Raw genomic sequence first — 63,105 nt, forward strand, 5'->3', positions numbered from 1 at the left:
TTCTTTATAAATTCAATTCTTCTATATCAATCGGGGGGGGGGGGGGGGTGTGCCTGAAAGAAACTCTGATCGGTATCGTGATTCTAAGACGACCATTAGAGTCTAGTAGTTTAGTCTCTTCCGATTCCATATACATTTTTGTACACACGACACTTGTCCGAATGTTATATTCATTGTAAAAATAGTAATAGAAATATTGTTTTGAAATAGGTGAATTCCGCAAATCGTTCCAAATATAGCATAAGCATGAAGTTGGGTTTTTTTTAATTTCAATTTACATTTTTACCACACAAAATGGCGTTTAAGCGAACTGGACCTTATATGTGAGGTCGTGTGGGGGTTAGAAAGATAGGTAACAGAGTCGGCGCTACCTATAAGGCGAACTAGGCGACCGCATAGGGCGCTGGCCGTAGGGGTTGGGGGTGGGGGCAAAATGGGTTGGAAAAGCAAATTGAAAGTTTGAGGGGGATGCAAATCGAAAGTTTTAGGGGGGAGGGTGCAGATCGAAAGTTTGTCCCCGGGGGCACGAAAAAAATTGCGGGGGGGGGGGGGGGTGCTTTTAATAAGTTTTGCCTAGGGCGCTAAATAACCTGGCGCCGGCACAGATAGTTAAGTAACCATTTAAAATTGGATATCTAGAGCTTGAGAGTAAAAGCAAAAATATTTTTTCAAAAACTTTTTCTCTTCTATTTACCTGAAACTCTTTTGGCGTTAATCCCACTATCCCTCCTCGTTTCTTGTGGCCTTTTTCTGGAACCCTGAACGTCGTTGACCTTTGCACCTTCCAAGAGACCCTGGTCGCTGACATTTACCTCGGAGCCCACAGCATCGCCGTTGTTCAGCAGCCGCTCCATATTCTCCGGCGTGTCTCGGTGTATGGCTTTGTGCTTGGAGCCGTTCTGGTATTTGGTGTGACCGCATGACGTCACGGCGGCGCCGGTGACCTTGGGTTTCCTCGTGCAGAGCGACCTGATGACGCTGGAGGTCGACGAGGGCCTGTTGGGAGGATGAGGGTCAGTGGCGTAAGCAGGATTTTGTCAGGGGTGGGTGCGGTCAAGAAATACATCGTCCTAAACTAGTTGTAGTTCATGGAATTGGGGTAGTAAAGTTCCCCCTTTCCAAACCTGACGGTCTATGGGGTTAATAAAGTAGAGTTCACCTGTTTCTGTGACCTCGGCATATGTAGAGATAGTGTGGTCAGCACTATGCCATAAAAAAAAATTGAAATTGAAAACTGCAATGTTTCACTTGTACCAATAAAGGTAACAGGTCAAGTAAGGAGAACTGTAACTTTGATATTGTGGAAGGGGGTATCTGCCGGGATGGGGGATAATTGACAGTTGGGTTATTCCTGCTCCTGTATTAAAAAAGGCTTCTAGATGGACCAATGTTTTTACTTTGTAAGGTTAACTTGTATTTATTTTCTTTTTTTTTAGGGCATTTAATTTGGTTTGATTATACAGGGTTTTATAGTCTTAATTCAAGCGAGGCTTTTGGTGAACACTATGTTACCTACTAAATATCCATCATACGCTTTAGGATTAGGGTGGTTCTAAACTTGAGATGGTGAAAGGGTTTAAAATTTGAAAAACCTAGCCTTCTATGTAAGCAGTGCTTTATATTTATAAGGGTTTAAAAAATATTACATTAAATCATTTCAAGACCCTATAAACATAGGAGAATTAACTTTTTTTTTTTATTAAATTCACCACGCAATTAATTAATCGCCTTCTTTGCGTCAATGTCGTTTTTTCTTATTCTTTAAAATAAATAAATCATTTTTTTTTAATCTTCAGATTTAGATAAGACTGTTGAGTTTAATTTTCTTAATTAAAAATCGCGCAGCTTTTTTTTTTTCATAGGCGATCAAAATATGACCGGAAATAACAAAAACACCTTCCACACAGATCACACACACAACCACACACACACACATACACGTTTACGTACAGTAAACACACATCCACACACCACACAAACACCCTCCACACATCTACACTCTACAAAAAAAAAACCTGGATTACATCGATGTTGGCCTTCCGCTTCCCATCCTTCCACACGAATCACATTCTATATACACACCAGAGTTTCTTCCAGGCATTCGCCCCCCCCCCCCCCCCCCCGAAAAAATTTTACCGCCCCCCCCCCCCCCCCCGAACGAAATGAAATTTATATAATTTATATAGAAAATATATACTTTTAACAGTGTTCGCCCCCCGAAGAAAGTCTACCGCCCCCCCCCCCCCGAAAATTTTAAGTGCCCCCACCCCGGAGAAAAAAGTCTGGAAGAAACACTGATACACATACACACACGCACACACACGTACGATCCACACACATCCACACACCACACACAAACGGACTTCGCAATAGTATTTGCCTACTTCTTCACCACACATACAGACACATAACATACAAAAGCACACATACACAACCAGAAAAATAGAAAACAAACATATCCACACACCACACAATAATGTTCATCTCCTTCACCACATATACATACACATACCATACACAAGCAACCACACATATTTACACAGTACACATATATAAAAAATATCCACATATCCACACATCACACATCCACACTCCACACACCAACAATCTACTTGACAACGATGCGCCCAACTTCTCTACACACCCCTAGAAACACGTACTCCACACTCCATACACCTACAACATACTTGCCAAAAACTTCTCTACATACACCACACACCCACTCAAACATCCCCCACAACCCACACACTCCACACACCAACAACCTACTTGCCGACAACGCTCCCCTCCAACTTCTCTACACACACCTACACACACATCCCCCACACACCCACACACCACACACTTCACAAACCAACAACCTACTTGACAATAGTTTTCCACTCCAACACCTACACACACACACCACAACCCACACCACTCCACACACCAACAACCTACTTGACAACAACGTTCCCCTCCAACACCTACACACACACACATCCCCCACACACCCACACACACCACACACCACACACCGACAACCTACTTGACAACAACGTTCCCCTCCAACTTCCCCGCCTTCCACACCACCCACGTGATCTTGCCATACAGGACCCCCAACACACAGGTTGGCACGACAAAAACGGAAGTGGCCGTCCACGTGACGTAAGCCTGTAATGTCCACTCAGGATGAAACTCGGCCCAGCAATCATAGACCACAGGACTCGTCTGGTGAGAGAGAAAGAGAAAAACACGCTGGAATTAGTAGGGGAAGACAGGCTACAGTTGGTGAAGAAGAAAAAAAAGTAATCACGCTATGTTGTCGCATAATGGTAATGCTGTTTTGTTGTTTTTAAGTCTCTTTACCTTGACCTTCACACAGAGGCGTAGCGAGGGGGAGGGCGGGGGTGACACCATTTAGGGGGGTGACACCAAGGCAAAAAATAGCAAAATACATAGAGGAAAATGATAATTCCACTTAATTAAGTGATTAATTGGAGTGTTAATTAGTGTTTTAAGAGGTGCAAATCGAAAGTTTGAGGGGGCGCGGGGGTGCAAATCGACAGTTTGAGGGGGAGGTGCAAATCTAAAGTTTGAGGAGGGTGCAAATAAAAATTGAAAGTTTGTCCCCGGGAAGGGTCGCTACGCCTCTGGGGGGTACACCATTAAGGGCCGCACCCGACCTCGCTACGCCACTGCCTTTACCTTGGTTTTATCTTATACCATAACTACAGCCTTTATTTTCATTCTGATTCTGACACTAACTTGTAACTCTGGTCTTTTTCGGTAAATCTTATATGTGGGACGGCGTGGCCAAGCGGTAGAGCGCTAGACTGCTGCCACGAAAGCTTAAAGTTCGAATCAGGGTTCATGTCAGTAAAACGTCCCTGAGTCCACCCAGCTCTGATGAGTACTTAACTTAAACCCACGTTAAGGAAAACAAAGACGACTGGGCATAGTGCTTACCAAATTATTCCTTCATATACCGAGGTCACAGAAACAAGTGAACTCTTCTTCACTTGCCCCATTGGCAGTCAGGATCTAAAAGAAAACTACTTTTTTTAATATCTGCTTGGCTACGCTGCTGGCATTTTTTTTATAAACTGTTGTTTAATTAAATATCGATAAACCATTATGTATGTGTTGGCTTTTTTACTCACATTGGCTGAAACTTAAAAACCACCTTAAAAATATATTCTTTTTTTTTCTTATTTTAATTCTCAATCGATGAATAAAAGATATACAGAAAACCTAGTTAACCTAATCTAAAAATAAAATAAAACACTTTTTGAATATCAGAGTTAAAAGAAAACAACTAATTTTTAAACAAGGGGAGAGTACCTCATGGTCTAAGTGTTAATGGTATCTGACAGGCTGGCTATGAGTGGCCAGATCACTATTTTTGTCAAGAGATAATAATGTTTTTGTGCGGGGTTTTTTTTTTTCGAGTAGCCTTAAACTTTTTAGAAATGTATTAAAATCAAACTTTAAAAAAATATTTAATTTTATTTTGTAAGAAAATGCATTTGTAAAAAGGTTTGACGCATAGAATTTGAACTTTTTTTTAGAAAGAAGCTACATTTTGTTTATAGTTACAGATTAGACAAACTTCATGGCTACAATTATTACATCAAAGTAAAAAAAAATGATTCGATATGTAATCGGGACAGCTATTAACATGTATAACAGGCCCCTTCTCTTCCAATAAATACATCTTGTATTCGTCATATTAGAAAGTGTTTAATTTTATGTGCTGCTATGCATTTATTTTATAACTTGAACCAGGACTAATATTTAGTGTTCAATGACCGATAATTCTCATAAATGTTTTTGCGTTGTTTTTTTTTCAGGACGACAAGCAAAATTGAATGTTTAGCTAATTTTTCATAAGGTTGCTTGGTTATATATTTTTTTGTTTATTTCAAACACAAAAGCGATTTTTAAAAATAAAAAAACAAACAATAATTCCACTTTAATTTAAATATGTACTATCTTTAAGATGATGATGTTATTGGGGAAAGGTGTCAATGGTATCAATAACAAATTTTAAAATTTTAATTTGAAAAAATAAAAGTATTTAAAAACACTTTTTGCACTGTTCCGTATTATTTTCTCGAACATTCCCCTTGTTTATCCCATGCGTGAAAGCCTATGGCTTCCCTCTTTCATCGCTATTGTCAATCTGTCATCTAAAAATAGATAATCTTTTTAAAAAAAAAACATATTGTGTCATTAAAACTAAGTCGGATGATATGTAAAAGTCAAGGGGGGAATCTAATAGTAAAAAAAAAAACAACTTACAATGCTAATGTTCTGAAGTAGTTTTGATGAGACTCATATGAGATACAAATGAAGGAAATGATGACTGCTGGGAAGGAATATGGGCCCTTTGATGGGGTGCTTCGTTAAAGAAAAAAAATTGGCTTAATTAAAAGTTCTAAAAATAGCATTATGTTACCCCCCCATCCGGTTTGGGTGACATTGCGTGGAGAGAAGATTTATCAAGGGAGATCACCCCGTCTGAAGGTCATAAAGGGTGGTAACCTCATAGGGAAAAAAATAGTAAACAAAATGCTTCTTAATTTTCCCGAAGAGCCATATATATATATACATATATATATATATATATATATATATATATATATATATATATATATATATATATATATATATATATATATATATATATATATATATATATATATATATATATATATATATATATATATATATATATATATAGGGAATCAAAATATTTTATAAACAGTGAAAAAAATATTTATTTATGTTTCTTTCATTTTTGTTAAATACCTAAAAAAACACTCTAGATTGAGAAATCTTTTCACCGATTGTTTTACTTGTGTGGCGTTGTTGATGAGTAATCACACATTAACTAACACCTAGATCTCGAGCACGAATCAATGAGTCCACCTCAGCCTTAATAGGTATCTGGCAAGAATCGATGCGGGTACGAGTAGGTAGGCATAATGCTACTTTGCATATTCGTTTCTCGAAGGTTACGCCTAACTTTTGCTTTAAGTGTTGTATTTTTTTTCGAAATTTAGGTACTGCAATTTTTTTTTAATTTAAAAAGTATAATAATTCTTATTTTAAAAAAAACATTGGTTAAAAACTCTTTCTTCTCACCAAATTAACGTATGATTATCGATAACTCCAACAGAACTTAGTGTACTAATAGAATATGCTACAACACAACCATCCCAAACATAAAGACAACCACCCATCCCTACCACAAAAAGAACAACCACCCAACCCTTTCACACATGAGGACAACCACCCAACCATCCTACACTTAAAGACAACCACCCAACCCTTTCACACTTAAAGACAACCGCCCAACCATCCCACACAGAAGGACAACCACAGATTCCCCCCCCCCCCCCTACATAAAACATCGTCTTCATGCCCACGAAAAAAGTTAATCCATTATTTTTTTTATTATTATTTTGGCACCGACAGGAAATGACAATACTTTCATTTCCATCCTATTCAGCCCCTACTTTTATTTTTTAATTATTTTTTTTATATTCTTCCCCCTTTTCATTAAATCTATTACTCACCCCCTCTTTATAATTCACAAGACTCATAAAAATTTACATTAATTGCCCTTCATATTGATTGATAAACTAAGGCCTCAGAGTACGTTTGTTTTATAATGAAAATTTCCGGCGCCCGAAAATTGTTAACACTAAGTCTAGTGCCAAATTTCCTTTCGAAAATGAATATCGCTTTGCAGTTGGTATCGTTATGTGATAATGTAGTATCGAACTATAGTTGATATCGAAGGTGGTTACTTTATTTGGTAATATCACGTTTTGCGTAGTTGGTATCGTTGTATATGTTATATCGCAATCAATATGGTATTGTATACATTTATCTCTCTGTAAAAATGTGATATGGCTCTTTCGGTAGGCGGTATCTTTCTGTAGTTCGGTAGTATCGTAGGCTTTATCGTAATGTAGGCAGGCGAAATCGCCATGTAGGCAGGTAGTATCGGTCTGACATCAGCATCATCATCATTGCGTTTGATTCCTTGTGGTCTAAGTTCCTTATGGAATTCAGGGTCACTGTTACTTTAGACGGCCTCTGTTGCTTGTGGGATTTAGGGACTGTTCCTTGTGGGATATAGGTCCTCTACTTATGGAATATAGGACCATTGTTCCTTGTGGGATATAGGGCCTCTACTTATGGAATATAGGACCATTGTTCCTTGTGGGATATAGGGCCTTTGTTCTTTGTGGGATATAGGGCTTCTACTTATGGAATATAGGACCATTGTTCCTTGTGGGATATAGGGCCTTTGTTCTTTGTGGGATATAGGGCCTCTACTTATGGAATATAGGACCATTGTTCTTTGTAGGATATAGAGCCTTTGTTCTTTGTGGGATATAGGGCCTCTACTTATGGAATATAGGACCATTGTTCTTTGTAGGATATAGAGCCTTTGTTCCTTGTGGGATATAGGGCTTCTACTTATGAAATATATAGGACCATTATTCCTTGTGGGATATAGGGCCTTTGTTCCTTATGGAATATAGGGTCTGTTCGTTACGGAAAATAAGTCCTCTGTTCCTTCTGGAATATAGGGCCTCTGATCCTCATGGAATATAGGGTCTATGCTCCTTATAGAAGACTAAGAATATAGGGCCTCTGTTCCTTAGGGATTATACAAACTATGTTGTTATGGACTATAGGGCCTCTGTTCCTTATCGAACATAGGTTCTCTGTACCTTATAGAATATAGGGCCTCTGTAACTCATGTCATATAGGGCCTCTGTTCCTGATCGAATATATGGCCTCTATCCCTTATGGAACATAGGGCCTCTGTACAAGCTATTTTTCCCCACGTCTCCTGCCAATCATTCCTGTTTCACCTCCTGTGTTCATCTTCCTGCGTCGCCGTGTTTACTTGGGTCGTCCTGTGGGGTCGTTTTCCCCGGGGGTCACCACGCTAAGGCTCGTCTGACTCTATTGTTGGCACCCTGAAAGTGGTACTAGACCAAAGCCAGTTGTTGTTTTTTTTCTAGGATTTAAATTATTATTAATATCTGTCCACACATCTTTCACAGTTTTGCATTTTCTATCTTACCCTGCCACTGAATTTTTAATATATTCCTTAGGCATCTGTTTATCAAGGTCTGTAGGCTTATTCTTTTGTTGTTGGCTCTGTTGTTCTCCGTGTATAATATCTGCAGAGCAGGACTGTTTCACTTTGCCGTTGAAGGGGATTTTTTTGTATATCAGTGTCCTAAGAATCTTCTTTAAAAAGGGCTGTTGTGTTAGGCTACAGGTAGTTAACAAAATACACACATAGCTTGCTAATGTCAATGCTAACTCTCTCCGTAACCTCAGTTCTAGTGCTATCCTACGTCTAACCCTAATTTCTAACATTAAAGTAGTCGAGATTACTATACTAACAACCTAAAACACCTATTTGAAGAGTTTTTCGGACCTGTGTATCTTCATTCATCAAAGACGTTAATTTTACTTTAGTAAGAGTACGACTATTCCTGGGCTGGTCTAACCTAGGCCTGTCAAGCTAACTTTATTGGAAATGATTGTCATCTTTTGTTTAGGCGTGTGGTATCCAGTGGTGGATTGGCCAACCGGTCTACCGGTGAAAATCCCAGTGGATCCCCGGGAAAAAAATAATGGATGAGCCCCAGGAACCGTGCTGTTATAATCCTATAAGCGTTTAGATTTTTAAATAATAATGTGTTGGTGTTTATCTATTTTACAGTTTCCATTATTTCTTACCAAGTATGAGAATTTCAGACTTTGATGGAGAAAAATTACCATGAAAATTTTAATCTGGGGTTGGGGTCCCCTTTTAAAATTCCCCGAGACTTTTGGACACAGCTAGTTCACCCGGCTACAGGACATTACCCCCCTGGATATTTCCCCCCCCCGGACATTCCCCCCCCCCCCCGTATTTACCCCCCGGAGCAATTACCCCCCTGTCAATTACCCCCTTGTCAATTACCCCCCCCCCCCCCGGGGAATTACCCCCCCCCCCCCCTCTCTAGTTAAAATCCTAACTCTAACTAGAACTTTATACCTATATACTACTTTAATCCAAACCTTCAGAAAAAGACCAAAACCTAAGCATCCACCTTAGCCTAAAACTTCACACAAAACCAAAACCAAAGCTAGACCCTAACCCTAACCTTAGCCCTAGCCCTAACCCTAACCCTAACCCTAACCCTAACCCTAACCCTAACCCTAACCCTAACCCTAACCCTAACCCTAACCCTAACCCTAACCTTAACCCTAACCTTAACCTTAACCCTAACCCAAACCCTAACCCTAACCCTAACCCTAACCCTAACCCTAACCCTAGCCCTAAACCTAAACTTAAACCTAAACCTAACCCTAACCCTAACCCTAACCCTAACCCTAACCCTAACCCTAACCCTAACCCTAGCCCTAAACCTAACCCTAAACCTACCCCTAACCCTAACCCTAACCCTAACCCTAACTCTAACCCTGTCCGGGGGGGGGGGGGGTAATGTCCTACTGGGCGGGGGGTAATTAACAGGGGGGTAATTGACAGGGGGGGTAATTACTCTGGGGGGTAATGTCGGGGGGGAAATATCCGGGGGGTAATTGACAGGGGGGAAATGCCCTGTTCCCAGTTCACCCATGGTGGTATCGCACTATAGGTTATCTCTGAATACATACAGCTTCGATTATAAATAAATACGATACCAGTCATTTCCTCGGGTCAGTTTCAACTTTTATCAACATATTCTTTAATAAACTACATTTAGGAACATTTATTGAGCCAAATGTTAGATCTAAAAGTGACGTTTTGAAAGCGGCATTTTATTTTGAATAACTTTGTTCAGAGAAAATTAATATCTAAGAAACAGGCTCTTAAACTGAATATATAGACATGCATTAATGTTATTCATTCAGCGATGCTCAGTTCTCCCGCGGTATATAATTTACTGACTAAATTAGCATAAGTTATGTAAAAATAAAAATTTATAACTTCGCTTAACCCAATTCCACAAGTCATTGGATGGAATAACCGATTCACAGAACCGCATTAATTAGAATGTTTACATTTATAATCCAGGCCAACTCTTTAATTTTTCGTTCATACATGTTCTTTTTTTTTTCATTAAAATCTAATAATAACAAGGACTTTCCAGTGACTGAATTTCGCAATGTCCAGAAAATAATTCTAAAAGTCTAATTACCGAGAGCTATCCAAGAGAGAAATAGTCACCGCAGTGTGCCTTCTAACGTTAATTTAAATATTTAGTACAGTTAGGAGAAACACAATACATGTCCTACATAGGTCTAGATAGGTCGAATGTCTGGTGTCTACTTAGAGGCTAGTTCGGCGACTGAAAATTGATAAGCCGACTAAAAGCTGGTTAGCCGATATGACGGCGGTTAGCCGATATGACGGTGGTTAGCCAAAAATCTGCTGTCTAGCGGCCTACCTAAATAGTTGTCAGCCCTATATTTTTATACATAAATTGTGGGTACATTTATATTCAAATAGTTCATTTCCATTTTATAACTAGGTCTGAAAATAACTTAATACGGAACGGAAATTCTTCTAAGAAAAACTCATCGAAAATTCTTACAGAAACATTTCTTGAGTACTTTCTCGTACGAAAATATCGCACGAATCAACCGCACATCACCTTTCAAGTTCTGACTATGTAATCGAAACTGGGGTTGGAGGTCAGAACCGAAATGTAAATTCCTTCATCAAGCACAAATTTCACTGCCAAAAGAAATATGTCTACCGGAATCGGAAGTTGGTACTCAACACGACACGAAAAGCGGTTCGGCCGGCGGCCAGCGGCCGGCAGCCGGAGATGGGATAACTCACCTCGGTTTGCCGGTATGAGAAGATAAACACTTGGGGCACGCTGAACAACAGCGAGGCCGTCCATGCTATGACGGCCAGTGTGTGCGCGTGTCTGGCCGTCCAGGATTGGCTGGCGAAAGGGTGGCAGATGGCGTAGTATCTGTTGATAGAGGAAATGTGGATTTTAGTAATAGACTATTACCTAGTTCTTTGAGATACAATTTTTAGAATAGGATGTAGCCTATCACGCAACATATATATGAGTATATATATATATATATATATATATATATATATATATATATATATATATATATATATATATATATATATATATATATATATATATGTATGTATTTATTTTTTTTATTTAAATTATTTACTTACTTATTTATTTATTATATATATATACTTATATATATATATATATATATATATATATATATATATATATATATATATATATATATATATATATATATATATATATGTGTGTGTGTGTGTGTGTGTGTGTGTGTATACATGTGCATAAATGTATATAAATGCATATATATATATATATATATATATATATATATATATATATATATATATATATATATATATATATATACACTTAATAGATCTACTTACATATACTCTATATATATGTACATATATATAAACTTATATATATATATATATATATATATATATATATATATGTATGTATGTATATAGATATATAGATATATATATTATAAGCATAGATTATATATATACATATATATATATACATGTATATATATAGATATATATATAGATATAGATATATATATATTATAAGCATAGATTATATTTATGTATGAAGTGTGTATGTGTGTTGTGTGTGAGCGGCGTATTTGCATGTGGTGTGGTGTGTGTGTGTGTGTGTGTTGTAAAAGGTAAAATATAATCCTCTTTAGATCTAGCGATCCATTGGGCAGATGAAGTAGAGTTCCTATGTTTCTTGACCTCGGTGTTATGAAGGGAAGGTTTGGTCAGCACTTTGCTTAGCCGTGTGTGTTGTGTGACTCAGTCCGTGTCGGCGTGTATGTGTGTGTGCGTGTATGTGTATGCGCGTGTGTGTGTATGCATGTATCTGTGCGTGTGTTCCTGCAACAAATACACTGAACTTGACACAGAGGTGAAAAAAATACCTACTAGCTAAATACAACAACAAAAATTACCCTTGGTAAAAACTCCCCAAAACTTAGATAACCGACAGCTATAGATATCCTAATCCCTTTAATTTCCAACTCTAAGCCTATAGCAGGAAATCCCACCATACCATAAATATCACAACATATTATCCCCAGTCTGTAGGCCTGTTATATTTAATCTCTTTACGCTATACAAGTTTATGTTTTTGTTTTGTTAAGAACGCAATGTTTCCATCCACATTTCTTATCCGTGTGAACTTTTAAAAAACTTTTCTCAATGTCTCCATCTTAACCCAGGTAGCAGCCATGTATATGAAAACACTTTTCAATAAGTCCTAGCATACAATAGAAACCAATACTGAATTTTACATTTCTACAACTTAATAATATATATTTCTATTTGAAAACGACTTAATACCAGTAAGAAATTTAGATTCTTATAATTATAAAATAAGAGGTGAGCTCTACTTCCTCTGCCATATCGACTGGTAGTTTGAGAAAAGAAATTTCCGTTTTAAAATGGTACGGCACAAAGGATCATTTTTATAACTCCTTCAATTTTGATTGCCTTATTTTTGCTACAAACCCAAAAGTCTCGAGTTCGAATCCGGGTTCAATTCAGTATAACATCTCAGAGTCCACCCAGCTCTGATGGGTACTTAACTCATGTTAAGGAAAGTAAAGGCAGCTGGGCAAAGTGATGACCACAGATGCCCTTCATATGTTGAGGTCAAGAAAAGAAACATGAACTCTACTTCATCTGCCCAAAGGGAAGAGTAATCTTTCCCATTTATACTAAACAATCTCTGTACTCTAAGCAATCTATATTTTAACTATATGTACACAACATTATGATTCAAGAGATTTTTTTTATCAATAATATTGGAAAACAAAATAAAGAAATTATTTTCCCCAAATCGTATACAATCGTATATATATATATATATATATATATATATATATATATATATATATATATGTATATATATATATTTATATGTGTGTGTGTGTATATATATATATATATATATATATATATATATATATATATATATATATATATATATATATATATATATATATATATATATATATATATATATATATATATATATATATATATATATATATATATATATATATATATATATATGGGATTATTACTCTTTTTTAAAATCCGAATCCAAGCAATCTATATTTTATAATATATACAAATATTCATTAGTGAAAATTATTGATTTCATGTGAACAAATCAAATTTTAAACAACAAGGGATTAAAGTTCTAAATTTAAACCTAACCCTGCAAGGCTGGCAAACATAAACCCTACAGCTACAGGGTTGGCAAACATAAACCCTAAAGCTACATGGTTGGCAAACATAAACCCTAAAGCTGCTGTGGCCGGCTCAGAAGACGTAAGGCTACAGTTGTGAAGTTAGGGGAAAATATATGTGGGACACTGGACGGAAACCCTCAAACTGCTGTCATTTTTTGCACGAAACTTGAGCCTCGTTTTCATACACAAACAACTAAAGCTGACTTCTCCTTGAGCATTATGTTAAGCAATATTTTATTCTAAAAATGTACAAAATTCTATTTATTTAGGTCTACATATAGGTTTATATAAACAAAATGTAATCTATAAATTATTTGTATTTTAATTTACAAATATAGTATGTAGGCCTACATGTATGATTACATATATACATACATATTCACAAATAAAATTATATACATATAATCTATAGCGGCAGGAGATTACACCAGTGCACAAATTATCATCCCATATAACTAATCCTGACTAAACCTCACTTTCACCCCCCCCCCCCGGCATAGTCTTCGCTTTCCCGAAGCTCAATTTTGTGTTTTGGATCGGAATGAAATCGGAATCGATTTTATGATCCCATCCGACTACTGGCAACAGGATACCCCGTCTATAAAGCGATTACTGTTCAAATGACCATGCAAGGATCGATACCCATCTGCGAAAGAAATATTCTTGGCACCCTGGTACCATCAGGAACCCTAACTCCTGGGCTCTCCCTATTTTATTATAGCATCAATAACGTTTAAAGCCCAAACATCAGATTCGTGTATGACATTGGATATTTATGAGGCCGCCATCCATCCTAAGTCTAACGCTGCAAATTGAATACATTTAGATAGATTTGTTCTTTTTAAAAAAATATTTTACAAATAGTTTGTATGAGGAGCTGTTTACGCTGATTATACCTTAACACACAAGTGTAGTGGATAATTGTAGTTTTTATTTTCACTGGGTGAAAATGTCAACGATATTTCTAATAGGTACTGGTACTAGATCGAAGATTTTGTTTTAGAGTTAAAGGGATTTATCTTCAGGTTGTGTCAGGGTCAAGGTCTTTATTTTTACGTTGTGCTAGGGTCAAACTCCTTTTAATCAAGCCGTGTTAGGGTCAAGGTCTTATCTTTAGGTTATGTTAGGTTTAAGGTCTTATCTTCAGGTTATGTGAGGGTCAAGGTCTTATCTTCAGGTTATGTGAGGGTCAAGGTCTTATCTTGAGGTTATGCTAGGGTCAAGGTCTTATCTTCAGGTTATGTTAGGGTCAAGGTCTTATCTTCAGGTTATGTGAGGGTCAAGGTCTTTATATTTACGTTGTGTTCGGGTTAAGGTCTTTATCTTCAGGTTATGTAAGGGTCAAGGTCTTTATCTTAACGTTGTGTTAGTGTCAAGGTCTTTATCTTAACGTTGCGTTAGGGTCAAGGTCTTTATCTTTAGGTTGTGTTATGATCATGGTCTTTGTTTTTAGTTGTGTTATGCTCAAGGTCTTTATCTTAACGTTGTGTTTGAGTAAAGTATTTTGTCATGATATTGTATTACGGTCTAGGAATTTTGTATTTTTGTGTAATATTAAACGATCATTTGATTAAACGCTTTTGATAGAAAAATTAGTATGGATTTGTTTTAGAGATGAATGATAAAAGAATTATTGGCTTAAATGTTAGATGTGCATTATGTTGTATAATAATGTTACATCAAACGTATATCTTCAATCAAACTATTATTAGATGATTAACGTTTTGTGTTTGGCTTTAGGCAGATTTATTCAGGTTTCATTAAATGCTACATATGGCAAAAGGAGTGTATGTTATATTGCTAGGTAATTTTTTTTTTAAATAGCGATGTTACTGTTGATGAACTCTATGATTTTTAGTTAGAATATGAATTAGCACATCAATAAAACTGACACTAAAGGACTTATGTCAACAAAACTACGAGTTCAATTTTAGGAGTAAATATACTCAGACCCATAATCATAATTTGTACAATTTAATTAATTAGGTGTAAGAGTTAAAATGAATTAGCCTGATAAATTATTCAACTCTATCAACATGGACTTTTTAAGTTAGTTTTTTATTATTATTTTTTATTTTATTTTTTAATATGAAGAAAAGCATTCGTGGCTTCTTTGACTATTAACTTTCTACTCAACATTTCATTCTAAAAAAAAATTAAAATTCCAGACAATGGATTTTTATGATATCTCAATACACTTCAAGTGTGTCGGTAATTTTTTGCTTTGTATGGTAGCTAGACCATCACCTTGTACACAATTGACCTCAAGTTTAGGGGAAATAAATAACAAGGAAGTCTCCCTTCAAGGGAGTTAACTCAAGTCACTTTAAAGAAGCTTGAGAAAAAAAAAATGTTGACATACTGAACTTTAACATCCGTTACTTTTTAAAAACAAAAACGGTTTGAATTTAAAAAAGACAGCTAAAAAGATTTTTTTCTTTTTCACTAAACCTACTTTATAATTGATTAATGGTTGTTTTTTCACATTCAGGATAATCCAGTTAGATGCATAAGTTATAAATTAAATGTTTCTTTATACACATATATATATATATACATATATATATATACATATATATATATATATATATATATATATATATATACATATACATATACATATATATATATACATATATATATATATATATATATATATATATATATATATATATATATATATATATATATATATATATATATATCTGTGTGTGTGTGTGGTGTATGTGGTGTATGTGCGTGCGTGCGTTTGGGTCTGTATGTATTGTTATTTGTGGCTGTGTGTGTGTCTGTGTATTTGTCTGTGTGTATGTATGTGCGTGCATGTGTGTCTACGTGTGCGTATACGTGTGAGTATAAAAAAATGTTGCACCCGATTTTTAAGCACAGGCTTAAATTCAAATCATGTCTCTTATTCGGGGGCACTGTGTCAGCTTTTTTTCCCCGTGGTTTTCAATTACAAGATAGCAGCATTAGCCCAGCATTAGTAGAACCTAAAGCTCCACATTGATCCGTTATCTGCAAGGTGGTGTTTTTGTTTTTCTCTTCACGCCAAATTTTTCAAAAACCCTAATTGACCCCAAATAAGGACAGGCTTTATTTTAAAGCAATGACGTCATTGCTTTGTGGGTACTTCCTTTGCTTGTACTTTACCCTACGCACATAAAAGTGACGGTGGTTTTTTTTATATTATTTTGGGGGGGGGGGGGGTAATTTATTTTTCATGTAATAGAAGTTCAAGACTCCACTATTAAAATAACGATTTTGTTTAGTTGTGTATTGTTTTGTTTTTATTTTTTATTTTTTTATTTTATTTTGTTGTTAGTGGCTCTAGATTTTGTTAATATATTAATTTTGATTTGTTTTTTAAAATAGTTTAAATTTATTTTTTAGAATATATTTTTCTCATGTTCTGGTAAGAAATGAAGAGTACAACCACCCCGTTATTAAAGCCCTTATCAAATCAGAAAGGGAGCTAACTCAATATAACATATTATATTTTTAAAATAACACATTATACTTTTAAAATAAAAGATAAATGGTAATCCACTCTCTGGAATCTAAATCGCATTCAGACAATTACATCCCAGCTTTAGGGTTTTTTCCTTGTACTAAGGTTGTTTTTTTTTTTGTGTGTGTTCCTGTTTAGCTGATGCACTATAAATAGTGCATTAAAATTTAACCTTAAAAACAAAAAATTTAATTTTAAAATTTTGGTATGTACATTTTACCTTGGAAATATAGATCTAATATCTCTAAATGTTTTTTTTTTATTTTTATTTTTATTAATTCAATTGTTTTAAACATTTAAATCAGTAATAATAATATATTTGATAGATTTTACATAGCATCAAAGACATGAACAATGAACATCAATTGCATATATAATAATCAAAGGGAAAAAATAAAATGGCTTAAGAACTAGATTAAAATAAGGTGTGCAAACTAGGTTTCTCTTCACTGCTTAGTTTAGTGTGCTGCGGAGTCAAAAGTTCACACTGTAGCCACCCATGGACAGAAATAGAAACGACTGTAGGAGAAGGGTCTCTGTAATCACGTACTGATCTATCATTCCAAAACTTTCCATGACATAAAATTGACCCTTGGCAATGAGGGCACGCTACCTTGAAATGTCCGCCAGTCCGGTTGAGTGGGGGGGGGGGGGAGTGTGTGTGTGTGTTGGGGGGGGGTTGAGGTGGGTATCTCTTTCTACCATTCAGGTTGTGCATTTTAAAACCCGGGAAACAGAAGACTGTTCTAATGTTAATTTACTTGATCGAGTGATGTTTGGCTTGAGACTGTCTAAATTAAAATTAATACTTTATTTATTTCTTTCCTGTATATTTCTTTTTTTTTTCTCAGTTAAGTGAGAGTTCCCAGTCTATGTCTTAGCTTTGCTTGAAATATTTCTTTTAACTCGATGTCCGTGTATTTTGTGAAAAAATATCTGACTTTATTCCTAATTTGCCATATAGTCGATCTATAAATAGCCATTGCTACTAGTCTGTTTTCGTCTTCTGTTCTTTGTCTAGTCGTGTTAATTAAATTAAGTGTGATTGCTTTATTTGTTGTGGCTGTTTGATTGGTGGTGTTTAATATTTTCGCAAGTGTTTGCTTTGTTTTCTGTACTAATATACAATCTAAATAAATGTGTTTCTCAGTTTCTTGTATATTTTGTTTACACGTTTGACATGTTATTTTAACATTTTGATTTGACTTTGTATTTCGTGAAACTGGAGTTGTGTTAAAAATCAGTCTGTATGCTATTTCCCTTTCTTTTGGTGTAATGCGTTTATTATGTAGGTTTCTAAATGTATCTTTAATGTCTATTATATTGTGTTCCCTGGCCCAACTAATTCTCGTGTATAAGGGTGTCGCTTGTTGTTTGATTAGGATGTCGTATATTTTTTTGCTGTCTTCCCCAATAATGCTTTTGTTTCCTTGGAATGTTGCCAGCGTTTCTTTATAAAAGCTGCCTATGTCATTTCCCCCATAGTGTGGTGTTATGATGTTTAATTTTAAAATGCTCTTTATGTTTAACCCAATGTAGTATTGTGCTAATGGATGATAATGAGGTTCTATCCTTATTCTATCCAGGTGAAAAAAATATAAAAAATCTACCCCCTCCTCTCTCCCCCTCTATCCACTTTACCCCCAGACATGATAACCCCACAATCCCTTTAACTGTTCCAACGACCCCACCACCCACCGCAACATCAATATCCAGAACTTATTTAAAGTTCTAAATCTTGTCTCTTTCCCCTCATCTTTCACACTGCAACCTTTTGAAAACTCAATGCGACCACTACAACACTCTTTCAACTAGTCAACTTAAGTTGTTTCCCTACATAGAAAATGCTTCACTGTCCCATTGACCCTCTCTGAAAAATTTCCTTTCCTCTCCCCACCCAGACTTCTGACACTTTCATTTGACCTTCACCCCTTTTACTGTCATCCTTTGCAATTGTTTATAATCAAATACATGACATCATGTAAATATTCATTATGTACATTTGCAAAACCTGTCGTTTTCATTTGGTGTTCAAAATTATGTTAAAAAATTTGATGTTGATGTACTTGTTTTAATTGCAAATAAAAGTATTAAAAAAAAAATATATCTCTAAATGTTGAAAGAAATGGCGTATCTGCTAACTTCAATTCCCCGCTGCTGACGCTAATCATCTCGTGTATTTAGTTTTAAATTGTGCATAGGGTGGGATTTCCCCCCCCCCTCCCCCCCCCCCTTCATACTAGCACTTTGGATAAAGTGCTTCATACTATCAGCAATACATTGCTGGGTTGTGTTCAGAATTTTTTTTTTTATTCAATCTCAGTATATTACAGCTATCGTACTATCGATGATGGTAATGATTTGTGGGTTTAAATGAATTCTCATGTCATGTGGGCTACAATGATGGGTTTTTAAAGACTTTTTTTTTTTTACCAATAATGATTTATTGGGTTAAACTAAATTGTCATGGCATATTCCATTAATGATGGTAGTAATACGTTATTATTATTTTTTTTACCACAACCATGGTAGTGGTTTATAAATTAAGATGTCAAGCACTATCAACACTGGTAGCTGGTATGTCTATTTTTTTTCCAAGTATGATATTACAAATGTGTTATGAGTATAAACTTCTAGAGTGTTAGTTATACTTGCTTTGAATACATTATTTGTACTGTGATTATTTACTGATGTCAATTCATTCATTCACTTGGATGGGTTTCTACATTACTTATATTATATTAAAATAGAAACTGCTCAAAAAAAAAAAAAAAAAAAAAAAAAAAATCTCTAAATAAAAATCCCATTTACCGAACCAATTTCTGTTAAGCGTTTCACAAAGACTCATTGATAATAAAATTGCACTTAATTTACGTTTTATAATTCAAACTATGTTTACTCTCTTCTAATGCAATGATTTTGGAAACAGACTATCTTACCGCCAACAGTTTTTTATCATCAAAACTCCAATTTGAAGTTTTTGTTACAATTTATAAAACGAAAGCTGTACATAACCGAACCCGCCCCATCCATTTTCATGTAGCCTCCAAGTTTTCGCTTGAATGGATATGCCATACATATTAGCCTGCCTAACCCCCCCCCCCCCTGCTTGAATGGATACCCCATACATCTGAGCATGCCCCCCCCTCGCTTGTATGGATACCCCATACATCTGAGCCTGCCCAACCCCCCTCCTTGTATGGATACCCCATACATCTAAGCCTGCCCCCCCCGCTTGTATGGATACCCCATACATCTGAGCCTGCCCCCCCCCCACTTGTATGGATACCCCATACATCTGAGCCTGCTCTTCCCCCCCCCCCCCCCCACTTGTATGAATACCCCATACATCTGAGTCTGCCTGCCCCCCCCCCCCGCATGTATGGATACCCCATACATCTGAGCCTGCCTGCCCCCCCCCCCCCGCATGTATGGATACCCCATACATCTGAGCCTGCCCCCCCCTCCTGCTTGTATGGATACCCCATACATCTGAGTCTGCCTGCCCGCCCCACTCCTGCTTGTATGGATACCCCATACATCTGAGCCTGCTCTTCCCCCCCCCCCCCCCACTTGTATGAATACCCCATACATCTGAGTCTGCCTGCCCCCCCCCCGCATATATGGATACCCCATACATCTGAGCCTGCCCCCCCCCCTCCTGCTTGTATGGATACCCCATACATCTGAGTCTGCCTGCCCCCCCCCCGCATGTATGGATACCCCATACATCTGAGCCTGCCCCCCCCCCGCATGTATGGATACCCCATACATCTGAGCCTGCCCCCCCCCCTGCTTGTATGGATACCCCACACATCTTAGCCTGCCCCCCCCCCCCTCGCTTGTATGGATACCCCATACATCTTAGCCTGCCCCCCCCCCCCTCGCTTGTATGGATACCCCATACATCTGAGCCTGCCCCCCCCCTCGCTTGTATGGATACCCCATACATCTGAGCCTGCCCCCCCCCCTGCTTGTATGGATACCCCATACATCTTAGCCTGCCCCCCCTCGCTTGTATGGATACCCCATACATCTTAGCCTGCCCCCCCCTCGCTTGTATGGATACCCCATACATCTGAGCCTGCCCCTCGATTGTATGGATACCCCATACATCTGAGCCTGCCCCGGGGGTCGGGGGTGGGGACTAGACCGTACAACTAACATCCCAGCTAGCCCATGATTTCACCATCAGTGAGATGCCTCACGCTCTGACTGTCTTTAGAAACCCATCTGTTTTGGTGTAACATGAGCTTGGGGAGGGGGGGTCGGAGTTTCTGGTGTATCTATATGTTATTTGCTAGACATGGGGGGGGGTCGGTGTTTCTGGTGTATCTATATGTTATTGGCTAGACATGGAAGGTCGGTGTTTCTGGTGTATCTATATGTTATTTGCTAGACATGGGGGGGGTCGGTGTTTCTGGTGTATCTATATGTTATTTGCTAGACATTGGGAGGGGGGGTCGGTGTTTCTGGTGTATCTATATGTTATTGGCTAGACATTGGGGGGGTCGGTGTTTCTGGTGTATCTATATGTTATTTGCTAGACATTGGGGGGGTCGGTGTTTCTGGTGTACATATACGGTATTGGCTAAAGATGGGGGGTCGGTGTTTCTGGTGTATCTATATGTTATTGGCTGGACATTGGGGGGGTCGGTGTTTCTGGTGTATCTATATGTTATTTGCTAGACATTGGGGGGGTCGGTGTTTCTGGTGTATCTATATGTTATTGGCTAGACATTGGGGGGGGGGGGTCGGTGTTTCTGGTGTATCTATATGTTATTTGCTAGACATTGGGGGGGGGGGTCGGTGTTTCTGGTGTACATATACGGTATTGGCTAAAGATGGGGGGTCGGTGTTTCTGGTGTATCTATATGTTATTGGCTAGACATTGGGGGGGGGTCGGTGTTTCTGGTGTATCTATATATTATGTGCTAGACATTGGGGGGGGGGGGGGGGTCGGTGTTTCTGTTGTACATATATGTTATTTGCTAGACATTGGGGGGGTCGGAGTTTCTGGTGTATCTATATGTTATTGGCTAGACATTGGGGGGTCGGTGTTTCTGATGTATCTATATGTTATTGGCGAGACATTGGGGGTCGGTGTTTCTGATGAGCATATATGTTATTGGCTAGACATTGAGGGGGGTTGGAGTTTCTGGTGTACATATACGGTATTTTCTAAAGATGGGGGGGGGGTGGAGTTTCTGGTGTAAATACATAATACAATGTCGACTTTAGATGGGGGTCAAGTTTCTGTTGCACAAAACAAATACGGTGTTGGCTAGAGATATTGGGTCATAATTTCTGATGGGGTAGAAGTTTCTGGTGTAAATACGTACACGATGTTGTAGAGACGGGTCAAGTTTCTGATGCACAAATACCGTGTTGGCTAGAGATATTAGATCATAATTTCTGATGGGGTAGAAGTTTCTGGTGTAAATACATAATACAATGTTGACTTTAGAGGGGGTCAAGTTTCTGTTGCACAAAACAAATACGGTGTTGGCTAAAGATGGGGGGTCGTAAATACATAATACAGTGTTGACTTTAGAGGGGGTCAAGTTTCTGTTGCACAAAACAAATACGGTGTTGGCAAGAGATATTGGGTCATAATTTCTGATGGGGTAAGGGTAGAAGTTTCTGGTGTAAACATGTATACGATGTTGTCGAGACGGGGTCAAGTTTCTGATGTTATTATACGGTATTGGCTAGAGTTGGGGGCGGGGACGAAATTTATGGTGCATACATCGTATTGCCTACAGTTGGAGGACCGAGTTTCTGATATACATGCATGATGATGGCGGTTCTTTGGCTAGAAAAGACGTTAAGCGAAATCAATACAAAACAGAATCAATGTGGTATTTCGGTTTAACATGTTTATTGTGTCATATTTGTTTTGTCAGTGGCCATAAGAAACAAATTAGGGCACGGTGTGGTCGAGTTATAGAGCCCACGTCAATCACCCGAAAGGTCGAGTTATAGAGCCCACGTCAATCACCCGAAAGGTCGAGTTATAGAGCCCACGTCAATCACCCGAAAGGTCGAGTTATAGAGCCCACGTCAATCAACCGAATGGTAGACGTCTTTGTTACAGCCATCAGAGCAATAACAATCTACAAAATCTAGCTAATCAGAGTCTATCATCTAACAAATCTAGCCAATCAGAGACAATCATCTAGCAAATCTAGCCAATCAGAGACTGCCAACATTTAAACAATTAGAATCTCTCATCTATTATAACAAATCCAAATATCTCTTTTAACTCATCCTGCCAATCAAAGCCTGCGTTATATTTTTACTTTAACAAACCAGACCTCTACACCCAAGATATCCAACAATCTTAGTATATTTGATTAAATTAAATCCTACAGACCCTCAAATCAGATTGTCCGTGTCTCAAAAATTCTGGGGATAACGCTATTTTTTTCTGAGAGTTGAAATAGGGCTAAAACTTTGTTTACTTAAACCAAAATCCTTTTGAGGAATCGTGTCTTCAGTTAACTACAAGATATTTGCTGCGACCAATCGAATTTTCCGGTATCCCGGTTTTATTCCCGTCAAGAGAATCGCCGAGAGGTTGATAAAATTTTCAGGACAAAAATTGTATCAATAAAATAATTTGCAGCGCTGGTGGTGGAAGTCAAACAAAGTGAAAATCAATTTAACATCGTTTTTTTTTTTTTTTTTTTTTTTTTTTGAGATAGAAAATTCGTTTTAAATGTAGAATTTGTGGAAGGGCGACAAATCTATCCCGGTGTTACTTTATTTGTACTTTACAGTATCCCGACCTAGAGTACCGCGATAATTGAATTTTTTTCCGCGAAGTAGGAACGCTATATTTTAGTAGTTATACGTTTGTTAAACCAGCCTGTGTGCGTAGTTGTGGGAGAAGGTCCAGCGCACTGCTGCTAACAACGACAGCCCCAAGTTTGGATCTACGGGCTCCGGTACGTAGGACGTGCCTGAGTCCACTCAGCTTTGATGGGTACCTGGCTCACTTTTGGGAAAGTAAAGGCGGGTGGCCATTGTGCTGACTAAATTATCCATTAATATACCGAGGTCACAGAATCAAGTGAACTCTACTTCATCTGCCCAACGTATGACCAGGGCACTTTACTTTTACTTTTTAAGTTATACGTCTTTATATTCTTTAAAATAACCGTATTGTGTTTTTATGTCAGAATTTGTATTTTCGATTTATTTTTATACATTTAGTGGAATTCGCAAATGCAAACTTCTTCAAATCTGCGCATTACTATTTACGCACATGCAAAAATACTCCTGACGGAATTCCACAAAAATGTATGAAACAGCCGCGATACAAATTTTTCATTATTTCTAGAAAAACTCCCAAACAGCTTTTCCACGACAAACGAACCACACAAAAGCTGTGGAGGGGTGGGGTGGGGGGGCAACTTTTACAGGAAAACAAATAAATAAAAAAGTAAATAAAAAGATAATATTTCGCGCTCATTTATATTTTAATATTGGCACAACTCAAGCTTTTGATATTGGTAGTTGATTAAGGGCACATTGAGAAAAATGACAACAAGAAATGTTAGCAGATTTGATTTTTTTCTTGTTTGACGCATGCGCGTGGAGACCGTTTCCTGCCCTTGAGTTTGTTCTACAGAAAGAAACCGCTTTGCCTGTCTCGCGAGACAGCTGGCTAAAACGCGAGACGTTTAACGTGTCAATGCGATGATGACGCGGGCAAACGTGCCGCACCAGCTTATCCTGTAGTTAAGGGACGTTTGTAATCTTGGTCAATAGGGGGTCGGGGTTATTACATGCAACGTGTTAGATGGCGATGTAAAGCTGAAGAATCAATAGGGTTGGTTTAGAGATTAGTTTAGAGTGCAAGAACGAGATCAATGTGAAGAGGAGGTGGAGATTTTGGAGTAGAGAAATTGATGTTTTAAAGATTGATTGTAAAATGCAAGAACTATATTAAAAAAGGGAAGGAGGACTTCGGTGCAAAGCAGTGGGTGGTTTGGATTTTAATTTTTAAACTGCAAGAACTAGAAAAATCGGAAAATGTAGGAGTATAGCGATTTTGGTTTAGATATTTAGATTTTAAACTGCTAGAACTATTATCGGAGAGTGGTGGGAACTTGTTGAGGTAGAACACGTGCCAAGAAAAATTGACAACTTAAATATGAAAAAAAAAAGATTTTTACCATGAGTTTAACATCATAGGATATTTGCTTCAATAGTTAAAGAAAAGAAATTGTTTAAAAATAACAAATAAATTAATTAATTTTAAAATTTTAAAAAATTTTAAAAATTAAAAAAAAAATTAAAAAAAAAAAAAAAATATATATATATATATATATATATATATATATATATATATATATATATATATATATATATATATATATATATATATATATATATATATATATATATATATATATATATATATATATATATGAAGTCACTGAACTGACCTGTCCACGGCAGTGGCCAGCAAGACGTAAGACGAGGCGTACATTGCGACCACTTGCATATACTTGACGAAAACACACAGGAAACTACCACCCTGGAATCTGTTGACAGAGTTATAATTAATATAACCTCATACATTACTAATCGTGATGTTAGTCTTGAAAGAAAACAGTGGCTTGAGTCGTAAATCAACAAAAAGTGTTTTTTCAGTTAATGCAAAGACTTTATGAAATAAAAGTCGGATGTTAACAAAATAACAAAAATGTTAAATAATATGTGTAAATATTATTTTTTAAAAATTAGTGTAAGACAGGCATACAGATATTGAGATCAAACTAAAAGTTTATAAAAACCAAAGGAGAAAATATACAAGTTATCTCCCTTATAGATAAACACATACATTTAAAGGGACACAATCTTAAATAAATTTACAAAAATATAATTAAAGTACTTCTATAAACCATCTTGGATGTTGTACATAAATGTCGATATTTGTTTTTAAAGAGTGCTTTCTTTAAACCACATCAAAGACACAATTTACATCGAGAAATCGGCCCGCATACTAATAGCCAGGAGAGATCGTCTCTTTGTAAAAAAAACTTTCAAAGAGATCTAAAAAATAAGAAGAGGCATTCAGAGCACGAAAATGTTCTTTCTAATGTGACAAGCAAAAGGCTGTTTTAATTAAAATTTTAAGCCTTTTGTTGTTGTTGTTGTTGTTGTTGTTCATGTTGTACGTTGTTCTATTATTTTTTTTTGCCCTCCTTAGATAGAATTGGGGTTTGTGAATTTTATAAACCAGAGTAGCAGTTTTCTATTGACAGTTTTATTTTGTATTTTAAAATCCTTGAGTTTGGATCGCGATTACAATTATGAAAATAGTAATATAAGAGTAACTTTTGATTTGATGTTACATATATATATATATATATATATATATATATATATATATATATATAGTGTGTGTATGTGAGTGTGTGTGTGTGAAGAGTGTGTGTGTGTGTGACGCTTTGCGTCTTATTATTATATATATATATATATATATATATATATATATATATATATATATATATATATATATATATATATATATATATATATATATATATATATATATATATATATATATATATATATATATATGAATATATATATATATATATATATATATATATATATATATATATATATATATATATATATATGTGTGTGTGTGTTTGTGTGTTTGTGTGTGTGTGTGGGGGGGGTGTATGTGAGTGAGTGTATATGTGTGAATGTGTAAGGGTGTGTGTGCGTCTGTGTTAAGGGTGTGTATTTGTAAGTGCGTTTGTATGCGTATGTTTCTGTAAATGTGTGTATTTGTAAGTGTGTGTGTGTTAAGGGTGGGTGTGTATTTATTAGTGTGTGTGTACGTCTGTGTGTGTCTAGCTGTGTATGTGTCGATGTGTAGGTGTGTCTGTGTGTGTGTTTGTGCGTGAGTGTAGATTTGTGAATTTGTAAGGGTGTGTTTGTGTTAAGGGTGGGTATGTATTTATTAGTGTGTGTATGTACGTCTGTGTGTGTCTAGCTGTGTCGGTGTGTCTGTGTGTACAACACACTTTACCTGTCTGTGATGTCCCAGGCTAACTGTGGCAAGACATTAAAAAAAGCCACAAACAAATCCGCCAACGAGAGGTGGAGAATCATCAGATGCATGCGCGACATCTGCTTCCGTTTGGTCACCAAGGACAACACCACGCATCCGTTTCCGACGATGGCTAAAAATAGAATCGTCGCGCTGACGAACACCTCTACGACTGCGACATCCTCGTCCCGCCCCTCCAGGGTCGTGTTGGTCAGGTTTAAAAACAACTGAGGGGAAGATAGATTGTAGAAGTCCGCGGGGGCAACCATCACGTCTATGTTGCTGTGCGTGATGAAGTTATCAGGCACTGACATGGTTTAGGGTTGCGTCCCTTGGTAGACTAGAGTTCTCGTTCTTGTTTTTTTGTTTGTTTTTTTTTTTTGTTTTTACTCTTTCATTCTTGAGCATAGGCTTGTGTGTTCTGGGGAGGATTAGATGGATTTTAATTAACAGAATCACTGGTACTGGCACGTACAAGGGGAACATGAGGACAAGGCGATAAAGTACATTGAAGTGTACAGACAGACATGTGTACAGACAGTTTGTGTGATGCTGAAACATGCACTATCATATGAGTATACACAAAAATGCAACACTCTTTTACATAAGTTATATACAAAGAAATATAGAAACTTAACAATTTACAGGAATGTACACAAAAATACACACACGTTTATACAAGTCATGAACACAGATGTACAAGAGCATAACCGCATTCAGGAATGTACACGAATCATACAGATACGCACTAATATAGGGAAGTGTACAAATCATACAGACACGTACACTTAGAGGAATGTACACAAATCACACCGACACGTACACACATTGGCATGTGTGTTGACACATTGACACCCACAAGAATGTACAAAGCGACATAAATACAAATATTTACAGAGGCGTAGACATATATTCATATACACAAACATAACGTATACAATATAAGAATTTTACACAAATAAACATAAATAAACATAGGCTCAATCAAAAACGATCAGACACACACACACACACACACATAGGTGTACACACAGGGATACATAGGCAACACAAACACACACACACAGTTATTTACACAGAAATGCTTACACACTCTAATTTAAACCTACATTTTAATCCTATAAATACACACGCATAATGGCAGGGGGGTAATGCCGAGGGGGTAGTTGACAAGTGTTAATATTCCAGAGGGCGTGGTCGGATGGTAGAGACAAGAGTATTCGCGCAAGCATAAACAATATAATTTTCTTAAAGTTCATTAGCAGTCCCGTTGTTCTAATCTTTCTGAAACTGCTAATTACAAATATTGATTACCAAACCTAGGACATAATTTATATTTAATTTATCTTCAACAAAATGCCACCAGTTACTTCTACTTAATTAGTATCTCAGAGATTCTCAAACAACTACCAACAATGCCATCCCAAAATTATCTTAACAGAATGAACTAATGTATATATTTTTTTTGTTAATTTATTATAGTAAAGATAACTCATATACATGGTATGGATTATATTTATAGTTCGGTAGATAAAGCTACCCTTTCGAATTTGGCGATCCATAGGGCCAAATGAAGTATAGTTCACATGTTTTAGTGACCTGAGCGTATGAAGTGACAGTGTGTTCAGCTATACTCAGCCGCTTTTACTTTCCCTCTTGATTAAGGTATACATCAGAGCCAGGTGGATACAAACACGTAATACGGACTCGCACTAGAGATCCGAACTCTAGACTTCAGGTATAACAGTCGTGCGCTCTACCATCCGACCACGCCCTCTGGAATATTAACACTTGTCAACTACCCCCTCGGCATTACCCCCCTGCCATTATCCCAAGATTCCAAGATTAATTTCCCCCCCCCCCCCTCTTATCTTTCTGTATCAAAACTATAGTAGTTCATTACCCCTTAACAACTAACTACAAAATAACATTAAACTTTATCTTAACGCTTACTCTACCCCCGGGAAATGACCTGGGGCGGGTGACGAGGGGGGGGGGAATGTCCTGCTCTCGGCATCTCCAAATTGCAAATACAAATCGTGAGAGAGAAAAAATTATTAATATAAGTTTCATATTCCTACAGCCGATGTATTTGCACAAAGTTCGGCAACATTTAATAACAAGCTATTTTTGTGTTTGTATGTTGGTTTTTTTTTTCAAATAATGTTTGCGCTGTTAAAAATGTTAAAGCAATCTTTCTGTTGTTGTTTAAAAATATCAGCATTTGTTCATTCTCGTACTGTACGATGTAAATCATTCTTCATTTTTGTACGAGCACGAGATAGGATAAGATACATAAATACTTTAAAAGATACATTTGAGTCAAAAAATAGATAAATACAAGTCAAAATTTTAATCTAGTCCGGTTAGTTGTCATGTCCTAATGGATCGATGTTTAAACACAGCTTGAATGGATGAGAGGGTACTTTAAATTTAGACACTGACGCGATGTAGCAGTACTACAACAACATGAATGAGTGATAGGACATGTAAACTTTAAACAGCGCGGTGATGTTGTATTACTTCAACAGCTGGAATGGATGATAGGGTTTATAAAGTTTAAACAGACCGGGGATGTTGTTGTATTACAACAACGTGAATGTACGATAGGGTATATATTCTTTCAGCAGAACGCTGATGCTGTAGTACTACAACAACATGAATGGATGATAGAGTATGTAAACTTCAAAAGACGCGGTGATGTTGTAGTACTACAACAACGTGAATGGATGAATGGATGATAGAGTATATGAAATTTAAACAGTGCGCTGATGTTGTAGTATTACAACAACGGGAATGAATGATAGGGTATATATATATATACATATATATATACATATACATGAAATTTAAACAGTGCGCTGATGTTGTGGTACTAAAACAACGTGAGTGCATGATAGGGTATATAAACTTTAAACAGCGTAGTGATGTTGCTAGTACTGCAACATAATATCAGTGCAGAAGTAGGGCCTACTTTGGAAAAAAGGGATGGTGCGATCTTTGTTATGTGGTTATTGAAATAAGCTAAAAGTGTATCCGTTTACGATTCTCAGCGTGTATGACACATGCGTTTGAGGGTACTTGTTTCAGTGACCTCTGCGTATAAAGGATATATATATATATATATATATATATATATATATATATATATATATATATATATATATATATATATATATATATATATATATGTATAATATAGTAAAAATGATGAATAAGCAAAAAGATTTTGCTAACTTTTGATATTCAGTCGGCAGGGGTGGGGGCGTGGTACATTTTATTTGTAGCGTTCATTGTTTATCATTTTGTGGAGTGGACTCTAGACTACATCACTGCCAGAATCTCTGGCTTTACACAAGAGAACATTAGCTCCATGTTTTGTCCGGCGATTGCATCCTGAATAACAGTAATCCGGGATAGTTATCAACACAACATTCAATTACATATCACACACGTTATCTATTCATACAAGGGTATTATCAAAGCCAAAAAAAAGTAAAGATAATTACAACAATAATCAAAATTTAGAATTTGTTGAATTTTTTTTTAATCATGAAAGATATAAAAATTAAAAATCCGGAGAAAATGAAATGCACTATTTGACCACTCTTCCATCATATAACATGTAAACACATTTTTTTATAGATTTTTTCTACGATCCAACGATCAACAATCAATCATAAGCTAGCGCTCGCCCTTGATAACAGTTTTCAGTTTATTAAAATTGGAACCTCAATATTTTATACCGACCGACTATTTGAAGAGTACTGAGGTTATATATTTGTGTTGCTATTTCGAACAAGTTGTTACAATTAACGTTAAATAGATAAGTGTTCATGTTATATAACACACACAAATATATAACATTTAAATATAACAAAAATAACATTTAGACAGTCGCTGAAGCTTTATAAAGTTATGTATCATCTCCGTAGACAACCACGCCTTATATAAAATAACATTGTTATTACGCTTCTCACTCTTTGATTCTCTCTCTCCCTCTCTCTCTCTCTCTCTCTCTCTCTCTCTCTCACACACACACACACACACACATACAAACACACAAGACACACAAGACACACACATACACATCGAGATGCAATGTGCCATTTTACTAAGGTTTTATTGTAGACGCCTTCTCACACCTAGCGGTAGAGAGCTAGACTGCTAACCCAAATGTCTCGAGTTCGAATCCGGGTTCAAGTCAGTAGACTATCCCTCATTCCAACCAACTCTGATGGGTACCTAACACGTTAGGGAAAGTAAAGGCGGCTGGGCATAGTGTTGACCACACTATCCCTTCATATGCCGAGGTCACAGAAACAGGTAAACTCTACTTCACTTGTGCCATGGACCGTCAGCTTTGAAAAAAGGAGCTTTACTTTTTTAACATTATAGAGAAAATCGCTGACTGCATCTTTATTATTTGAGTTCAAACATAATTTCAGACAGCTGTATCTACTTGTTCTTCCAAATATTCTAAAAACAAAAATTTGGAAAAAAATAAATAAGTTATATAAAAATATAACCCCGCACAACATTACATAACAAAATGATATATCACTCCTATCATTTTGTGTTGTCTTTTATTTATTCTCTACCTAAGAAAATAAAGTCTAGTGTGAAACATCGTGGCTATGAAGACAAACTTGGAAGGATTCCCAAAATCTTACAAAGAAGAAGCCCGTCCGACGCGGCACACTTATTATTTTTTTATTTATTTGGAAATTCAGAAATCTAGGTAGAGCGGGAATTGAGTCCTGGGTGCAGAAGTATGAAAGGTGAAGGACAGATGGCGATATTAGGAGGAGGAGGGTAGCGATGGGCCGGTGCAGAGCAAGAGTAGTAACTCATGAACAGAAATTTCTAGACGGGTTGGCGAGAGAGGGCCCCTTAGACAGTCTTGTAACCCACTCATCTCTAATGGGTGCCAGTCTCTACTTTTGTAGAGGATACACAAAAACATGAACGGGAATTCATGTGCACTCATAAATCATCGGTTCGTATAGGGTACAGGTTCACACGTTTTCGGGTTGGCGAGACATTTTTATAAAAGCCAAGTGACCCGCGACCCACTGATACTATTAAAATAAGCTTTTTAACACTATTAAAAAGGAAATTGTTTTATATCGTGAGTAGAGTTTTGTTCTAGTTTCCCGTACGGCCACCTCATTGGGGGGGAGGGTCGTAACTCATGAACTTTGAACCTGTGATGTAGGGCGTTTTATTTTCTTATTTTATGTTGCCCCGGTGTATATATACGGCAAGCAGAGTAAAAATCGTCCCTGAGTCCACCCAGCTCTTATAGGTACCTAAGTCATGTTTGGGAAGCAAAGGCTGCTGAGTGGTTAGTGCTGACCAAACTATCCAAGTGTATCCCGAGGTCATTGCCATAGATTAACTCTCGTTCGTGTTTTTGACAGAAAGGGGGAAAAATGATAATGATTATAGTAGCACTAGATGCTTTTAAATGTTCAGTTCATAAAAAGTAAAGGTTTTGTTTTTTAAATGTATTTATTTTAATTTTTTACATGATGTGCTTTATTTTATAATGTGAACATAGTAGTTACTATAGATTTTAAAAGTTTAGTTCATGAAAAGTGTTTATTTATTTATTTTTAATGTTTTATATGGTGTGCATTGTTTTATAATGTAACCATACTAACACTAGTTTCTTTTTTAATGTGTTATTTATTTATTTTTAATTTTTTATGTTTTATAATGTAACCATACTAACACTAGTTTCTTTTAAAAGTGTTATTTATTTATTTTTAATTTTTTTATGTTTTATAATGTAACCATACTAACACTAGTTTCTTTTTAAAGTGTTATTTATCTATTTTTAATTTTTTATGTTTTATAATGTAACCATACTAACACTAGTTTCTCTTTAATGTGTTATTTATTTATTTATTTTTAATTTGTTATGTTTTATAATGTAACCATGGTAACACTATTTTCTTTTTCATGTGTTTTTGTTACAGACCAAGTCAGCGTTACTTGTGCCCCAATTTTTGTTAATAAATAGAATAAAAAGTAAGGCAGCTCTGGCTAAAGACTTCATTAACACACTGACCTCCTGAGTTCATTCGTTATTTCGGGTTAAAAAAAATTTACAAGATACTATCCTATAAAGAAAATATGAACTCGATTTTTAAAATATGAGCTGTTTTTTTTTTTTTTTTTTTTTGTTTTTTTTTTTTTTTTTTTAGTTGGACTGGATTAAGATTTCAGTACGACAAATCCTCCGCCATAATAAGGTTTGGTTCTTCGCGGATTTCTTTTTAAACTAACTCAAGCAGACAGATAGTACACGGTAGTTTTTTTTAATTGTTGTTGTGGTATCAGAGTTTCTCAAATGTTGCATGAAAGCACCCTGAAAAAAAACCGATGAATCTCGGGATACTATTAATTGCCTAGACAAAGTATTAAAGTTAAGGTTTAATAAAGAACATCGCCTAAATTAAGCTTGGGGGGGGAGGAGGGCATCTTGACGGTCCCAAGCCCGGATAAAGAAAGAGGGTTGGGTGTAATGCTAGCAACCCTACCCCATAAAACAACAACCTGCTAAACACAAACTCATTAATCTGGGAGCTTAAGAAGGAGAATTTCTCTTTTGTAGAGCTTAAGTAGGAAGATTTCTCTTATAGAGCTTAAGAAGGAAGATTTCCATTTTGTAGAGCTTATGAATGAAGACGTCTCTTTTGTAGAGCTTAAGTAGGAAGATTTCTCTAATAGAACTTACGGAGGAACATTTATCTTTTGTAGAGCTTAAGAAGGAAGATTTCTTTTACAGGGCTTAAGAAGGAAGATTTCCATTTTGTAGAGCTTATGAATGAAGATTTCTCTTTTCTAGAGCGTAAGAAGGAAGATTCCTCTTTTGTAGAGCTTAAGAATGAAGATTTCCATTTTGTAGAGGTTATGAATGAAGATGTCTCTTTTGTAGAGCTTAAGAAGGAAGATTCCTCTCTTGTAGAGCTTAAGAAGGAAGATTCCTCTCTTATAGAGCTTAAGATGGCAGATTTCCATTTTGTAGAGCTTAAGAAGGAAGATTTCTCTCTTGTAGAGCTAATGACACGAGAAACGTCATGGGCGTAACCTGGAGGAATCTTCCAGAACCGAGAACGATGGGGAGGTGTTTAAGCGTACCGACAAGGAGTCCACAGGAATGATGAAGCTGATGTATTTAAAAAAAAGGCTAGTATACAAAACACTTCTCCAAAGACACAAAAAAGTGTTAACCTTGTAAGATCGGTATCATGAAGAAAAATAGTTCTGGACCACAGCCTCAAATCAATAGCGGGTCTACCAACAGTCCCTTAAGTCTGAGCACCGGGAGTTAAACTAAACACCGAAACTCCCCTAATTTCGCCAAACCACCAGAGTAACATTTTTTATTCTGTTTAGTGCCGTCTCGCTCTGTCTCGTCTCGTCCCACCGTCTGACGAGATTTCGACCCGATAACGCGTCACAGTGTATTGTATACCGCAGTAACGATAACTCCAGTACGGTTATAACAAGCAATTATCTACCCTTGTTTTGGGGCCCTTGGATTGAACCGAAGTGACGCGAACAGGAATAGTTCATTGATCTCCTTACCCCTCAATGGACTCGCCGTCTCCTCATTTTAATTTCGCAATTTTGTAATCCCTGGTCTAATTTTAGATTGCCTGCACTGTGATGACGATTGTGGGTGAGAGGGGGGGGGGGGGGTATTCTCAGATTTCGTTTTATTCCCAATGGCCTTGTTACCGGGGAGTTTTTAAAGCAATATATCTCTATGGTTGATCTAATCTAGGGAGTAATTATCCCTCCCCTCTCTCTCACCCTACTTTTTTTCTTATAATCCTCTTTCAATCATTCAATCTTGTAGAGAATCATTGATAACGTCGTGTCAACAATGAGATTTAAAAGCTAAATCTGTTCCAAAATAAATTCGTATTTGGACAAAAACAAGCACTAAATTTAACCTTGATACTGTTGGTACCTAAATGGAATCTAACTCAAAGCACGTCACTTGACCTTGACGTTAATACTAATCCCCTGGTGTCCTACAATTAGGTAACACTAATCCCTAGGTGTCCTGGAATAAAGTAACACTAACAGTAACAATAACCCTAACCTCCATAAACTTTCCGTATAAGCTTTATATAAGCTAATTATATCCGTTTTATTTTTCAAAAGAAACAAACGCTAGCATAGCCTTATAAAAGCTATGTATATAGCAGCTTTATATTTCTTTAAAAAAGACGCTAGCATAGCTTTTTATAAACTATACATAGCCGCTTTATATTTCAAAAGAAACAGACGCTAGCATAGTTATATAAGCTATCTATAGTTTCTTTATATTCAAAAAGAAACAGACGCTAGCATAGCTTTATATAATCTACCTATAGTCGCTTTATATTTCAAAAGAAACACACGGTAATACAGCCTTATACATTACACAATGTCTAATTGCGTATCAACATGTTTAGACGTAAGCGTTTTGCTAGATATGGCTGTATCAACTGTACTATACTAGAGCTAGATCGCATCACAGTGAACTCTCCAGCGCGCTCGACGGATACCTAAAAATTTGAAACAGCGCATCGGCTTCCACAAGGGGATGCTGGGGTCGAAAGGTAGAGTATACGGAAAGTCTCGCGTTGGTATCTGTAGGATTTTATGGTGTCTACCCAGCTCTGATGGGTACCTGACTCTAGTCCACCCAGCTCTGGTGGGTACCTGACTCTAGTCCACCCAGCTGTGGTGGGTACTTTGATGGGTACCTGACTCTACTCCACCCAGATCAGAATGTTACCTGACTTGACTCATCACTCCGCCCAGCTCAGAAGGGTACCCGCAACACAACACATCCTTCTGGGTTCTGTTCATCGGAACCCGCTACAGAAGAAGGGGAGATGCTTAAACCTCACCACAATCCTAACCACACTATTGGCCATTTAACCTATCGAACCTTTATGAAAGCACAATGTCTATCCCACACATTTTCTTTTAACTCCTCTAAATCTTAGCATCTTAGTTATATTTTTTCCAAAAAAAAAAAAAAAAAAAAAAAAAAAAAAAAAAGGACTACTTTTCTATAAGATGGTACGAACGGTGTTAATAAAACGCCCTAGTAATCTAACAAGTACTAGAGAAGCTTTGTTTTTTTTTCAGCTAGTTTCAACACCATTAAGCGCACGCCCATGTTGAGAAAACTTCCTGTTTTTTCCTGATAATGTACCCTGTGAGGAGGACGAAAAAAATAGATTTTCTTTTTTTTTTTAAAGATCAAGTTTCGATTAACGTGTTTCCGAGAGATTAATTACTGTGGTTAGGGGGTAATTATCGATCCTGAGCTAATAAATTTTCCAGACATCTTGGTCAGGTGTCCAGTTGCAGGATTCTAGATCTGGTAGTTGTCGTAATGGTGGAGAATATGGTGGATGTGACACAAAGCAGTTGCACTCTTCTATGTTTGCTGAAGGTCTATGTAGTGGGCAAAAAAACGTCTTAAAATTTTATGTAATGATAGAGAACAGTGGCGTAGCGAGGTCGGGTGTCACCCGGTGCGGCACTTAATGGTGTCACCCCCCAGAGGCGTTGCGACCCTTCCCGGGGACAAACTTTCAAGTTTTCGATTTGCACCCCCCCCCCTCAAGTTTTCGATTTGCACCCCCCCCCTCAAGTTTTTCTCTATATATTTTGCTATTTTTTGCCTTGGTGTCACCCCCTAAATGGTGTTACCCGGTGCGGTCCGCACCCCCCGCCCTCCCCCCTCGCTACGCCCCTGATAGAGAATATGTACTAATTATGTAGATGATAGGGAATATGTTGAATATAACAATAACCGGTTACCAGTACCTTTCTGAGTTTGCTGAAGGTCTATGAAGTTGGCAAAAAAAGTCTTAAAATGTGTTATACTGGGCGAGAATAAGTTGGATGGGACTCTAAGCAATTGTACTGTTGGACTCTAGTATTTTTGCAATGGTATAAAATATGTTGAATGAAGCACAAACCAGCTGCACTCGACTAAGCGTGCTGAAGGTCTATGAAGTTAACAAAAACGTCTTAAAATTTGATGTAATGGTAGATAATATGTTGGATGGAGAACGGCGTGGCCTAAACGGTAGAGCACTGGGCTGCTAACTCGAAAGTCTCGAGTTCAAATTCGGGTCCAATTCAGTAGAACGTCTCTGAGTCCACCCGAACGAAGAAGAGATGTCTGGAAGAAACTTTGGTTCCACTGTGTATGATTTAGGTCTATGCTGTCTAGTTAAAACGTCTTAAAACTTTGTGTCGATATAACATAGTATCGGTCAGCCATTGACATTTGTTTGAAAGGAGGGGGTGAGCGAAATAAAATGCGTATTCAAATTCTTATGTATGTTTTTCTTTAAGTTAACCATATATTATGTACTATACACTGTATTAAATCAAACACTAAAAACTAGTAAATTGTCATTAAGTAAAAATGAATCATTTATTTCTTCAAAATTAAAGTTTTATTATTTTCCAGCGTATTTTCTGATCTGCATTTTCTACTTCTTCAATAGGGAAGGGGTGGGGGGGGTTCTATAAAAATTGTTTATGAAAATTTTCAATGGCGATGGGTTTTTTCCGCATAATTTTCCGTTGCGCAAAACAGCATCATTGACAAATTCCTGGTAAAAAGCTAGTGTGCAGCTTGTATTTTGTGTGCGCGGTGTTCTAAAAGTCTCATACAAGGATGGATGTATTTGACAAAATTACAGCGCGGCTGGTTCAAAACTACTGCGCGACTGCGCAGCTTAGAGGAAACATGACTGACAATGAAACAGCGATACTAACTATGAAACCGCATCACTGACACTTACATCACTTACAGTGTAACAACAGCAACAACAGGGTGCAGGCAGGATGACATTATCAATTATTACATTAACAGTTGAACAGCTTTTGTGAAAAAAGCATCATTGAAACAATCTCTTACTTTGAAACCGCATCACTGAAAATGAACTAGCATTGCATCCATACCTAAACAGCTTTTGTGAAAAAGCATAATTGAAACAATCACTAACTATGAAACAGTGTTACTGACAAAGAACAAGTGACACTTTGAAACAGAACCATGACAATGAAACAGCTACACTATGAAACAGCGTCAATGACAACGAAACAGCATCCATTACAGTAAAACGGTAGCTTACATTCAGCAGTCATACAATCCCTAATCGCAAGTGAAAACAAAAGATTTTCTTTTTTTTCTTTTAAATGTATAGACACTGGGATTTTTAAAGATTTTTTAAATTTTTTTTCTTCTCCAAGAAGTCATAAACTATTGTTCTTTGTGTTTTATTACACTCTTTTGTTTTTGTGTATTGATTTTTGTATGTGTGATTTCAAGAATGTATAGCTAACTCCGGTAGCTGACAGATATAATTCTGACTCGGGTCGGTAATGTTCTGTTTATGCAAAAACTTCTACAAGCTTCAAGGGACATAATACAGTCAGTTCTCGTAAATAAAAACAAAATTAGCGTCCTTATTTTATTTTTGTTTTGCCTCCTACATATTTGTTTGTCTTCTGGGATTTTTTTTTTTAATTTTTCTTTTTTTTTTGCTTCGATTTATTTTAGCAAAAATAAATTATTTTAAGCCAAACAGTCTATAATGCTTTTGTTCTTTGAATTAATTGATTAAAAAATCATATGTGTACCTCTACATATGTCTAACTTTTCATTTTGCTTGCTTTTTTATATTTTCGTAGCTTTTACCTTGCTTAGCTTTTAAGTTGCGTAGCTTTTATTTTTTTGTAGCTATTAATTTGCGTAGCTTTTAATTTTTGTAGCTTTTAATTTTCGTAGCTTTTATTTGCATTGATTTTAATTCTCGTAGCTTTCCATATGCGCAGTTTTTCATATGCGTAGCTTTTATTTCGCGTAATTTTTAATTTTCGTAGCTTTTAATTTGCGAAGCTTTTAATTTGCGAAGCTTTTAATTTGCGTAGCTTTTCATATGCGTAGCTTTTAATTTGCGTAGCTTTTCATATGCGTAGCTTTTCATATGCGTAGCTTTTCATATGCGTAGCTTTTCATATGCGTAGCTTATAGCTGACATGGGGGAACGGGCCAGTATATGCAAAGACGACAGTCTATTAACCACATAGAACTAACCCCTCAGTCCTCTCAGATACAGATATGTGGTGCTCTAAATATGATCTTGTGATGACTTTAATGGGTGTATTGGTTATCTGAGGGGTGTGTGTCACAATCTGTAACATCACATCCGCGTGAGGGAGGGGGAGGGGACAGACCACTGTTGTGATACGAGTTTGGGACGGGGTCGACCTTGTAGAAAAACGCGGATCCATAGACAATGTTTCTTCCAGACAGGGGGGAGGGGCACTGGAAATTAATGGGGGGTGGCGGTCAGACTAAAATTCCCGGGGGTCGAACAGTGATAAAAGTATGTTTTTATATTTTATTTATAAACTATATTTCATTCGGGGTGACGGTAGACTTTTTTGCCCCCTGTGGAACTACGTTGTCCTACAAGGTCGACCCCGCCCCCAAACCTGCATCACAACAACCACATCACGTGACATCGGGCAAGACGATGACATAAATAAAAATGTGTAAATTGTACAGGGGAAACAAATCATTTTCTTCTGCTATTGGAGAAGTACATTAGTTCTTAACCTGGGCCCGATTGAACCCCAGGGGTTCGGGGATCGGTCTCAGGGATTCGGCGGAGGTCAAGACAAACTCCCGACTCATGTGATTCACGATCACATTTCGTCAGTGCAGACGATAGAACTATTAATAAGGGTTCGGTGAATGCGCATATAAAACTGTTGGGTTTCAGTCAGAGTTTCTTCCAGGCATCTCTTCGGGGGCCCCCCTCCTCCGAAAAAAATTCTAACGCCCCCCCCCCCCCCCCCGAACGAAATGAAATTTATATAATTTATATAGAAAATATATACTTTTAACAGTGTCCGCCCCCCCCCCCCGTAGAAAGTCTACCGCCCCCCCAACCCCCCCCCCCCCCAACCCCGAAAATTTAAAGTGCCCCCCCCCCCCCCCGGAGATAGTGAAACTCATCCAAAAGTATCGCTCATCCGGCATTCGGTGGAAGCGAAAGTAAACACACCCATACACATGTGTAATTGCATTACTACCGTTTTACTTTCTCGATTATACGAAGTAGGCCTATAGAGAAAGTCTTGTAATCGTGCAAAAAAAAAAATTGAGAATTTTACAAATCTCGAAGTTTTACCTCTCACTGAAACGGAAGAACATAATTTTGCAATCGTGTCCGTATGACTGTGTGTCTGTCTGTGTGTCTGTCTGTGTGTGTGTAAACACGATAACTTGAGTACCGTTACAGCTAGGTTGATGAAATTTCATATATAACTATTTTATCAAAATCGTAGATCCGTATCAACTTTTGAGCGATTTCCGATAAACGGAAGTGGTACTTTTTCTACTTTGAATTTTCCAAAAGCCTATAAATTGAGTACTATTTCAGATAGATAAATGAAATTTTACATGTAAGTAAAAGATCTAATTCTCTACCTTCTTTCAAATTTTGAGTCATTTCCGTTGACCGGAAGTACTAATTTACGCTATTTCCGATTTCTCAAAAAACGCATGTAAATTTATAAAGTACTAATAATATTGCGCACTATTATGCACTTTTTTATTTGGCGTTTACTTGGTGTGCAATTCTTTTGTCTACGAGATTTTATTCTATTTTTAAAACTTTAAGTATTTAAAATGGATTAAAAATCATGTCTATAGCCCGAGTTCCCATCCCCTGTTATTTTACATTAGAATATTCGAGAAAGTTTAGGGGAGATCACTCCCGGTTTTTTTTTTTAATTTTTTTTTTTTTTTTTACTTTTGACTTAGTTTCAATTAAACGATTACTTGAACTATAGTTTTTGACAACTGCTAGATTAAATTTGCACGAGACTCGTTTTCACGTGTGTACAGATTTTTGTTGTTATTTCAACACTATATACAATCAGTAGATTGGGTAAGAGTTAAATGTTAAATGATACTCAAATCTTTTATGTACGCAACCTTACTGATAAATATAACTAAATGCTCCTTTGTAACAGATTAGTTTTCATCATTTATTAAATCTTAGGACTTGGATAAAATCCCCGAAAATAATAAGTTCAAACATGACGACGGTAAAATTAGCCACTATTCTCTCCCTCCTCTTTCTCTCTCCCCCCCCCCCCCCCCTTTCTCTCTACCATCCATTATGTACTGGGCCACATCAAGCCGTCTATCAACACCTCAGGTGAGTTATGGCTTTATCCAGGTGAAAACCATGAAAGATAGACAAGCATAACATACCAGCCGTTTTACACTGTACCCATAGAATAACAAACGCTTTTTTTAAAGAATTTTCTAGTCTAACTATTAAAGTAGAGAATTGAACTTGTTACTAAAAAACGGGAATAAAGAAGTTTTTAATTATTTGAGTCTCATTTAACTTTCAGAATGTTTAAAAATCCCACTCTACTACAAAAAATTACAACAGTAACTGTTTACATTTTATTCTGTTATATTAAAGAGAAAAAAATCAATAAAAGATGCGCCATTTTTTCATAAGTTTATTTTTTTATTTTATTGTAAATAACGTTCATTTAATCTACTTTTCAGTCGAAATTAAAATTAATTACTTTATAATTTAACTCTAGTCCCGAGTTACTTCTAAAATATTTTAGGCTACACAATCCGTTTAAGTTTATGTAACTAAAAATTTAAAACAACTTACCTTAACAAATGTGGAGCATGAAATTATTGTTTTGATTGATATTGTCACACATAAAAATAAAATTCCACCCTATAATCTCCTTGAATGCAAAATATAAAAATATAATAATCTGTTAATGACGTCAGTCGATTTCACACACTCCACCTACCCGAGTTCTCTCGCTTTGCGCGAGTTCACAAATTTGTCTCCCTTGCCTCATCTTGTAACCAACGCCTCCACACGAGTGAACGCACGTCGCCTGCCACGGGAGGTAACCGCGCTCATCCCTTTATGCTGATCCACCCGGCGACGGTCTAACACGAGTTATCTGTACGTGTTGCGCTCGCTCTCAGATAGGCCTACTCATAATATTATTTTTTGCAGTTACCGCTCTTTTTGTCACCTCTGTTCCATTTCCTCACAATATGGACTTATCTGCTCTGTTGAATACATCCATTATTTAAGATTTTTTTCGTAAAATATTTTTAATGAAAATCTGGTCTCCGTGTTTTTAATAATATGATTTCATTATAGATTATTATATCTATTATTTATTTAATCTACCAAAAAAACTTTTCTGTTATTTTTTTTAAAGAAATATGATTTTAGAAACATTTTGAAATAATCGATATAGGTCAAGTCTGTCTATATTTCCAGAAGTACGAGGAATACCACAGAGGCGTAGCGAGAGCGGGGCGGGGGGTGCGGACCGCACCGGGTGACACCATTTAGGGGTGACACCATGCCAAAAAATTTGCAAAATGTACAGAAGAATAAACCGGGAGTGATCTCCCCTAAACTTTCTCGAATATTCTTATATAAAATAACAGGGGATGGGAACTCGGGCTATAGACATGATTTTTAATCCATTTTAAATACTTAAAGTTTTAAAAATAGAATAAAATCTCGTAGACAAATTAATTGCACACCAAGTGAACGCCAAATAAAAAAGCGCATAATAGTGCGCAATATTATTATTACTTTTAAAATTTACATGCGTTTTTTGAGAAATCGGAAGTAGCGTAAAGTACTACTTCCAGTCAACGGAAATGACTCAAAATTTGACAGAAGGTAGAGAATTAGATCTTTTACTTACGTATGAAATTTCATTTATCTTTCTGAAATAGTACTCAAGTTATAGGCTTTTGAAAAATTCAAAGTAGAAAAAGTACCACTTCCGTTTGTCGGAAATCGCTCAAAAGTTGATACGGATCTACGATTTTGATATAATACTTATATATGAAATTTCATCAACCTAGCTGTAACGGTACTCAAGTTATCGTGTTTACACACGGACAGACACACAGACACACACACACACAGACATACGGACAAGATTGCAAAATTATGTTTTTCCGTATCAGTGAGGTGTAAAACGTCGAGATTTGTAAAAATCTCGATTTTTTTTTTTGCACGATTACAATACTTTCTCTATACTACGTATATACGAGAAAGTAAAAATGCTTTTTGCCAGGAGCATTCATGATTAATTATGCGGCATAAATTCAAATTATATATTCGGGGGGGGGGGGGGGGTGACCCCACGAAGTGCCGCACCGGGTGACACCCGACCTAGCGATGCCACTTGTATATCATCGTCTTCTGCAAGTAAAGTTCAGAGTGGCTGTCAATCCCGTCCCACTTGAAAAGACTGCCCGTGTCTTACGTGAAAGATCAAGCAACATGATACAAATTTGACCACCACCATATGTTCAAGTCATTAGTAATACAGATCAAAGTATCTTCAAAGCCAAAAACAAAAACATAAAATCTTGTCCAAACCATCGCCCTTAACTCTTCAATTTGAACATAGAAGCTCTCGTACCTAAAAAGAACAAATAGCATCTTCAAATGCTCAATGGCGAATTTAAAAAAGAGCGTGATGCTCATTTTCAAGAATCTAATTTTGGTGTGTCATCACTCTTGAATTCTACAAACACTGTTTAACAGTTTAACTTATCAGAGTTAAATATACTCTCCACAATCGGCTGCTTCACAGAAAGAAGATTGGAGGTATATCGGATTATAATATTCACCTGACGCCAAATACAACTTCTTAATTAATTTATTAAAACAATAACCTACGTGCCTCTAGAAAAGTATGTACGCATTTTCTTTCACCACAGTAGCTCCATACCCAAGCTAGGGGATGTGTTCCTTTTTGTGTTGATGATAAAACACAATGTTGTAGTAGGCCTACCAAGCAGTTTCACAACGCCATACCTCAACCACACCAACTCCGCTTCTGTTTAGATCGTCTATCAACAATGCTGATGTAAGACGTGGTCGTATGGTAGAGTTTACGACTGTTAACCAGTAAATCTAGAGTTCTGATCCCGGGTTCTACAAGATGTCTCTGACGGGTACCTGACTCACATTAGGCAAACTAAGACGGCTTAGCTATAACCACATTATCCTCCTACATGCCGGGGTTACTGAATCAGATGAACTCTACTCCATCTACCTAAAATGTCTAGGGCACGAACGGGGAAAGATGATTGACAATGTTATTGAACACAAATACAGTATGTCTACATCAGTAACTACTAGTTAGAAATATGCCTAGGTTATGAACATAATCCTGCGGGTATTCACAAACAACAATAAGCCTTAATTTACCAGCATACGATTAGTCATGTAAAATCAAGTGGTTAATTAGCGATCGAACCTACCGAACAGTAATAAGACTCCATATCAAATATAGAATATTAGAATTTGTTTTGAAGAAAAATATGTTACGGATTTTAAAATATTTTGGTATGTAGTTTGTATTACTTTTTATCATTAAAATTATTTGATCTGCAAAGATAGACTGCTTGATAAAATTTCGCACCTTTACTTGTTTTTGAATTACTTGATCAAATATATTGTCTGTGTTACTAGATAAAATGCACCATATCTCTTTCTCCCCCCACCCACCCCACCCCCCCCCCCCCCACCCTAACCACACGAATAGTATGTGCAGCTACGAATTTATAACTTTAAGTGTTTCGTTATTTGCTTTTATTTCTAACATACTAAATCGGCTATTTTCCTGTAGTTTTGTATTATGTTTGGAAAATATGCCGTATATGATAAATAGTATATCAAATTTTAGTTCCAGTTTTACATACAGGCCTATATCAACTGTATAGAGTACTGAAGCTGTTATAAGTTACATCTATCTAAAATTTGATGTCGCTATAAAAAAAAGTCTAAGACCCTAGTAGAATCATAAACTAAGACATAAATTATTAATTATAAATTTTTAAAATAAATAATTTTTTTTAAATCATAAATTAAGATATGAATTAACCCGAAAATCAGCTAAGCATAACGATTTAACTGGTCTTTTTAATAGACTACATGATTATGGTTTAAATTTTATTTTTACCTGAATCCTTTTGAGCCTCTCGGGAGCTAAGGGTTGTAGCTACACATCCCCACCGGTCTCTGCTTTGAGCAACTCTCTTTAGTTGAGCCCAGGTAAGCCCAGCAGCCTTTGCTTCTCCTCCCACTGTCAGCCACTGTCATTTTGCAGGTTTGCTTTGGACGGTCTACTTTAATTTACCCCTTGTGGTTCCTCACGTTGTTGACCACTTCCCTTTTCAGGGCATGCTCGATCCATCCCCATTTGCAAGCTTTAATATCCCTGCTATTGCTTTTTTGTTTGTTGTAGGAAATTTTGTTGGATCATCTCATCTTAAGAATGTGTGAAGTCATCTATGCTATTTGTGAACGACTGTAGTCTGTTGTTATTTGACTTTGTAACCCCCCAGGTCTCCGAGCCAGCTGTAGCCTAATTTATATTATATATGGGACTATTTTCATTACAATGTTTAAATAAAAGCTGTTCATCATTTCAAGTTTTTGGAAAATATTTGTTAGAATTTAATATTTGAATGTTTTTTCAAGTAGTAAGTATTTCGATTTATTATTATCATCAAAATTCACCAAAATGGATCAAGATCTAAACCAGTGGTTCCCAACCTTTTTCAAGTGGCGACCCCCTTTTATAAAAAGTAAGTGACCCGCGACCCCCATATAATTACAAAGCCGAAATTAGCATGGAAATTTATAAGCACTAAAATCAGATTTTTCTAGTAGACTTTCAATATGAACTACCCTTGATAAGTGTTTTAATACCATGAGTAAAATTGCGAGTTATTTACTAAACATTCGCGGTTAAGTTTTTGTTAACGCCAACCTATTTCATTATCAACATTCAATTTATTCCTTAATTTGGTTTTTAATCGGAGAATGGTGTTGAAAATCTATTCTCGAAAAGTCAATCAATATTACGTTTGGGTATGAATGGTGAATACTGCACCAAAATTGTGTGTGCAGTTTTTCATCTTGAGCGGAATCATTCTGCAAATCAAAGAATTAATCTTGTAATTCATCGGGAATACTGGCAACATCAAGGGAAGAAGAGAATGGGTAATGCGTCAATGCAGATTCTTCTTTTTTCAGCACAGAGAAATAGCGCTGCATTTCGTTTTCAAGAGATTCAAGATGCCCAGAAATCGCTTGTTTCAAAATGTTAATTATCTCACAAACAGATTCATCTCAAACATGGCAATATTTCCAAGATTTATTTTCTTCGCCGATTTTGCAGCTTTGATAAAAATGCCCCGAGATTATCATGGAAAGTGATAATATTCTTTCATTTTCTCTGAAGCTTCAGGTTAAGCTTATGTTGATGTTCGAATACATTTGCTAGGTATGATACTCTCTCCAACCACTCTATGTCGTTTTAAGTATACCAAAAGGGTCTTGTTTCATTTGTACTTCGAAGGACAAATTGATTTCAGCTTTCAATTTAACAACACGATTTACATTTCCTTTTGATGTAGTGTAGAAAAAATCTTTATTAATGTATTTGCACATTTCTTTGAAAGCTTCAGATTTAATATAAGTTACGACTTTTACTAGCAATGAATGGAGTCTTGATGGCGAAGGCAGTGGTTAGGTAGCTAAATCTTTTCTGTTTTCTGAAAGCCCGATTTTGACCAAAACATAAATGGCGCACCATCCGTTCAAACCCCCACAGCCGTTTTAACCCATTTTAATCATCCAGTTTCGAAAAACGTATTTATTTTTGTCCATACTATCTTCAAAAAATAGCAACTCTTCTTTGCTATCATCTGAATGAATATAGACACAGACCAGCAACTGTGAATACAAATTCCCGTCTGTTGATTTATCAACGTGAAAAGCAAACAATGGTGAAAGCTTGATTACATTCAAAATGTGTTATTTAACATCTACGGACATGTCTGCTATAAGCCGCTGAATATCATTATTAGGGAGAGATATTTGTTGCATCTTTACTGCACTGGAATCCCCAAGAATTAACTTCACCATCTTCAACATGCAGCGTTTGATAAGATTTTCTCCTATTGTGTTTTTTTTTTTTTTGCTTGACATTTTTTATCGCGACTTCACATGATGCTTGCACTAATGCTCTGTTTCCTTCTTGAAAACTTCCAGTTCGATCAAGTCTCTGACGTTTGCAACTAGCTTCATGTCGACGAAAGAACTCTATATCTTTTTTTGGTGTGTTCCGAATGACTCGTCTCAAATGACGTTTTAGTTTTGAAGAGTTCATAAACTCGTGAATGAGAACAACTTTGTACAGTAATCATTGCTTCTTCTCTATTCCATTTCCAGTGTTGTTAGTAAAGCCGAATTTCAGATATTCTTCTAAATATTTATTTTTTGTTTCTCATTACTAAGGTTTAGTATAACAGTTGGCGACCCCCCAGAAAGCACTTCGCGACCCCCAGGGGGGTCGCGACCCCCAGGTTGGGAACCCGTGATCTAAACGCTCTTCTGTATTTTTTTTTATTCAAGTAAATATTCGAAAGTATTTTTCTTCAACTAAAGTGATGACTTCCGGTACGTTTCCGAAAGCAATCGGTATTTAATTTCCTCTAGACTGCTAGATTTCTCAAATCTGGATTCTAGATCTATTGTTTAGATCTAGATTTCTAGATCTAGATTAGGGCCTATCCATCCACATATGTTTTGACATTGTTAGGATCAAGTCTAATTTCAGAGAGTCTTCACTATGATATCTCTTTCTAGGTAAGATTAGTCATTCAAAAAAGATAATTACCTTTTCTCACTCCTGATGACACTGATTCTGAAGTAGTGATTCAGTGAAGTAAGACGTAAGTGACCGAACTAAATCTATTCTAGATTCTAGAGTCTAGTTGAAATCTAGTATTAGAGATCTAGATCTAGTAGTACAGTCATGCATGATTCACCGTTATGATGAAGAGACAGCTGTCACAACACAGACACTTTCAATAATCAATACTATAGTATAGACTCGACTAGCAAGAGACTGTCATTTGACAATGATGAGGTTAATCTGGCAATATGAATGTGACTGAGAATGACTTATGAGATTAATAAACACAACAGTCAACAGATCATCCTCCAGTCTAGGCCTAGTTATTAATTAATTAATTATTATTATTAGGCCCTAGCTTTTTCGTTTGTTGCCCTTTTTTTAGGGTTAGGGATAATAATAGGCTAAAATATTAAAATAATTAAGTAGGCACCCTATTTTACATCAAAAAAATTATCTTAAGGATGTTTATTTTTTTAAATCGTCATTCTCAAGATTCTTAGTTAAGTAATGTAAGTAATTACCAGTAATGTTTTGTTTACGTTTCAGAGAAAAAAGCCAGGACTATAAATATTAAATAAGATTTGCAATGTAACTGCGATGGACCATGTTGACCTATACTATAACAGAATAGTCTAGTGTATAAGTAATGTTTGAACATAACGGTACATTCATCGGACAACAAGTATGCTTGGACTAAGTCGACTCAACAAGACTAATCGTCTACTGCTGGGCATAATTGCTCTCCTGATTGTTGATATAGTTTGGGTTGTGTCAGGCGAGGTAACGAAGGTGAGATTTCATTAGTAGAAACAGATTTCTAACATGACAGGCTAGAATAAGTAATAATATTATTATTATACATGAGAGCAAAATGCGATTATATAGTCTGTCCACTAGCATTGAACGTAGTTATTTTTTTTACCGTTCATGATAAACAGAATTTTGATATTCTAGTAAGGGGTCATCCATAAATGATGTCACGCTTTTTTGGACGATTTTTACCTCCCCCCCCCCCTCCCCTCCGTCACACGTCGTCACAAATAGCCAGACCCCCCCCCCCCTAAAATGACGTCACATCTCAACCTACAACCCCCCTCAAAATTGCAGTTGAATTTTTCTAAAACATCAATATTTTTCTAAAATCTTATCTAAACTATTACAATTTACTAAAACAGTTATCTAAAACGCGAAATAACGTCTAAAATTCGTTTTGTAACATTGCTTTTTTATAATGTAAAAGTGTGACGTCGCAACATCTGAAACCCCCCCTCCCCCTCATCGTCACAAAATTACAGACCCCCTCTCCCCCCAACGAGTGTGACGTCATTTATGGATGACCCCTAAACAAAAATATGGAATTTTATAAAGAAGTTTATTTTTCCAGATCAAATTATTTTGATTATAGTTAGAATTTTTAAATTACATTTCAAATTTATTTTAGAGATTAGATAATTTGATTTTTTTTTTAAATTACATTTCTAATTTATTATATAGTAAATGTTGTTGATTGATTTAAATCTGTATTTCAATATTTATTTCAGTATATTTTTAAAGACTCCCATTACAGCAAACCATTCTTTACCACTTATATCAAGACTGTTATGTTCTCGTTGTATCTCTTTGGATTCATCATCTGGAAACCATGGAGAGAGCAATGCTGTTTAAAAAAGGTATAGGCCAGTGATCTTTTTCTATCTTAAATAAATTTTCCATCCAGTGATTGTGTTATAATGCACAATATACAAAAATATTATTAATGACAGCCGAAATCTACCAGTGATCAACATGAAATGCTTACATTTTTAATCTTGGTAACTTGGTAGAGCAAAATAAAGATTCAGATAAAAATGTTATCAATTGTAAACAAGCCTGATTTTTATACAACATAAGTAAAATAACTATAATTTATTTGGATGTAATTCATGCACATTCACTCACACATGTTAGGACAAAACAAATTGCTTTAACTCCTTCAGTCAATAAAAATTGTTTCAATTTACTATAAAAATACTATATGCTTAACAAATTTATGTTTGGATGCCGTTAAGAGCTATGTTGTCCAATTTAATTTTTTTTTTGTTTTTCAAAAAATTGAAAATAGCCTTTTATATATGTCAGATAAATGTGTCAAAATGCATCAACTAATATTTTGTTTACTATCTATTTTTATAGATGCCTATTGCAAGCGAGGATACAACACCAATCGCTTCACCAGCAGAACCAGACACCATGTTGGTTAGTGATACATAATTTTCTTTTTTTAAATTATTTAAAATAGATAATTGTGTTTTAATTTTTAACCAGCACTGCTTAACTAAAATTCTGTTTATAGAGGAGTTTTTAAGAAAAAAATTATTGCGTATTTGCACTTTAACCATTAATGTCCCGTAACGCCCGCTGCCGCCCGACACCGTTAATGTCCCGTAACGCCCGCTGCCGCCCGCTTACAATACGCATAGAAAAATTAAATTTGTTTCATTAAAATTTGGCCTACAAATCCTAATTTTTAACTAAACAGGAAGTCTGATAGTTTCAGCATCCTTTTCCGGTCTTCTAATTTCAATGGCGCTTTTGAAAGATAAAAAATAATAGTTTCTTTCCATCTCGAAATTTTAGACTCATCTGTCCTATTTTTAGTAGATTTAATATTAAAAATAAAATAAAATAATCCCTCTAAACGTATCTAGGCATGTATTTTATGAATTATATATCTTAAACATAACCAAATTGATATTTAACTGTTAAATTCGATGCATAGTTGTTTAGACAAAAATAAATAAAGTTGACTACCGAAAATGACCTGTTTTGAATTTTCTCCGACATTTTTATTTTTATACTGTACTTGTACCGAATATAATATATTCTATTTAATACTGTTGGAAAGCCAGGTTTATTCCCAACATTATGCAGTAGTTTTTATCTTAATTTTCAATTTCATTTAGACAAAAACAAATATTTTGTGAAACTATTCACTTGATCATACAGAGTTATGCTCCTTACATTGGGCCGTCATGGGTGGAGTTTTGGTAGAATGAATGGGACATTAATGGTTAAAAAAAATGTTATGCACATGGATAATTGTTTTGTATTTAATCAGGTTAAAAATCATTTGACAATCATGATAAAGATGTCAGTAATGCTGGAGATTATCTACTGTTTTATGTAACAGTGTTTCCACTATTTCAGGGCTCTTCTCTATATGTTGCTTTTAAAAACTTAACGACTCACCTCTACACGTTCCAGTACTTCAGGGCCCTTTATATGTCCACTTAAATATTTTAGGGGCTGCTTCTATGTGTCCCATTATTTCAGGGCGCTCTTCTATATGTGCCTTCAAAAATTCACAGCTCTCCTATACATATCCCAATATTTCAAGGCCTACTTCTATATGTTCCAATATTTCAGAGATCTTTATTTGTACACTATATGTATTCTCTATATCACGTCTCTTAAAATATTTCAGGGCTCACCCATTTATGTCCCACTCAAGTATGATAACTATGACAGCCACACAAGTGGTGGAGAGTCTGATGATGCTAGCAGTAAGTGTGAAATAGCTATTTTCTTTCCTTATTTTTTGTTATGTAATGTGAGTTGATACATTTTTTGAGGCAAGAAATATGTACGAGTTATCTCCCTTAAGTAGTGCAAAACACATTCTGAATCTCTTTACATACCAACTATAAGATCTAATTCTGCCATGTGATGTTGCTGATTAGATTATTTTAATTATAAAAATAATTCAACCTTTTTTTCCTAGGTGGAGGAAACTGTAAGTCTGTCAGGTTCAGTAATCTCTCTGAAGTACGTCAGCTCTCTGGTACGTTCTAAAAATATTTTTTTGTCATTAGTAGCCCGTACTTTCTATGAAGTATTTAATTTTTAAAATTTTTCAATTTATAGCTTTTTAAAAAATGTAATAAAAAATGACTTGTTAGTTTTTATAATTCAATGTGATGTTGTAATATTAACTAAAAATTTTATGGTCAGGTGACTTTTCCTGTTTCATTTTTTTCAACATTATTATACTAAGTTCTATTAGCATTAATATACAACACAATTTAGACTCTTGTTTCTCATTATTTTTAAATCAAATGTTTTAATTATTTCTCTAGAGACCTATGCAGTGGAGCACAATCTGGCCAGGCTGTCATACCAAGCCAGTATCCAGGCAGCTGAAAAGTTGAGCTTGCTACAGAACAGGCTGCCTTTAGCTCAAGTTGCCAAATTGGCTTCTTTATTTTGTTTTCTGGTAAAAAAAAAAATTCATTGCTACATTGTTTATATTCTCTCTGAAAGTTTGGTGAACTATTCCAATAGAAATTATTTTTAATAGTAATTAAGTTAAATTGCATTGTTATTAATAAGGTAGATATTACCTGTTATTTAAAAGTTTTAAAAAAATTTACACTTGTTGAAATTGTGTTCCAGTGGTTTTTTGCAAATTACACATACCAGATAGCCATACAGGAGAGTGACGTTGGTGTGGCTAACGTAATGTCGTCAACGTCAGGTCTCTTCGTTTTAGTTTGTGCTGCTGTGTTTCCCAGTGGCGCCATGGATAAATTTACATTGTCTAAATTTGTTGCTGTCATCTTAAGGTAAGCTAAGTTGGGGTAAAGAATTATGGTTATAGCTAAATTTGTTGCTGTCATATTAAGGTAAGCTAAGTTGGGGTAAAGAATTATGGTTATAGCTGAAAGATTTATGGTTATAGCTGGTAGACTTTTCATAAGTCATTACATAATTATGTTAACATATGGCATGAAATGTATTTATATCTCGTTAAAGCGAGGCAAAAAGAATGCATTTTTTTAAAACTGCGAACCTTTCTGTTTTACATTTTATTAAAAAAAAAATTACCCACATATATTACAAACATAGAACAAAAAGCATTATACTTGAAAGTTTATTGGATTCTTGATTCTGAATAGGTCAAAAATTTACAATAAATAAATAAAATATCATCAATCTAAGAAAAATATTATTAAAAAAACACCTTTTACTATTATTTCATTTTATTTAAATGTTTGAATTCTAAAAAAACATTTTGTATTGTCTATGGAACTTTTTCCTTTTGGATATCACTAGATTTGTTACATTATAATCAAAACCTAATCCAATAGCAGAGGCATTTTTAGTTAGTTTTAATTTAATAAATTGCCTGTAATTTTAGAAAAAATTCTTAACGTAATAAAAACTGCAGAAAATGAACCATTGATGTTATTGATATATCAACAAGAAAACAATGTAGATAAAACTTTATATTTCATGCCAGTAACCTCAAAATCTCATTACTAGTCAGACCTTTGTCACCCTGCACTAATAAATTTACCACACAGAGCATAGGCACTTTACAACTGTACCACAGCATGGTGCTGACCACTGGTCACTACAGTGTTGCCATTATTTTCAGCATTTCAGGTGTCGTCATGGTGTTTGAGTCTGATGTCAGGCTGGATGGAAGGTTCCCCAGTGGGGCTCTGTGGGCTCTCATCAGCGCTGTCTTGTACTCACTCTATCTGGTCATGATACGGAGGAATGTGGACACGGAGGACAAGATGGATATTCCAATGTTTCTAGGTAAACTTCGGCTGGGTTTTAGTTGTTTAAAATAGTATGGAAATCAAAGTTTTTATACTATGTTTGATTTTTTCCCTCTAAAACGTTTATGCATTTTTTTAAATTTTACTCTGCTTTTTAATTTTATTTCTTGAAAATGTATTTTTTTTTTAAATTATAGACTAGCAATGTTTATTACATTTTTTTCTCTATATTGTCATTTATGCATACTTTTTTATGTTATTTCAAGGAAAGGCCTAAATATTATTCACTCAATATATTTACAGGTTTTGTTGGAATTATATGCACCTTGGTGATGTGGCCAGGGTTTTTAATTTTACACTATTCCAAACAAGAACCCTTTGAGTGGCCAAGCAGAAGGCAGTGGATATATTTTTTATTGAATGGGGCTATTGGCACAGTTTTTGCTGAGTTTGTTTGGTTATTGTAAGTTGATTTTCTTTGTTTTTACCACTCAGGATTATTATTTTATGTGTATATGTTGTATATATTTTTATCATGTGAATCTACTATAACAGGTAATTTCTACAGAAGTAAGCTAGTTTTTTTTTTTTTGCTGTCTTTTTCTTAGACAGTACATTTCTTTAAAAGCATGTAAAAAAAATTTTATAAAATGTATTTTCTGGACTTTTGTTATAGGCCCCTATATCCTGAATAATTCTATTTCAGACCTGTTTTTTTTTTTAAAAACATTTTGTATAAATTTACATAAATATCATTTTAGAAACTGTTTTTATAACTTTTCCCATTTCTATTTCAGAGGCTGTTTTTTAACATCTTCCCTGATCGGAACTTTGTCGATAGGATTGGTCATTCCACTTAACATACTTGTTGATGCCATAATTAAAGATGTAAGTTTTTTCTTAAACCTAAATGATCACTATTAATATTGTTGATGTCCCTGAAGATATTAATTCATCATTTACATTTTTCCTTTAAAGAAGGGACTTCTGCAAACTAAAAATTATAGCTTCTGTAATTTAAGGCAGAGCAATACAGTATTTTTTTAGGTAGCTTTTTTGTCTGCCAATATAGCCTTTATGGATTAGTTACCCATTGTTTTATTCATATGGTATGCCAAGTGTTGAGGATTTACTTTGCCTAATCATTAATATCATTAATGTTTTGTAAGTCTATCTGCTGATTGTGAAGTGTTTTCAATGTCCACAGATCCATCTCAATGTCCTGTTCTATCTTGGGTTAATCCCAATCATCTTTGCTTTTGTCGTGGTCAGTTTTTTAACACACTGGGAGAACTGGGACCCGGTCATGCTTGGGGTGAAGAAAGCTTTGCAATTTCTTTGTCGCAGGCGAACTATAGTCAGGTTGGTGGGTTTGTCTACTGGTAGTGTAAATGAGCAAGTAGTTGTAAACTTTTAATGTATATAGCAAGTAGTTGTAAATTGTTGATGGAAATAAGCAAGTGTTTTTAAATTGTTAATGGTAATGAGCAAGTAATGCTTCATGTAAATAAAATGTAAGTTTAAAAATTGTGTTTCCTGTTAAGTCGTTAAATGTAGTAACAGAAGCATGGCCTAGTAATAGAGCTTTTGACTGCTAACCCGGAAGTCTTGAGTTTGAATCCGGGTCCAAGTCAGTAGAACGTCCCTGAGTCCACCCAGATCCGACGGGTACCTAACTCATGATAGGGAAGCAAAGGCGACTGGGCATAGTGCTGACCACATATCCGACTGTATGCTGAGGTCATTGAAACAGATGAACTCTATTTTATGTTTTTTGGGCACCAATGGGAAAAATGATGAACTGTAGTAACTAAAATATATATATATATATTATTTCTCCTATTGAGCTTACGATATATGAGTTATCATTTAAAGTTATTTTAATTCATTTATTTTTCACCAATTCTGTTATTTTTAAATCGCTTGTGTTTCAGAGTTCGAGATCTTGACAGAGAACAGACAGCCAGTTTGATAACGGAGGAATCACATCACTGACATCTACCAGCACAAGTCTTGTAACATCACAGCTTTCAAAAACTGCTGCAGCAACATTTGGTACTGTGCATCCGCAGGGGACAGTGGCGCAATTTCTATATGCACTGGTTCTCTCTGGATGTTACCAGCATTTAAAGCTTCCTATCTCTGGTGCCCTTTTAGAAGTATTACAACTGCAAATCTGGTTCGTAGGATTCAATTTATTTGAAGAGATATGTATTGGTAGCTAACATATTTGCTTATTTTGATGTTTGCGTAAAAATATTTTTAAATTTTACATTGTATAGAGTTGGAAAGTTAGAAAATGGTAGGTTTTTTTTTTAGTTTAATGATCTGTTTTGTTTCAGTAATTTTATCAGTAGCTTTTAATTTATTTTAAACGAAATCACTTGATATTAATTCCAATGTAAAAAGAATGTTTCTTTATTTAATACCGTAGGAGGATATTGCACATTTATATTAATTACATCAGCATTGATTTAACTAGTCCATGGAGTCATCATAAGATTGTAACTATAGCAATCTTTTCCAATAAGGGTAAAAAGGAAGACTATATATCAGTCTCACGGTTAACTAGTTACAACTTCAGGAAATGTAAAATAAAGGAGTGTCAAAGAGAGTTCTTTTAATTTGTTGATTGTGTTGGCAAAATTTCTTACATTTTGTTTCTCCTTAAAAATTTTGGCATGATTATATTTTGAAACTGCATAACAATCTTAACATATTTCTTGATGGTTTCCCCTTTTTTCAAGACTAACAAAACAAATCTTTTTTTTATTTTAAATTAACTAAAAATAAACCACATTTGAATCTATTTTATATAATGTAATAAACTGGCTGTGACCTCTACTCTTTACAATATGTAGACAAAAAGTTTGTTTACAAATATTATTGACATGTATATTTTTGTGTGATGGTGGTTTTAGAAATCTTTCTTTCATTCCCTTTTTAACTTGTTTTTGTGATATTGTGTAAAAATGAGAAATTCCTGTAAAACAATAGGAAAATTTAAAATTACACATGCAAATAGCAATTGATGATAACTTTCATATTTCTGCCACCAACAATATAACTAATTATAACTTTTTGTTTCTGGATCTACAAGGATGTTAAATGTATGCTGAATTGAGTTTTATTGTTACAATATGCAAATTATGTGTAGGTAGGGTGTTACACTTTTGCTCATTAAGTTAATTTATTAATTAGGGTCTGTGGTTGTTTGCTTTTTTTATTTCTTGGATGTTTCTTTAAAGCTTTACTGTTAAATCTCTGCTGGAATTACTTTGACAATGATTTTGTGTGATTTTTTTTTTCATACTGACAGTTTTTTTCTATTTTTTTTAATTTTGTGTATTTCTTATACTACAATATTTTCTCTACATTTCATTTTTCTTTTTTTTTTAAAAAGCACTATTTTTAATTTTTGTTTATAACTGATTTTTTGATGATTTTTTCCTTAGCTTAGTATTAACAGGGGAAATGTGTTGCTTGTTTATTGTCTTTCATAGATTATTCATAAAATGGACACAAATTCAATACATATCTGTATAATACATTCATACACATAAAATGTTAATTTTCATGACATATTCCATAGGCTTATAAGGCTACATTAATTCGTTATACAAATGGTCTTTAAATTTTGATTCTGTATTTAGTTTAAACTACAACAGCTTCCTGGCCTGTAAGCTACCAACACAATTCTTTTACAAGATGTGAGGGAGGGGGAGGGGGGTTGAACTGTGGGTCTCCTAAATTACAATCTCACCTTAGGGAACAGCTACTGGTGACAGCACATTTGTGTCACTTTCAATTCTTTAAGTTTCAAAATAGTTCACATAATAAAATCACAATTGTTTGTTCTTCTTAAAACAAGTTTATATATATGTATTATATATATATATATATGTGTGTATATATATGTGTGTATATATATATATATATATGTTGAAGGAGGAAATTGAACCCACACCTCCATAACAATCCTACCTGTTAGACATGGTAATGTTAATTAATAATACTTACTCTCTCCAAATATTTCATGATACAAGAATTTGGTTTTGATTTTCAAATGCTCCATGTGTGAGAATGAAACATAATTTTATGTAAGCTAAATTTTTGCTGTAATGTAGAACTAATGTATTTTTAGTTTAATCATTAGATTGCTTCCAAAAAAAACTATGTAATGTATTATTATCTTTATTGATACTGCTTTCAAATTAGGCTTAGCATTTGCTTTAGTTATTTCCTATACAAATTGCGTTAGCTTTTTCTATACAAATTGTGTTAGCTTATACTATACAGATTGCGTTAGTTAAGCTTGTTTTGCACTTAATATGTAATAAAGTTAAATTTTTTAAATTTGTATAAATCATGACAAAACATTTCAATCAAGAACAGTAATTCATTTCCTGATGTGATAGTGTATCCATGATTTTCCTCCCCTGTAACAAGTTAAATATAACAGTGTAGCTCATGTCCTATGCCCTATGTGATATCATATTTGTTGATCAATTCTAATGTCTTTATGTTCTCCTACAGTGTACCCTTTGCCACAGTCACCCCAAGTAAATTTCTTATCAAACCCTAGACTGTATTATCCTCTATTGTTTTCTTTGCTAGTTGTTACGTTTTAGCTATGCCAGATTCAGCTATGCCAGATAAATATTTATAAAGCTATGCCAGATGCATTTTTAATTTCTATGCCAGAGTAATATTTCTGAATTTTCAATGGGGGTGATTTGTGTATTTGTTTCTCAATGTTTCCTTGTGTTATGCATGAAGTGAAACCCTATTTTTATACACTCTTTTTTTCCCCAGTGCAATTCAAAGTTATTAAAAAAAAATATTTTCAAAATAATATTTTGTTGTTTTTTTTGCTATTCTGTACCAATACATTTATTTTTATTTGCTTGGTATTATAAACAGCTGTTCCTTGAGATTGTGCAAGGTGCTAAAAAAATTGAATATTAACAATAAATATTTTAATATTCTTTAATGCAAAAAAGTTAATGTATCTGTGAATGTATCCAAGATTATAATTTTTCTGCATTATTACAAAACTCCATTCCATTTTTCTTTAGGACTATCTATCCAATTTGCAGATGAAGTAGAGTTCATATGTTCTTGACCTCGGCATATGAAGGGAAGGTGTGGTCACTACTTTCCCTAACATGAGTTAGAAACCCATCACAGCTGGGTGGACTCAGGGACGTTCTACCAACTTGAACCTGGATTCGAACTCGAGACTGTCGAGTTTGCAGTCTGGAGCTCTACCTCTATTCAACGCCTTACCAAAGTATTATAGTAGTGCGCCAGGTAAATTAAGTAGATCTAGTTCTGGTTTCACTTGGAGAGTATGAAGCAAGTTTTCTGAGTACGGTCCGGTACAGGGATCTCTTCGCAGCAAACCCAATAAAAATGTACACACCCTGGGTCCCATTGACCAAGGTGTGAAGGATCCAGAGAACAGGGGTGTTGTATATCAGGGCTATGAAATAAAACACCCAGCTCAATCCCATTAATAATGATAGGTTAAAGCATAAAAATAACTTTCTCCCTCCTTTCCGGTTTAATGCGGAACTCTGCTGTCTAAATTTGAAACTGCCCCGGATGGAATGGACAACAAGTGCACAGCACGAAAACGAAACGAAAAGAAGCACGAGAATGGGAATAACGAATGCTATTAATAATGCATTCAAATTCCCGATCCAGCAGACATTGTTTTTTCCATAAGCGAGAGTTACAATATTTATCTTGTCCAAAATAAAGCAAATAGCTGATATTAGAAAAGCAATACCCCAGCATACGAGTGATAAAAACGTAAACGTTTTGTTGTTTTGTTGGGTATCTAAAACTTGAAAGTTTTGGAAACGTAAAGTATAGGTTAAATGGAGAGCCATGGCCGCCATCCAACAAAAAGACGACAGCCAAGCCGCGTGCAGGACCGCTGCGTAGACATCACAAACAAGACCTTGACCTTTGGGATAACCGCAGCACAAAAATAAACTCTGCGCTACCAAAAGGGATCCGGACAAGGACATGGTAATTTTTCCGGGCAAGTTTCTCTTCTCGGGAAGGGAACCAAATAAAATCAGTACGAGTGCGACGCTAGTTATGGATAGAGTCAAGGACACAATGGTCGTGATTTCTTCCACTTTTGAACCTGTCATCACTGAAACTGTAGCTATTTCCGTATACGTTGTGTTGAATACGGAACACACGATCGCGCCGTCTTCTACCAGAGCATACGTTCCGTTTAAAAACAGCAATGTCTTAGTTTCGTTAAAGATTTCTTCAAATATTCCCATTATACTTTTCAGAGTGACTTTAAAATTCTCATTTCTTGTGGCATTCTCTATATAAGATTTTATTTGGTTTGATTTCGAGGATAAAATCAAAGTTTCGTTAAACAGGATAAATTCAGAGTTCTCGAAATAAACCAAACTTCTATTTGCACAATCAGGCAAAACAACCCCAAACACACACTGGGTGATAAAAAGGTTGACTTTCTCGTCTGAATTTTCATCTAAATTGTAGTGCAATGTAAACTTAAAACTATCGTTGAGGTCAAAGCTCGAATCTAAATCAGCTAATTCGACAAAAAAATGTCCATTACTGTCGACGGATGCGGATTTCTGAAACTTGCGAGCATTATATCCTACTGGACATGTACGGATATTTTCATGGTTTTTTTCAGATGCATTATTAGACAAGTTATTTACAAGACTGTTACTTATAAATAAACTATTTGAAGAATTACGAAACAGCCCTAAATAGAACATTACGTTTTGTAACCTTGACAACAAACTTTCCAGTTTTTCTTCTCCCGTTAGATCCATTTCCAACACAAGCAAATCTTTAACACTGTCATTTAACAATAAACTGACATCTGTTATAACATGTGACATTAGTTCTTTTTCTTGCCAGTGTCGTAGTTTGTTTTGATGCCCTTGGGTTATTTCCCATGTTTCTTCATACTTGTTCTCGATTGTTGAGTTTTCTGGGGTTTTATTTCTAATTAATGAAAACACATTGGTGAATTGTATTGTTTCGTTAAAAATTGTGTTCACAGTTTTAAGTATTTCTTCAGAAACTGTAAAATTAATTTCCGTCGTCATAAATTGTTTCGTTATTTTCGTCCATGCGGATAACGCGTTCAAATTTTGAACTTCTGGATCGGAGTCTGTTGCGGTTGTTTGCAGTTTGTTGGCAACTCGAAAAGTTTGATTTAAGTTAGCGTTTAAAAAGTTCTGCAACACTAGATATAATTTTTGATTGGATTGTTTGAAAATTAAATTACTCAACTCGTAGTGTAGTGTTGTGGGTAAATTATTTTGGCCTACAGAAAATTGGGTAAATTTTGGTTGTAAGCAATGCGGGCAGTAAACTTTTGAACATGAGCCTTTGATTGGTACATAGACTTGATTTTCTGGGCACGATTTCGTCTCGATCACGTACTTGCGACCCTCGATTTCAAAAACATTTGTATTGAGGAAGTTAAACAAAATTTGAAAAGTTGGACTCAAATTGGAAGGTCCTGGTTTTTCTAAGTAGCACTTACAATTCTTCACCAAACATCCAGAAGGGGTTAGATCGGCTGGGATTTGATCCAGCGCCGCGGGATTCCGTCTGGCCAGAGCGTAGACTTGACAGTGTGGATTCCTGTACGCTATCCGGGTGACAGAATCGACCACAGCAAAGACATATCGTCTGCAAATTACTTCCAAAGCCTGCAACCTGCTTTCCGTACCATTTTCTAAGCTGTTGGTAAAATTCAAACCATACTGGAACAATTCCTGTTGGTGATCTAAATCGATGGATTCGAATTCTCGTATACATTTCCGTTTTCCAACAATAGACAATATTTTCGCATCCGTGGTACAGTTTTTGTTTTTGAAAGTCGTGTTCCTAAACGGTGGGTGTTTATTATCACACGCTATGACAGATTCCCATAAATCTAAATCGTTTAAAGAGTACCCGTTGCAGATTCCGCAGAAGATGTTGTAAAAATGAATAAGTTTGTTGTATTTGAGAGTCGCGTGGATTCTGATAACAGGGTTTTCATTTAAATGTGTGTTTTCGCAGTTATACTCGATATCCTCTTGAGAAAAACCCAAGAAAAATCTATTTTGCTCTGAGAGAATTTGGTTATACACGTAGGAGAATCTACTCACTGTACGCTGATCATGACTACACTTATCAATAATAAGCACGTCAGTTTTGTAAAACTGCAAGCCTACTGTTCTGCATGAAAACAACGGCACCATTTCGATGAGTTTTTGCAGTTCCATTGCCGTGGATAGAGATTTAGTTGTTGAAATAACAGCTTCTAGAATCAAGGACATAGGTGCGGTTATATTTAACCTCAGACAGGTGGTGTAATAATTGGGGCAGCAGTCTCCCACTACCCAACAGAAGTGGTCACACTGACACATGTTCATATCGCGCTCTTTGCCTCTCCAACTCCCGCATTCGCTGTTTTTACACGGCTCGAACATAATATTTTCGTTCAAAAAACAACTTGGCGAGTAGACATCGCCGTGGTTTTCCTCAACCCCACTACTGTACTGTTTAGTCGTTCTATTGTAATGTCGCCTAGTGGTTTTGTTTCTGGGCTGTTTAGCTGTGCTGTGTTGTCGAATGGTGCTTTTAATGTGCTGTTTAGTGGGGCTACTACTTTCCTCTACCTTGGCGCCAGTGCCGCACTGAATTGTGCCACTAGTACTCTGGTTCGTTACTGTTTCATTGGGCAGAAGACATGTATTTGAAACTTTCTCTGAACTATTTACATAGCTAATCGGTGGCGGTGGTTCATTGGTCTTTCTGTTCTTCAGCCAGTCAGTAGGTGCCACTGCTATATACAACAATTAATTATAATTATTTATATTGTATATATATATATATATATATATATATATATATATATATATATATATATATATATATATATATATATATATATATATATATATATATATGGGGACTACCTCTTGGTTTGCAAATGCAGAATCTATATTCTATCTAAAAGTGTGTTACATCGTAATAAATAAAACGTTCTCTTTTGAGCCTGACTGTCCATATGGCAGGTGAAGTAGACCTCGGCATATGTAGGGATACTGTGGTCAGCAGTATGCCCAACAGCCCTAACTTTCCCTAATTTGTCAGGACCCATCAGAGCTGGGTGGGCTCAGGAACGATCTAAGGACTTGAACCCGTGATTTAACATTTTTAGGTTTACCCGGATTATCTCAAAAAAATCTACTTTAACTGGCTTTACAAAAACATAGCCTACTTACCCTGAGCAGAGTGTGTTCTCAGTGACATGAATATAAACAAGAACACGGTGAATTTGTCTTGCTTTACCATGGTTTATAAAAAAATGAAATGAAGTGTTTTATAACTAAATATAACTAGTCCTTACTGTTTGCCATTCACACTGATCGACTGCGCATTCTAAAACTGTCTATAGCAATTTGATGTTACATACTGTTAGACCTACTTAACACAGTTCAATTTGAACTTCTAAACTATTTTACATTTAGATCTGGTTATTTATATATATTTAAAAGAAATGTAAAAACAGAACGTAAAGAGATAGTAACAATTCTTTAAAATTACAATTATGTTATTGATATATACACTTAGGAGGTTCAAATCTATTTTATCACTTTGATGCAAGTATTTTGGTGTAGTGGGAAAAAACTAGAGGGAAATATGTTAGTCCTTTTATATACTAAGCCTAGCAGTATAAAATTCGATGCTTTGTT

General features: G+C 35.7%; 2 protein-coding genes across 2 annotated transcripts; one reads left to right on the plus strand and one right to left on the minus strand.

Moving 5' to 3' along the window:
• Positions 1 to 694: 694 nt before the first annotated feature.
• LOC131954517 (annetocin receptor) lies at positions 695 to 41,906 on the minus strand (the record flags this gene model as incomplete). The annotated part of the gene is made up of 6 exons (XM_059318250.1): positions 41,844 to 41,906; positions 26,919 to 27,360; positions 25,318 to 25,416; positions 10,856 to 10,994; positions 3,029 to 3,210; positions 695 to 996 (listed from the first exon to the last, which is right to left on the minus strand). Coding segments are annotated over exons 2-6 (1,057 nt in total), but the record flags the coding sequence as incomplete, so codon positions are not given.
• A 5,658-nt stretch (positions 41,907 to 47,564) lies between these two features.
• Positions 47,565 to 58,186, plus strand: LOC131954515 (solute carrier family 35 member F5). The gene is made up of 13 exons (XM_059318249.1): positions 47,565 to 47,743; positions 48,342 to 48,584; positions 49,337 to 49,465; positions 49,968 to 50,030; positions 51,259 to 51,337; positions 51,556 to 51,615; positions 51,911 to 52,047; positions 52,227 to 52,396; positions 53,212 to 53,378; positions 53,645 to 53,804; positions 54,139 to 54,229; positions 54,549 to 54,703; positions 55,276 to 58,186. The coding sequence occupies exons 2-13, from the start codon at positions 48,480 to 48,482 to the stop codon at positions 55,334 to 55,336; spliced, it is 1,377 nt and encodes a 458-aa protein (XP_059174232.1). The 5' UTR covers positions 47,565 to 47,743; positions 48,342 to 48,479; the 3' UTR covers positions 55,337 to 58,186.
• The last annotated feature ends 4,919 nt before the right edge of the window (positions 58,187 to 63,105 follow it).

The sequence above is a fragment of the Physella acuta genome, unplaced genomic scaffold (assembly GCF_028476545.2).
Source record: "Physella acuta isolate Inbredline_101_S28 unplaced genomic scaffold, ASM2847654v3 ptg001007l, whole genome shotgun sequence".
Classification (NCBI taxonomy): Eukaryota; Metazoa; Mollusca; class Gastropoda; family Physidae; genus Physella; species Physella acuta.

Coding starts and splice junctions, on each gene's coding strand:
- LOC131954515 (XM_059318249.1), top strand. CDS start 48,480: ATGCTTGGACTAAGTCGACTCAACAAGACTAATCGTCTACTGCTGGGC. Junction 50,031..51,258: donor CAGAACCAGACACCATGTTG/GTTAGTGATACA, acceptor AAAATATTTCAG/GGCTCACCCATTTATGTCCC. Junction 52,397..53,211: donor TTTGTTGCTGTCATCTTAAG/GTAAGCTAAGTT, acceptor CATTATTTTCAG/CATTTCAGGTGTCGTCATGG.